Source organism: Phyllobates terribilis, unplaced genomic scaffold (assembly GCF_046119375.1).
Source record: "Phyllobates terribilis strain yellow unplaced genomic scaffold, ASM4611937v1 Scaffold_1__5_contigs__length_1240528914, whole genome shotgun sequence".
Taxonomy (NCBI): Eukaryota; Metazoa; Chordata; class Amphibia; order Anura; family Dendrobatidae; genus Phyllobates; species Phyllobates terribilis.
In genome coordinates, this window is record NW_027362761.1 from 1146675827 (window position 1) to 1146747915 (window position 72089).

A 72089-nucleotide genomic window follows, 5' to 3' on the forward strand; every position below is an offset into this window, starting at 1 on the left:
CTAGCTCTGAAAAAATATTTGGGCTTCTAGCAATGTGTGAGACTTGTTCTATTAGTCCATCTATACTGACCTCCATCAGGTTGCAAATTGAATATAATTTTTTTCTGCATCTAGCTCTGAAAAAATATTTGGGCTTCTAGCAGTGTGTGGGACTTGGTCTATAAGTCCATCTATACTGACCTCCATCAGGTTGCAAATTAAAAATAATTTTTATCTGCATCTAGCTCTGAAAAAATATTTGGGCTTCTAGCAGTGTGTGGGACTTGGTCTATTAGTCCATCTATACTGACCTCCATCAGGTTGCAAATTAAAAATAATTTTTATCTGCATCTAGCTCTGAAAAAATATTTGGGCTTCTAGCAGTGTGTGGGACTTGGTCTATTAGTCCATCTATACTGACCTCCATCAGGTTGCAAATTAAAAATAATTTTTATCTGCATCTAGCTCTGAAAAAATATTTGGGCTTCTAGCAGTGTGTGGGACTTGGTCTATTAGTCCATCTATACTGACCTCCATCAGGTTGCAAATTGAATATAATTTTTTTCTGCATCTAGCTCAGAAAAAATATTTGGGCTTCTAGCAGTGTGTGGGATTTGGTCTATTAGTCCATCTATACTGACCTCCATCAGGTTGCAAATTAAAAATAATTTTTATCTGCATCTAGCTCTGAAAAAATATTTGGGCTTCTAGCAGTGTGTGGGACTTGTTCTATTAGTCCATCTATACTGACCTCCATCAGGTTGCAAATTGAATATAATTTTTTTCTGCATCTAGCTCTGAAAAAATATTTGGGCTTCTAGCAGTGTGTGGGACTTGTTCTATTAGTCCATCTATACTGACCTCCACCAGGTTGCAAATTAAAAATAATTTTTATCTGCATCTAGCTCTGAAAAAATATTTGGGCTTCTAGCAGTGTGTGGGACTTGTTCTATTAGTCCATCTATACTGACCTCCACCAGGTTGCAAATTGAATATAATTTTTTTCTGCATCTAGCTCTGAAAAAATATTTGGGCTTCTAGCAGTGTGTGGGACTTGTTCTATTAGTCCATCTATACTGACCTCGATCAGGTTGCAAATTAAAAATAATTTTTATCCGCATCTAGCTCCGAAAAAATATTTGGGCTTCTAGCAGTGTGTGGGACTTGTTCTATTAGTGCATCTATACTGACCTCCATCAGGTTGCAAATTGAATATAATTTTTTTCTGCATCTAGCTCTGAAAAAATATTTGGGCTTCTAGCAGTGTGTGGGACTTGGTCTATAAGTCCATCTATACTGACCTCCATCAGGTTGCAAATTAAAAATAATTTTTATCTGCATCTAGCTCTGAAAAAATATTTGGGCTTCTAGCAGTGTGTGGGACTTGGTCTATTAGTCCATCTATACTGACCTCCATCAGGTTGCAAATTGAATATAATTTTTTTCTGCTTCTAGCTCAGAAAAAATATTTGGGCTTCTAGCAGTGTGTGGAACTTGGTCTATTAGTCCATCTATACTGACCTCCATCAGGTTGCATATTAAAAATATATTTTATCTGCATCTAGCTCTGAAAAAATATTTGGGCTTCTAGCAGTGTGTGGGACTTGGTCTATTAGTCCATCTATACTGACCTCCACCAGGTTGCAAATTGAATATAATTTTTTTCTGCATCTAGCTCTGAAAAAATATTTGGGCTTCTAGCAGTGTGTGGGACTTGTTCTATTAGTCCATCTATACTGACCTCCACCAGGTTGCAAATTGAATATAATTTTTTTCTGCATCTAGCTCTGAAAAAATATTTGGGCTTCTAGCAGTGTGTGGGACTTGTTCTATTAGTCCATCTATACTGACCTCCATGAGGTTGCAAATTGAATATAATTTTTTTCTGCATCTAGCTCTGAAAAAATATTTGGGCTTCTAGCAGTGTGTGGGACTTGTTCTATTAGTCCATCTATACTGACCTCGATCAGGTTGCAAATTAAAAATAATTTTTATCCGCATCTAGCTCTGAAAAAATATTTGGGCTTCTAGCAGTGTGTGGGACTTGTTCTATTAGTCCATCTATACTGACCTCCATCAGGTTACAAATTGAATATAATTTTTTTCTGCATCTAGCTCTGAAAAAATATTTGGGCTTCTAGCAGTGTGTGGGACTTGGTCTATAAGTCCATCTATACTGACCTCCATCAGGTTGCAAATTAAAAATAATTTTTATCTGCATCTAGCTCTGAAAAAATATTTGGGCTTCTAGCAGTGTGTGGGACTTGGTCTATTAGTCCATCTATACTGACCTCCATCAGGTTGCAAATTAAAAATAATTTTTATCTGCATCTAGCTCTGAAAAAATATTTGGGCTTCTAGCAGTGTGTGGGACTTGGTCTATTAGTCCATCTATACTGACCTCCATCAGGTTGCAAATTAAAAATAATTTTTATCTGCATCTAGCTCTGAAAAAATATTTGGGCTTCTAGCAGTGTGTGGGACTTGGTCTATTAGTCCATCTATACTGACCTCCATCAGGTTGCAAATTGAATAAAATTTTTTTCTGCATCTAGCTCTGAAAAAATATTTGGGCTTCTAGCAGTGTGTGGGACTTGGTCTATTAGTCCATCTATACTGACCTCCATCAGGTTGCAAATTAAAAATAATTTTTATCTGCATCTAGCTCTGAAAAAATATTTGGGCTTCTAGCAGTGTGTGGGACTTGTTCTATTAGTCCATCTATACTGACCTCCATCAGGTTGCAAATTGAATATAATTTTTTTCTGCATCTAGCTCTGAAAAAATATTTGGGCTTCTAGCAGTGTGTGGGACTTGTTCTATTAGTCCATCTATACTGACCTCCACCAGGTTGCAAATTGAATATAATTTTGTTCTGCATCTAGCTCTGAAAAAATATTTGGGCTTCTAGCAGTTTGTGTTTGGGACTTGTTCTATTAGTCCATCTATACTGACCTCCATCAGGTTGGAAATTAAAAATAATTTTTATCTGCATCTAGCTCTGAAAAAATATTTGGGCTTCTAGCAGTGTGTGGGACTTGGTCTATTAGTCCATCTATACTGACCTCCATCAGGTTGCAAATTGAATATAATTTTTTTCTGCATCTAACCCAGCCAATAGTTTTGGCCTAATACCACAGTTTGGCCACTCAGCTCTGCTCGGTTCCCATCCATTGTTTTTTTGTGCAAACAACTCCAGAGTCGTGAATTAGTTAACCACCAAAATGAGTGGGAAAAGGCCTGCTGCTGGTGGAAAGGGGAATAGGCGTGTTGGGAAGGGGAAAAAAGGTTGTGTCCGTGGGGTAGGTGTTAAAGCAACAGTAACTTCTGCAGAAGAAAGACCATCTTCCAGCCAAACTAAAATGTCTACTTCTTTTAGCGGACAATGTGATAAGATCCCTTTCTTACGGCCACGCCAATCGCTACAAATTCCAGATGAGGCACAAAAACAGCAGGTGCTTCAACGGATATCAAGTGCTCCTTTAAGTGGGCTCTCCTCCACATCAACTTCAACATCACAAATACTCCAGTCCTCAGAGGTGTCACCCAATCGCACTTGCTTCCTCACAGCTCCCAAATCTCCAGCTGCCCGTCTGAGTATGAGGTAGAACAGATGGTTGAGTCTGCAGAACTGTTTACTCATACTATAGCCTGGGAATCAGAGGTCGGCTCCAGCGCTTCTGTGAATCCAGACGAGGAAATGATCTGCACTGATGCCCAGAATCTTTATGAGTTGGATACAGGACCAGACGCAGAAGGTTCTGACCATAATGTAGACCCTCATTCCCAAACTGTAACTCCTGTTGGTGGAGACAATGAGGAAGACGATGATGAGAATCAAATACCTGATTGGAGCGACAACTTTAGTTTTTTGTCAGGGCAGGAACAGGTTGGCTCTGAGGACGACGGGTGATGATGATGAGGTTGGAGATCCCACTTACTGTCAACCCACAGTCAGCCAAGAGATGAGGTCAGCAGAGGAGGTGGAGGAGTATGCTAGTGACGACGAGGTCAGGTTGCGCCTTCCTGGACAGAGACGTAGTACTGGAAGCACGTCAACAACTGCATCCTCAAACACAACTCTGCCTCTCACCACAAGTCGTGGTGGCTCTTTAGGTCGCATGGGTGCTAAGCCTTCCATAGCCTGGGCATTTTTTCAGATCGATAAAGATGACCCAACTCGTGTTATCTGTAACATTTGTCAGCAAAAGCTAAGTAGAGGCCAAAAAATACATAGTTTGAGTACTTCATGCATGAACCGGCACATGGACATGAAGCATAAGTTGCAGTGGGAAGCTCACTGTGCTACAATGCGGCATAGCCGGCCGGGCCAACCACCGTCTGCCACATCTTGTGCATCCGCGGCCTCTTCATCCTCTGTGACTGGGGGGACAGTAGTCACACCTGTTTTGGGACGCAGACCTGCCACCTCTTTACCCGCAACAGCCAGCGTGATTGGCAGGTCATCATTTTCTTTGGAGGTGGTAACACCAGCTGGTGTTGAGCGCTATCTGACATCGATAGCACCACCTTTGGATCAAGGCAACCTAACATGTCCGCCTGCATCTTCCTCATAGACCGGCAGTTTGCCGGGGACACCCTTATCAACCCCGTCTAAGCACAACAGCCAGCCCTCGGTCCCTCAGATGTGGACAAGTAAAAGACCATTTCCTCCTAGCCATGAGAAAGCTAGGAGGTTGAATTTCACCATGTGCAAGCTCTTGGCTACAGAAATGCTGCCTTTCCGCCTGGTGGACACAGAGGATTTTCGAGACCTTGTGTCCGTCGCAGTGCCCTAGTACCAGATGCCCAGTCGGCACTACTTCTCAAAGAAAGGTGTGCCTGCGCTCCACCAGCATGTCGCACACAACATCACCGCTTCTTTGAGAAACTCTGTGTGTGACAGGGTGCATTTCACCACAGACACTTGGACGAGTAGGCATGGACAGGGGCGTTACATGTCGCTGACTGGGCACTGGGTAACTATGGTGTCAGCAGGACAAGGGGCTGCTGTCCAAGTCTTGTCGTCCCCACGAGTTGTGCGTCAATCCTCTTTATCTCAAAGTTCCTCCACTGCTTCTGCCTCCTCAACCTCCTCTCGGTCCTCCACCTGCACCCAAAGCCTGTCTGGTCATGCCACAAGCTTTCTAACTGCGCAGAAGGGATCCTGCACACCTCCTTACTATGCTGGCAGTAAGGCTCAACGTCATCAGGCGGTTTTTACTTTGAAATGTCTGGGAAATGTGAGTCACACAGCTGAGGAGTTGTGGTCAGCTCTGGAGAACCAATTTCATGAATGGTTGTCTCCACTGGACCTGAAACCAGGGAAGGCCGTGTGCGACAATGCTGCAAACCTGGGTGCGGCCCTTCGCCGGGGCAATGTCACACACGTGCCTTGTATGGCTCACGTGTTGAACCTGGAATTTTTAGCCCACTATCCCGGACTAGATGGCCTTCTGCAGAGGGCACGGTCGCTGTGTGCTCACTTCCGCCGTTCGCATCCCGCAGCTCAGCGACTTACATCTCTACAGAAGTCGTTGGGCCTGCCACTTCACCGGCTAAAATGCGATGTGCCTACCTGGTGGAATTCAACTCTGCACATGTTGCAGCGACTGTGGCAGCACTGACAAGCCCTGGTGCAATACGTTCTGACGTATAGCCTGGGCCAACGAGATCCAGAGGTGGGGCAAATCACGCTGGAGGAGTGGTCTCAGATCAGGGACCTATGCACCCTTCTGCACAGTTTTGAAATGGCAACGAAGATGTTTAGTGCTGACGATGCCATTATCAGCATGACTATTCCGGTGATTTACATGCTGGAGCACATGTTAAACAGAATTCGGAGTCAGGTGGTGGCACAAGAGGAGGTGGAGGAAGTAGAGGAGGAGGAGTTGTATGCGGAAGGGCTAACATCTGTAAGGTCCAGACGGTCGGCAGCACCAAGGCGGCAGGCATGTGAGGATGGGGCAGATGGTTTTACCAGGGCGCATGGTAGCAGCCAAACTAGTGAGGAAGGTGCAGGAGCCCAGGAAGGAGTGGAGGACGAACTGATGGAAGACTCATCAGATGAGGGAGACCTTGATCACATTTCTGTTGTGCGAGGTTGGGGGGAGAGGACAGAGGAAGGAAGCATGATTGTTACCTCGCCACCAACACAACAGGGACTTGGTGCTCCTGGATGCGCAAGACACATGAGTGCCTTCTTGCTGCACTACCTGCAACATGACCCTCGAATTGTGAGAATTAGAAATAATCCTGACTACTGGGTTGCCACACTGTTAGATCCCCGGTGCAAAAGTAAATTTGCAGAAATTTTTCCTGCCATAGAAAGGGATGCACGCATGCAGGAGTATCAGCAGAGACTGTTGCAGAATCTTACATGTGCTTTTCCACAAAACACCAGTGGTGCACGTAGTGAATCTCACAGTTCCAACTTGCCAACCGTGGGACCGTCGAGTGTTCAGCACTCAAACCGTAACAGAACCACAGTATCTGCTGGTAACATCAATTTTGCGGAATCATTTCACCACTTTTTTAGCCCATCCTTTGCAAGGCCACAGGAGACAAGAAGTCTGACACATAGTCAACGCCTAGGGACGATGGTACAGGAGTATCTCCAAGTAAACATTGAAGCCATGACTGTGTCACTGGACCCTTGCTCTTTTTGGGCTTCCAATCTGGATAAATGGCCGGAGCTAGCCACTTACGCCTTGGAGATCTTGTCATGCCCCGCAGCCAGCGTTCTGTCTGAACGTGTGTTCAGCGCTGCTGGTGGTGTGCTGACAGATAAGCGCACGCGGCTCTCCACTGATAATGTAGACAGACTCACGTTCATAAAGATGAACAAATCATGGATCCGAAATGACTTTTCTACCCCTGTGTCATCCTGGGGAGAGTAAAAGCTTGATGATTGGTTAAAATCACCTCACCAACCGTTTTAAGCTTTCAAATTACTAATCATGTTTATCTGTATCTTGGCTGGAAAATAATTTGGGCTTTGTAGCAGTGTGCAGTACCGATTCTATTAGGCCATCTATACTAAGCTCCACCAGATTTAAAATTACTAATCATGTTTATCTGTATCTTGGCTGGAAAACAATTTGGGCTTTGTAGCAGTGTGCAGTACTGATTCTATTAGGCCATCTATACTAAGCTCCACCAGATTTAAAATTACTAATCATGTTTATCTGTATCTTGGCTGGAAAATAATTTGGGCTTTGTAGCAGTGTGCAGCACTGATTCTATTAGGCCATCTATACTAAGCTCCACCAGATTTAAAATTACTAATCATGTTTATCTGTATCTTTGCTGGAAAATAATTTGGGCTTTGTAGCAGTGTGTAGTACTGATTCTATTAGGCCATCTATACTAAGCTCCACCAGATTTAATATTAATAATAATTTTTAGCTGCATCTAGCCCGGAAAATAATTTTGGGGCTCCGAGATGCGCAAGACACATAAGTGCCTTCTTGCTGCACTACCTGCAACATGACCCTCAGATTGTCAGAATTCGAAGTAATCCTGACTACTGGGTTGCCACACTCTTAGATCCCCCACACTCTTCGATCAACCTTTTCATTTTAATAAAGACCAAAAAAATGGTCATTTTTGAAATTATAAGCATTATCAGGTTATTAGCAACTGAAATCAAACAGTTTTCAACTCAAAACTTTATTCTAGGTGATGTTACATTTGCACATAGGACCCCTTGTTCGAAACGAGCTTCTGAACTCTCTCGTCCATTGAATTTGTCAGGTTTTGGATGGTTTCTGCTTCAATTGTTTTGCATGAGGACAGAATACCCTCCCAGAGCTGTTGCTTAGATGTGAACTGCCTCCCGCCATCATAGACACTCCTTTTGATGATGCTCCAGAGGTTCTGAATGGGGTAGAGGTCAGGGGAGCATGGGGGTCACACCATAAGTTTGTCCCCTTTTATGCCCATATCAGCCAGAGATGCAGATGTGTTATGTGCAGCATGAGACGGTGCATTATCATGCATGAAAATGATCTTGCTGTGGAATACACGGTTCTTCTTCTTGAACCATGGCAGGAAGTGCTGTTTGAGAAACTCCACATACATTATGGAGTTCATCTTTACCCCTTCAGGGATCCTAAAGGGGCCGACAATCTCTCTCCCCATGATTCCAGCCCAAAACATTACTCCACCTCCTCCTTGTTGGCGCTGTAGCCGTGTTTGTGTGGGGTGTCCATCAACCAGCCATCCTCCACTCCATCCATCTGGACCATCGAGCGTTGCACGGCACTCATCCGTGAACAAAACAATTTTGAAATCCATCTTCATGTATTGTTTGGCCCACTGGAGCCATTTCTGCTTGTGTGCAGTGGATAGAGGAGGTCAACAGGATGGCGTACGCACAGCTGCAAACCTCTGAAGGACCCTGCATCTTGTTGTTCGGGGGACGTTGGAGGCACCAGCAGCTTCAAAAACTTGTCTGCTGCTATGACAAGGCTTTTTTGCCGCTGCTCTTTTAACCTGATGTAATTGCCTGTGAGAAAGAGTCCTCAATTTGCCCTTATCAGCACGCACACGTGTGTACTGTGAATCAGCTACATACTTCTTGATTGCCAAGACACTTCATCCTGATCATCGCACAATGTTGATTGTAGTCATGCCTTGACCTAAACACTCCACAATTTGTTGCTTCTCAGCAGCCGACACATCCTTTTTCTTTCCCATTTTGGCAGAAAATGTAGGCTGCTTAATAATGTGGGACAGCCTTCTTAAGTAGTCTTGCCTTTCATTGGACACACCTGCCAAACTAATTAGCAGAGGTGTCTGCAATTGCTTACAGTGATATAAAGAGCCCTGACACACATCACCATCAATGAGTTTAACTGACAAACAAACAAATTCTTCCCTTATCACTCCTAAACACTTTTTGCATAATAATTTGGAACACAGTGTACATGTGCTTTTCCACAAAACACCAGTGGTTCACATAGTGAATCTTACAGTTCTGAATGGCCAACCGTGGTCTGTATGGAGTTGTTCAATAAAGGGCCCAAAATTAAGATAACATAGACGGGAGAGGTCTCTATGAATAGGAATTCCTAAGTATTTGATCCCCTGTGAGGGCCAGGCAAAGGGAAAGTTGGACTGGATGGAATCCTGTATGGATTTGGGGAGGGAGACATCGAGGGCCTCAGACTTCGCTGCATTGATTTTAAAATTTGACCATGTAACAAAGTGATCTATTTCAGCCATAACAGCAGGGATGGATATATGTGATTGAGTGATATATACTAGGACATCATCAGCAAATAGAGAGCACTTGTACTCGGTGCCTCCCACCTCAATCCACCTAATATTGGGGTTATGGCGAATTGATGAGAGCAGGTGCTCCGTCACTAGGATGTATAAGAGAGGGGACAGAGGACATCCCTGCCTTGTCCCATTGGTGATTATGAAAGGTGATTAAAATGTTCTGACGCGCCCCCTGGGCCTTGGGACACCCAGAGCCGGACCCTTTTTGGTGGATGTTGGTGGTTGTAGTCTCCGTGGCGGCAACCCGGTTCCGTGGCTCAGGGCGGTCAAACCAGTGGCGGAACTATTTATGTGGTTTTGATGTTTAAACGTCCGACTACGCCACCCGTGGATTGCGGTCAGAGTGAACCGCCGCTGCAGGGCAGACCGCTGAGGCTGGTGTTGTGGGTGCAGAAGAGCGTAGCACAACTCCCCACGGGAGGAGTATAGCCTCAGGGCAGCGTATGCGGAGGATGGGGGTGATGGTGCAGGGCAGCAGCAGTAACGACACGGAGTCAGTGATGCAGTCCAGGGCCTTTACTCACAGTTCTTATTATCCAGACCACTTCTGCAGGTAACGGCTGCCCACGTTGTACTGTGCTCACCAGGTGAGGGGCTCAGACAACTCCCAGATAACTTTGGAGCGCTTCACAGGACCCCCTTTGTGTGTCCTTTGTCTGGCCTTTCTTACCAACCCTTCTGTCCGGCTGCCTCGGGCCTCCTCTTGGTAAACTTGGCGCTAGTTTCCCTGACCCTATGTGGTGCCTTCCTAGCGGGTGTAGCGAGGGGCTGCGCCACATAAAATGTCACAGCCTCCGGTTTCTAGCTGAGGGTCGTTTCCCGCCTCCACTAGTTTCGGGGACCGGTCTCCCCCTTTGGCCTGACCCCTCCACGCAGGTGGATTCGGGCGTGCGGTGGCGACTCGCCCGTCCGCACCCCTGGGATCCCTTCGTTCCTTGTTCCTGGAGCCTTCTCCGCTCCTCTTCCTTCCTTCTCCCTCTTCCAGGCCTGGGCCTCTGTTACTAGGCCCGCCTCCGGAGCAGAGCTCATGCAGAACCCCTGCTCCCTGTCACTTCTGCTCAGACTTCTCTGCACTGAACTAAGATGGTGCCCACCTTTTATACTCTCTTCTCAATGCACCCAGGAACTGCTTCCTCCCTGCTCCTGCACTACAGGGTTCCCCTTCCTCAGTGTTCCCTCCCTCCACTCCAGCCAGGGACAGGGACTGTCGTGCCCATCTCAGGGGCATATTGGTCGCCCTGCCCCACGGCAATGTGGTGTAATGCATGCAGGTGTCGGGTTGTGATCCACACTCCATCCTTAGCTGAGAGTGAGATATCACACCTCTGGGTGAGGTGCAATACCTCTGTAGCAACCGAGCCCTCAGGGTGCTACAGTTCCATTTATCTTCAGCCTAGGTGACGTATTGCGATACAGGGCCGTGATTTTGGCTATAAAAGGGTCCCCTAGACCCCTACCCCAAGCTTTTTAAGAGAATAATATGTGGCGTGCCAGGAGACTCTATGAAATGCTTTCTCAGTATCCAACGAGAGTATCTAATTACAAATTTTTAACTGCATCTAGGCCAGGAAATACTTTGTGCATAGTAGCAGTGTCTGCTAGTCAGCGGATTATCCCCGCTGTTAAGCAAGCTACACCACCTGTAGTTTGGACACTTAATTTTTTCAAAGGAAATGCTTCGGGACCACGGGATACTCAGTGAAGAGCATCAGGAGGCACCCCAAGGCATAGGGGCTGGGACTGGCGGTAGGATGCCTTGCGGTGGACAGCCGAGCTCGATCCTTATAAAAGCTTTTTAACTGCAGCAGCTTTAGTGGAAGCTACTGGAGCTGGAATTACGCGACTGCTGGCATGAGACTTGCCCTCCAATATATCCTTGTAAAAGGATTTAAAGTGTATTCATTCAAATTATAGAGACAATTTAAATTAAAAAGCTTAGAGCTGCCTCCACCCTAGGGGGGCTCGCTCGACCCACCAGCGGACAGGCACCAGTATTGGGAGAGGGGGGCTGGCCATCAGGGTCCACCGCGGCTCTGGCACAAACCCGGCAACACGGAGATGGCACGGGCAGGAACGGACTGGCCGTGTTGGCTTCTCACTTTTTGGATTTTAGAAGGGCATGACATGCCTATATCTGTGTCTCCCCCTCCTTTTACTCCTCCACCTCTTTTCTTTTCGCATGACTATATGTACTTGTCACTTTTCCATGTGTTAGTTATGTCTTCTGAGAAGTTTGTCAGCTTTTGGACACCTTTGAAGGTGTTTTCTATGTGTTTCTATGTGTTTTTGTTTGCCTGCCATTGGTTTTAACGGTGTTCGAAGGTGTTCGACAAACAGTTCGACGAACAGTTCGGCGAACACACGGGTGTTCGACGAACCGAACCAAACTCGAACACTACGGGGGTGGCTCAACACTAATCAGGACTCTCCCCAGTGAGCGGGTGTAGGGCCTCCTGTACTTTGCCTTTCCTTGGTAAGTTTCTGACATGCCTGGAGCTAGGCCTAACTTGGTTTCTGTCTTGCACCGGCTGACCTTGTTGTAGGGCCTTCTCTTGGAGATCACTCTCCCTGGTGGCGGGGCCTCCGTGACTCCTGGCTCTGGTACGTATCAGCTTCTGGTGAACCTGGGACTTGAAGTCTTCCAGGGATTCCAGTAGTTTCTGCAGGGGATATAGGACCCTGTAGACGCAGTCCAGTATATGCTTTTTGGGGTGAGCAGGTAAAGCTCCTCTGCCCCCTAAGTTACTCACCTTCCACTCGCCTTCGCCCACGCTCGGGACCCTCACTAGGCTACACACAGCAGCAGGCTAACTGCTTCTTCACCGTCGGCACGCCCTATGCTCTCTACCTGGAGCTTACTGAGTCTGAACTAAAACTCACTAACTGAGAACTGTTCCTCTCTGACTGTGAGCAGGAACTCTGTTCTGGCTGCCTAACTTTACCCTCCGTATATATATATGTCCCTATCCGGGCTCCCTCTGGTGGTCTGAGGTGGTAGGGTGGAGGTGTGTGAATGCTGTGAGGACCTCTTGTGGAGAAATCCGTTCATGCATCCCTCAGGGATCTGTGGCATCAATGCGCAGCAGGGCACCACATTCCCCCCTAGCAAAGCTCAGCACTCCCGGGCTGAAGCACTTTTTATAAAACAACAATAACATAACAATCTTCCCTTTATGGGAGGCACAGTTTCTGAAGTTTCCAGTGAGGTCACTTAAAGGGGGCACTCCAGGGAGTGCAACTATTTACAAAGAAAAGTCTTTGGGCTGCACATAGTCCTCAGCCACAGAGTTCTTATATACCCTTACGGGTAATGGGAAGCAAATAAAAGGGGAAGTGTCCATCACTTAAATTGTCCATTTTCAAGGGAAAAATACAAGTTAATAACCACATGAATCAATATACACATACACAATAAAATACAATACCCCAGGGGCAACTATCTACACTGTCAGAGTTTCTCCTTTACTCTCTGTACCTGACAGGGGGTTGACCTCTCGTGCTACGTGTTGATCTGCGTAGTGCGGGGGTCTGTGTGGTATCTGTATCTGCATTGTCAGTTACCCTATCAGTTCTACATGTGATTAAATTGTAAAACTGCCTTAACCTCTCTCTGGGACTGGCAAGTATACTGTTGGCTGGGCATTCTTGCTCCACTGCAACCGGGGATCCTTCTTCCGGGGATTCTTCTTGAGCAGGCTCTTATGCAGCACTTACAGGTTCTACTTGCTGTGGAGGGTCTTCTGGCTGTTGGAAGAAGTGGATTACAGGGATTATCACTGCTCCTCCTAGTTGAGGCCAATCTGCCGGGAAATCTCCTAAGTCAGTGTGTATTACTGCTTCTTTAGGCTCCTCCGGTATGATGATAGGCACTTCTTCTTGGGGCTTTAGCAGGTCTGGACACAACTTCAGGTGGTCTCTAGATACCGTTGCAGTCGTTCTTCCTCCATCTTTGCTAATCAGACACGTCTTTTTGTTATCAAATCTTGAATTCAACACAGTTTAGGGTTCTCTCTCCCACTGGTCATCAAGTTTGTGGTTTCTTCTCTTTCTTTTTAACACCACTTCTCCTGGTGTGAAGGGTTCTGCGGGCGCACTCTTATTATAGTGGGCTTCCTGCTTGTCCCTCACCCGAGTGAGACTGTCCTCGACACAGGCTTGTACTCTTCTGTACTGCTCCTGTCTGGTCATGTCCCAGTCCTCAGTGGACATATCTGCTTCAGGTTCTACAACACCAAGCTCCAGGTCCATGGGCAACTTTCCGGGTCTTGCTCGCATGAGATATGCTGGAGTGCAATTGGTGGAACTCACAGGTATGTGGTTGTACAGATCTACCAGGTCAGGTAGTAGGTCTGGCCACTGGTTTCTCTCTTCGAGTGGTAAGGTCTTCAGCAGGTCGATGACGATGTTGTTCATCTTTTCACAGAGACCGTTAGTTTGGGGGTGGTACGGTGTAGTCCTGATCTTTTTACATCCGTACAGGTGGCAGAACTCCTTGAACAGCTCGGCTTTGAAGGCTGGGCCTTGATCCGTCAGTACCTGCTCAGGGTATCCATGGGGTCTGCAGAAGTACGCTTGGAACGTCTTTGCTGCTGTCTCTGCCATCAGATCCTTGACGGGGGCGACCACCAGGAACCGGGAGTAGTGATCCACCATGGTCAGGGCATAGGAATATCCTGACTTGCTGGCTGACAGCTTGACATGGTCCAGGGCCACGATCTCCAAGGGTCGAGTCGTCTTGATGGGTTGCAGGGGTGCCTTCTGGCTGCTGTAGTCTTTTCTTCTGAGGCTAGAGAGTCCACAGTTTCGGCACCACCTCTCGATGGAGCTGCGCATTCCCACCCAGTAAAATCGACATTTCAGCAGGGTCTCTAGCTTTTTCCAGCCAAAGTGTCCCGCCTGATCGTGGTAGGTCTCCAACACCATCTGGATGTCTGTCTTGGGCACTACGATCTGCCACACCATCTCATGGGTCCTGGGATTGACGTACCTCCGGCACAGCTTCTCTCGATAGATAAACAGCCGGCTTCTCTCCTTCCACAGCTGCTTTGCTTGAAGAGACGCATCCTTCTCCAGGGAGGAACCTTCTTGGGTTATCAGCTCTTTGATACGGCTGACTACCGGGTCACTGTCCTGGGTCTCTTTCCAGCTGTGGTGAGGCAGGGGGGGTTTAACGTCTTTCCACGCTGCCTCCTGGAGGCTCGTTGCTCGTGGATCATCCCATTCCGGTGAAAGGCAGGTAGCTCAATCTCTTCCAGGTCATCCACTTCTTCTTCTGTGTCTGACTGGTGAGGCATCCTGGACAGGGCATCGGCGTTGGCGTTCCTGCGGCCCGCCGGGTATTTAATTGTAAATTGGTAGTTTGACAGCCGAGCCATCCATTGTTGTTCCAGTGCTCCTAGCTTGGCTGTTTCAAGATGGGTCAAGGGGTTATTGTCAGTGTAGGCAGTGAACTTGCTGGAGGCCAAGTAGTGATTGAACCGTTCAGTGATGGCCCAGACCAGGGCCAGGAACTCCAACTTGAAGCTGCTATAGTTATCTGGGTTCCTCTCGGTCGGAGGGAGCTTCCTGCTTGCATATGCGATCACCTTCTCTAGGCCATTCTGCTTCTGACTTAAGACAGCTCCTAATCCTTCGTTGCTGGCATCAGTATACAGCAGTAACGGTTGGCTGTAGTCAGGGTACCCTAGGATCTCTTCGCCAGTCAGGATCTCCTTCATCTCCTTAAATGACCCAGCTTGCTCCTTACCCCAATGGAACGGGGGATTTCTGCCTTTGGGGGACTGTCCTACCAGGAGGTCTTGCAGAGGCGCTGCTTTCTTGGTGTAATCTTTCACAAACCTCTGGTAGTATCCCATTAGTCCCAGGAGCTGACGTACCTCCTTGAGGTTCTTCGGCTCCGGCCATTTCTGGATGGCAGTGACCTTCTCCGGGTCTGGTGCTACTCCCTCCGGACTGACATTTTTCTTGAGTAGGTGGCACTTGGAGGGCTTCAGCTTCATCCCATACCGGGACAGTGACTCAAATACCTCCGCCAGGTGCTTCAAGTGGTCCTCATACGTCTTGGAGTACACTATCACGTCATCCAGGTATAGTAACACAGTCTCAAAGTTGCGGTGTCCCAGGCAGCACTCCATCAATCTCTGGAACGTTCCGGTGGCGTTTCAGAGTCCGAACGGCATACTGTTGAACTCGCAGAGTCCCATCGGGGTGGTGAAGGCCATCTTCTCCCGATCCTCCTCAGCAACAGCTACTTGCCAGTACCCACTAGTGAGGTCAAGGGTGGAGAAATAGTTTGCAGACTTTAAGGCAGCCAGGGATTCCTCTATATGTGGTATGCATCTTTATGCCTAATGTGATTTACTTGTCTGTAATCTACACACATTCTCATGCTTCCGTTCTTTTTCCTGACTAGTACTAGGGGAGCTGCCCAGGGACTACAACTGTCCCTTACTACCCCTGCCTTAGTTCACATCTAAGTAACAGCTCTGGGAGGGTATTCTGTCCTCATGCAAAACAATTGAAGCAGAAACCATCCAAAACCTGACAAATTCAATGGACGAGAGAGTTCAGAAGCTTCTTTCGAACAAGCGGTCCTATGTGCAAATGTAACATCACCTAGAATAAAGTTTTGAGTTGAAAACTGTTTGATTTCAGTTTGTAATAACCTGCTAATGCTTATAATTTCAAAAATGACAATTTTTTGTTCTTTTTTAAAATGAAAAGGTTGAAAACTCTGCTGTGCATAATAATTTGGAACATGCATTTTGAGTGCAGTTTGAGTTTTTTATTTTTTTTAAAATATACTGTTATCATAGGCAGTTTGTACAAAAACCTTTCAATTGTACTCTAATAGTTATTTGACTGGAAAATTACAATGACTGCAATTCATATAGGTAATTTGGGAAAATCTGAGAAAATATTATTTGCATAATAATTTGGAACACAGTGTACAGTCCAGTTTCATCAGAGATTGTCTCTACTACAATGAGTCCCTGGTCCTTCAGCTCCACTCTCCCCACTTTTACCGCCACATCCTTAACCCCTATCAGGTTAAGGGGGAGGCCGTTAGAAGCATATACGTAAAGATCTGGATTTGGGGGGTGGAGATCATCCATGGACCAGAATCTTTTGTAGAGGACATCAGGTATGATGGTTACCTGAGATCCAGTGTCCAGCAGGGCAGGTATCGCAATGCCGTCCAGTATAATGGACAGGAAAGGTCTTCCTCTCACGAACCTGCGGTGCCAGTCTGAGGGGCCTGCTGAGTCTACTCCTGGGTGTTGGCCCTCGGCCCAAGGGTTTGCTCGTTTAAAGGACAATTACGCACTGTGTGGCCTGCCTTCTGGCAGCGGTGGCAGATGAACTCTCTTTAGGGTGCCGTTGGTCGTTGGTCCTTCCACGGGGTAGCGTTGTCCTCCTCCGGGGCAGCGTTGTCCTCCTCCGGAGCGGCGTTGTCCTACTCCTCCGACTCATCCATGGGACATCCTCAGGGCTGTCGGCTAGCAGGATCCTTTCTTCCATCTCTGCTCCATCTGTAGCTGCAGGGAACTCATCACAGTGGCCAGGTTTTTAGTCAGCTGGCGCACTTCTGAGCGCAGACTGTCCAGCTTACTAGGGGGCGCAGTTTGCACTTTACCTTCCGCAGCCAGTGGGGGAAAGGTGGGCGCTGCGGGCGTTGGAGTGGCCCCACCCTGGTAATGTTGGATAGCAGTATCTGTTTCCAGGGGCTGCAGTCCCTTGATAGCCATGTCCTTAAGGGTGTCAAAGGTGGCATCTGGATGATCCAAGGCCCCCCAATGCACAGTCCTGCTCTTGTGGCGCCCAGCTGCGCTTGGTACCACAGATCCTAGATGGGTGTATTATTGGAATCCTCCACAAGAAGCCCCCATAAACATTCACACATCTCCACCTTCCACCTCAGACCAGCAGAGGGAGCCCGTTAGGGATATAAATAGAGAAGGTGGAGCTAGGCAGTTCAGTTCCTGCAGAGTGATTCAGCAGTTCCTCTGGAGAGTTCAGCAAGTACAGACCTGAATGCAGAGTCAAGCTCAGTTAGTCAGTTGAGAGAGTTCCTGCGGTAGAGAAGCCTGAGCGAGGTCAGCCTGCAGTGGAGCATAGTTCAGACTCAGTTGTAGCTCAGTTAGAGCTTAAGGTGTGCCGGCGCCATAAGATCGGTGAAACGCGGCAAGCTGCCGTTAGTGTGAGTAGCCTAGTGAGGGCCCGAGCGTGGCTGAAGGCGAGTGGAAAGTGAGTAGCAGTTGGGGCAGAGGAGCTTACCCAGCTCACACCCGAAAAATATACCGGACACCGGGTCCGAGCTTACCGGGATCTCTACGACCCAGTAAGGCATAACCGGAATCCCTGGAGAACTACAGGTCCCAGGTTCACCAGAGAGCTGATACGTAACAGAGCCAGGAGACACATAGGCCCCGTAAACTGGGAGCGTACACTCCAAGAGAAGGCCCTACCACAACGTCAGCCGGTGCAGGACAGAGATAAAGTTAGGCCTAGCTTCAGGCAGGTCAGAAACTTACTACGCAGAGGCAAGAAACAGGAGGCCCTACACCCGCTCATTGGGGAGGATCCTGATATGCACCCTTCACCCTACAGTGCTCCGGGACGTGCCTGAATTTCCATCAGTAAAAGGTACTGAAGTGACTATCGTGTCTGTCCCTGTTCTTGCTCTGACCCGGCTGGGTCTCGCCTGTCCTGCATCCCCCTCTCCATATGCTGCCCTGAGGCCTAGCTCCACCTGTGGGGAGCTATACCATCGAGCTGCCTTATTACCGGCCTCAGTGGACTGCCGCAGCGCTGGTGATTCTCACCAGAAACCACAGGTGGCGTCACGAACTTTCATAAAATTAACCAACAACCCCCTTTTAAAAGCTGACCCCAGGGTACGGCCCGGGAGCCAACCACCGCGACATCCCCAAGGTCAGGCAAAGGCCCGGGCACCGAGTCTTCCCCATTCCCCCCTGGGCGAGTCACTCCCCTCTTGGGACCTCAGCCCCCGGACAAACTGTTCTTTTAGCATCTTATTTTCATCAGTTATGCTGGTTGGACTAACCTGTTTCAAATCTCGCAGGGCCCCCTGTAAGCGCCAGGCATAGTCCCGAACACTGTCCTCCGGTTTCTGAGAGCAGTTGTAGAACCTCATCCGGAGGTCTGTCTCAGTGCGATCCTCAAATACAGTCTGTAACTTTTTAAAGATTGTGGGAACTGACTCCTGGTCTGCGGCCGACCAAGTTTCTACTTTTCTCTCCGCAGCACCAGTCAATTGTCCCAATACTACAGCGGCTCTCTATTTGCCCGTCATAGAGTACATGTCCAGTATACCGCATATTTTCCGCTTAAATCCAGACAGGGTGTCTGGTTTGCCGATGTACTGGGGGAGCCACTTCGCTCCAGGGATATACGGTAGGGCCATGGGCACGACAGGGGTTACAGGCCCTGCTGAAGGAGCGGCTGCTATGGCCTGTGCAGCGGCGGCCGCGGGTGGATTATCGGGGCTGTCAGCCTGGGCCCCGGCGTCGGGCCGCTCTTGCGACATCCTGGTGCCCCCCTAGCGAAGCGTGGCCTACCTTCTTTTCTGTAGGCCGCAGCTCCGCAGGTGACAGTCTTTTACTAGGACCTTGCGTCGCTTTACGTCCTCTGTCAGAGCGCTTCCTGGGGCTTCCTGCCAGTATCTGATGCTGCGTCAGTGCGTGGGGCGTGTCCTGGGCTTCGCACGCTTCCTTCAGGTACGCATCTTAGTTTTCCCGCGGTTACGCCCTTTTTCTTGCGCAGTGACGTAACAATGGCGGCAATCTTCGCCACAGTTCGATGTACAGTTCGTTATTAAAGGCGCACAGTACCCGGTGGCAACGGGCACAACACTCTGTCGTTGCCGCGGGCACAATATCCTGTTCGTGACGCCAGTTAAAGAGAATGTCGTGTCCAGGGGATGGGGGTTACTCGGCGCCCGGGCCTTGATGCCTGGTCGTGGGGGATGTCGCGGTAGTCGGCTCCCGGGCCCGTACCCTGGGGTCTCTTTTAAAAGAAAGGGAATAATGAAAGTTTGTGATGCCACCTGTGGTGTCTGGTGAGGATCACCAGCGCTGCAGCAGTCCTCTGAAGCTAGTGTTGAGGCAGCTTAGTTGGTGTTACTCCTCACAGGTGGAGTAGGCCTCAGGGCAGTATAAGTGTAGGGATGCAGAACAGAGGGGACCCAGCCGGGTCTGAAGAAGGATAGGCAAACACACAGTTCACTTCAGTACCTTTACTGATGATATTTCAGGCATGTTCCGGAGCACTGTAGGGTGAAGGGTGCATATCAGGACTCTCCCCAGTGAGCGGGTGTAGGGCCTCCTGTACTTTGCCTTTCCTTGGTAAGTCTCTGACCTGCCTGGAGCTAGGCCTAACTTGGTTTCTGTCTTGCACCGGCTGACCTTGTTGTAGGGCCTTCTCTTGGAGATCACTCTCCCTGGTGGCGGGGCCTCCGTGACTCCTGGCTCTGGTACGTATCAGCTTCTGGTGAACCTGGGACTTGAAGTCTTCCAGGGATTCTGGTAGTTTCTGCAGGGGATATAGGACCCTGTAGATGCGGACCAGGTGTCCGGTATATGCTTTTTGGGGTGAGCAGGTAAAGCTCCTCTGCCCCCTAAGTTACTCTCCTTCCACTCGCCTTCGGCCACACTCGGGGCCCTCACTAGACTACACACAGCAGCAGGCTAACTGCTTCTTCACCCATCTTATGGCGTCAGAACGCTCTATGCTCTCTACCTGGAGCTTACTGAGTCTGAACTAAAACTCTCTAACTAAGAACTGTTCCTCTCTGGCTGTGAGCAGGGAATCTGTTCTGGCTGCCTAACTCCACCCTTCGTATATATACGTCCCTATCCGGGCTCCCTCTGGTGGTCTGAGGTGGTAGGGTGGAGGTGTGTGTATGCTGTGAGGGCCGATTGTGGAGAAATCGGTCCATGCACCCCTCGGGGATCTGTAGCACCAATGGGCAGCAGGGCGCCACAATAGTTGCAATGAGAGCAGAGATGCTTGAATTTGCGGTTGGCTCCAAATTTACACTGGCTTTCATTGAATTGCCAGCATAAACCTGGCTTTTGCGGTCCTGACTGTCCTGATTGACTTCTGATTCCTTCAGTCCCTGACTGACTAGCTGGCTGACTGGCAAAACCGGCCCCACCTTGAAATGAATGTCTATATCTGGTAGAAGCCAAAGGCCGATGTCCTATTGATCCCATCGTATGGTGGGACGAATAGCTTTTCACTCGTCATACTGCAGCCAAGCTTTTCCTCCCATAAATCCTATAGGCCTCACCAATAGAGTCCATATAGCAAAACAATGGGGAGCAATTCTCAGGTGCTTTTTCGCATATCACACTAGCCAGAATCGCAAAAGCCTGAAGCCAGTTAGTAAAACTCTGAGGAATCAAGCACCATCTCCGCTTCTCCTCTTCTTCCTTTTTGCTATCCTCCTTCTTACTTTTATCTAGGTTGAATTTTTCCAACAGTAAAGGAGAAAAAATTTTGACATACTCATCAGTCCAAATTTTTTTCTTACTTCTTTTTTTAAGATGTGCTCCCAGGGGACCTTCAAAGCAAACATAAACTTCCCCATGCACCCTATTGTCAAGATGAATCCGATTCTTCTTCTCCTTTTTGGTGTGTACTGAAACAAACTGGGTCAGAAACTCGACCCGAGCCCCTTATCCCTCTCAGAGTCACACTCTGTGCAGGAGTTGCCCTACCCCCTCCAACCGAATTAATAAGTCCTTAACATTCGCCAACACTTCCCTAACACCATTACCGATCCTGTCTGATTGACCCTTATCTGCCTGTCTTAAGCTTGTCGAGCCTACCTCTTGGCTACCCACTACTCCAGAAGGCATAAAGATAGGGGGAAACGAACATGACAAAGAATAAGAAGCTGTGATCCCACCATCTGTAAATCCCGAATCCAGGCACCTGTCCGACACTCCAGTTCTTCCTGCTGAACAATCAGCTGACTGGGATACAAAGGATGGAGGTATGGGGGACCCCGTTATCTGAGCCCTATGAGGCCTCACTATGCTGGAGGGAACCGACAGGAAGGATGAGAAGGATGGATCAGTAAAATGCAGCTGGGCCGGCGACCCCTCAAAGAGCAGTCCACTGTCCATTTATCGTACCCTCTGGGAATTCTGTCTCGGGCAGAGGCCTTCTAACTGCCACATGACTCAGCCACACTCATGGATTCCTCCCAGGCAGGCGCCTACTCACATGTTTGCTGCTCTGCACTCGGCCTGGAGGGTCCCCGGAGGGGCGACTGCACCGATGTTGAGTCTGGGGAGCTGTTTCAGGTGACAGCCTGAATTGGAAAGCCTCGACCGGGGACACCGCTGGGGCAGTGATGGTGTCACCGCAGTCCCTGGTCCCCCACCACCGATTCCAGACACTTGGGCCTCCAGCGTTCCAGCAGTTGATCTGTAGAGGTCATCCTGAGGTAAGATCCAGGAGGTCACAGAGGATATTGGCCCCCTGAGTGGGATACTGGTAAACCCCTCCCCTTTCTGTTATCCCCTGATTCCTGACCCACTCCTCACCTGATAGTACCCCCACCTCCCTCCAACCCATTGTCATGCTGGCTTCCACCCTTGCAGGGGATGGGTGGGTAGCTGGGTTTTGGCCTCTCCTATATATGTAAATAATATAATATGAACTTGATATTTTGGGTATCACATATTTGCACCGTACCTTTCCATATTTTAACATTCGCTTTGAAGATCTTTGCTATAAAGAAATAAGTGTTAAGTAATCATTCTCCTTCATTTCTGTTCTTTCTACCCGTTTCCTTCATTTCTCTTCTTTCCCCTTGTGAATTCTTACTTCTCCAGCTTTTTTTTTACCTCCTGTTCGTTTGTACTTCTTAACAATTTGCTTAACAATCGCATAGTTGGTCACTTTCTTCCCTTGATGCTTGTGTTAATATTGTTATATTGTATGATGTTGTATACATTGTGGTGTGTTGTTTTTGATTATATTTATCTGTTTTACTCCTCTGCTTCAATTGTCCTTAAATGTTCTCATTTGAAGACTATTTGATTAAACGTATCATGTTTACTCTCTTATATTTGATGCGTTATAATCTTATAAACTCTTAAGCATACATTCCCAGAAGCAATGCACATATTTGTTGGATGGATTTGCAGTTGAATACGATTTGATGATTGCAATATCGCTCTTCTGTGACAACTTAATCTTCTACAAATAGTTCATCCTACAGTCACCATTCAGTGGCACTGGCCAGCTTTAACTTATTTTCTCATACTTTCGCTCTGTCTCACTCCTTTCTTATATGCTGTATACATAGTAGGGTTACATTGTGCTTTTTTTTCTTCACTATATTAATACAGAATGACAGCAATAAAAAAAAAAGTAAATGTATCAGCTTTATATTGTTTGCTAAACAACGTAAGTTACATAACATTATTAAGCTGTTCAGATAAACTACTTTCCACAAGCATCAACTAGCAACCACTACATGGGGGGGAGGGGGGCACAGTGTTTGTGCTGATGTTAATACCAGAGGAGGTCTGGACTCTGCAGTTATGGAGTCAGTAGAGCGTTGGTGACTTTTCTGCCCTCTGCTCCTCAGCACTCGGCTCCCGCACCCCGCTCTATAATGTTACGGGGTTTCCACTTCATGACTGAGTTGCTGCAGTTACTTACATTTCTCAATAATATCACTTACAGGTGATGGTGGAAGATTTAGGATGGAAGAATTGTCATGAACGGAGTTGTTACACCGGTGGCTCCTATTACAGGACCGCTCTGGTATCATGGAGCACTTTACCACCAGCCGTTATGTCACATGTTAATAAAGACAAGCGTCATGGAGGGGGCCGAGGGTTATACACAAGGGGGCCATGGGCCGGATGTTGTACACCGGGGGCGAGGGGCCGAATGTTATGCACCAAGGACAAGGGGCCAGATGTTTTACACAGCAAGGACAAGGGGCCAGATGTTATACACCAAGGACGAGGGGCCGGATGTTATACACCAAGGGCAAGGGGGCCGGATGTTATACCATGGGGTCGTAGGGCCAGATGTTATACACCGAGGTCGAGGGGCCAGATGTTATGCAACAAGGGTGAGAGACCGGATGTTGTACACCAAGGACAAGGGGCCGGATGTTATACACCAAGGATGAGGGGCCGGATGTTATACATCAAGGACAAGGGCAAGATGTTATACACCAAGGGTGAGGGGCCGGATGTTATACCCTGGGGTCAAGGGGCCAGATGTTATACACCAAAGGCGAGGGGCCGGATGTTATACCATGGGGTCGAGGGGCCAGATGTTATACACCAAGAGCGAGGGGCCAAATGTTATACACCAAGTATGAGGGGCCAGATATTATACACCAAGGGCAAGAGGCCAGATCTTATACACCAAGGGAGAGGGGCCAGATGTTATACCATGGGATTGAGGGACCAGATGTTATACACCAAGGGCAAGGGGCCAGATGTTATATCCCAAGGGCGAGGGGCCAGATGTTATATCCCAAGGGCGAGGGGCCAGATGTTATACACCAAAGGCAAGGGGCTGGATGTTATACCCTGGGGCGAGGAGCCAAATGTTATACACCAAGAGGAAGAGGCCGGATGTTACACACCAAGGGCGAGGGGGCTGGATTCTATACACATATCACTGAATGAAATGATTAAGATGTGTCCCAATACTTTCCTCCAAATAATGTAAATTCAATAGATTACCTACCATCCCGAGAAATGAGATCCCTAGTTTCTTGGGATGGTAGGTAATGGCACCATAACCCGTCATGATAGCGTCCACCTCGCTTCTCTCTGGGAAACTCTAGCTTTGGATAGTTCCATGCTTTCTGCAGTCAGACACTTTTGTAAACTCAAGACAATTTGGGTCAGAACCCACCCAACTAACATTTGTTATGTCTACCCGCAATAAAGATTGTGCACCAGATTAGATAGAAGAATACTTGTATTAAGAAAATAACTTGTTACAAATTTTCAACCACAAATTTCCAGTTTTCTTACCACATGGCAGCATTAGGGTAACAAGGCGTATGAGTATAGCCCATTCTGCGCAAGTTAAAAGAGTGGGAAGGGTATTTCACCCTCTTCTCAATAATAAAATTGGTTCGGTCATGGGCCGGACTCATCCCCCCTGTAATCTTAATCTGTTATGTTTGTTAAAGGAGTTGTCCAGTGAAAACAAGCTATTACCTACCCGCAGGATACCTTATTGATTGGTGGGAGTCCGACCACTGGAACCCACACCCATCGGCAGAACTGCCAACTTTTATTCGAATTAGAATGGACCAGCAATGGGCATGTTTGACCACTGCTTCATTTATCCGATAGAAGCATGTCGAGCGTTCACCTCCTTTTTTACCGGCAGCCCTGAAGGGAATGAATGGAGGAGTGGACCTGACTCTCCCTTTTGTAACAGGCATAAAAGTGTTTCCACTGAATAACCCCTTTAGCAAACATCATAAATTAAGATTACAGGGGGTATGAATCCAGTCCATTACAGAACCAAATTACTTATTACTGGGAACTCTGAAAATAGAACAAATAAATAATAGTTATTATTGATTACTACAATAAATATATTAATGAAAAGTATAAATGCTATTATGTTAAATGTTTTTCTATTGTTATGTAGCCATATCCTGCCAGGATGTGGCCTAATAACACCTTTTTCACAGAGTGCGTGCTTGTGCTACGCACTGCTTATCTTACTAGGTAAGTGTGGTATACAGCTCAATGCTGGGCTACTGGTTGTTTCCGGAGATAAGACTCCTGTCCTAGTCATCTAGCCACAGTTTTAGTTCCCTTTTACATTGTTTAGTATGTTATTTGGTAGTAAAGAGCTTCTTATTGTGATGCAAGAAGTAATAGACTTGTACCAATCGTACAATAGGCAGGCTATAATGAGGGCAATCTGGGCTATCGCCCGGGGCCCGGGGCTCCGGGGGGTCCATGGCCAGATTGCCCTCATTATAATGTTGTGTGCCAATGTGGCGCACATATCTTGGCACGCAGGGGTGGGCTTGGCTGGGGGGCCTTGAGCCGCTCCTTCAGAAGCTGTGCAGGGCCGCCTACTTCTTCTTCGGCTGGGCCAGCACTGCACCCGTAAACTTGCTTGTGGGCTGGCCTGGCCGCGTTGCAGCTACCAGACATGGCCCTGTGCGTGGCTGTGTCTGCTAAAGTGACATCACGCAGTGCGTCCTGCACTGCTGCACCGGAGAATAGCTGGACCGGAACCGAGCCGTGGGATGGTGAGTGACTGTAAAAAGATCCCTAGTTTGTCTGTGTGTGCATGTATGATTGTTTATCTATGTACAGTGGTGGCCAAAAGTATTGGCACCCCTGCAATTCTGTCAGATAATACTCAGTTTCTTCCTGAAAATGATTGCAATCACAAATTCTTTGGTATTATTATCTTCATTTAATTTGTCTTCAATGAAAAAACACAAAAAGAATTGTCCTAAAGCCAAATTGGATATAATTCCACACCAAACCTAAAAAAGGGGGTGGACAAAAGTATTGGCACTGTTTGAAAAATCATGTGATGCTTCTCTAATTCGTGTAATTAACAGCACCTGTAACTTACCTGTGGCACCTAACAGGTGTTGGCAATATCTAAATCACAGTTGCAGCCAGTTAACATGGATTAAAGTTGACTCAACCTCTGTCCTGTGTCCTTGTGTGTACCACATTGAGCATGGAGAAAAGAAAGAAGACCAAAGAACTGTCTGAGGACTTGAGAAACCAAATTGTGATGAAGCATGAGCAATCTCAAAGCTACAAGTCCATCTCCAAAGACCTGAATGTTCCTGTGTCTTCCGTGCGCAGTGTAATCAAGAAGTTTAAAGCCCATGGCACTGTGGCTAACCTCCCTAGATGTGGACGGAAAATAAAAATTGACGAGAGATTTCAACGCAAGATTGTGTGGATGGTGGATAAAGAACCTCGACTAACATCCAAACAAGTTCAAGCTGCCCTGCAGTCCGAGGGTACAACAGTGTTAACCCGTACTATCCGTCGGCGTCTGAATGAAAAGGGACTGTATGGTAGGATACCCAGGAATACCCCACTTCTTACCCCGAGACATAAAAAAGCCAGGCTGGAGTTTGCCAAAACTTACCTGAGAAAGCCTAAAACGTTTTGGAAGAATGTTCTCTGGTCAGATGAGACAAAAGTAGAGCTTTTTGGGAAAAAGCATCAACATATAGTGTACAGGAAAAAAAAGAGGCATTCAAAGAAAAGAACACGGCCCCTACAGTCAAACATGGCGGAGGTTTCCTGATGTTTTGGGGTTGCTTTGCTGCCTCTGGCACTGGACTGTTTGACCGTGTGCATGGCATTATGAAGTCTGAAGACTACCAACAAATTTTGCAGCATAATGTAGGGCCCAGTGTGAGAAAGCTGGGTCTCCCTCAGAGGTCATGGGTCTTCCAGCAGGACAATGACCCAAACACACTTCCAAAAGCAGTATAAAATGGTTTGAGAGAAAGCACTGGAGACTTCTAAGGTGGCCAGCAATGAGTCCAGACCTGAATCCCATAGAACACCTGTGGAGAGATCTCAAAATCGTAGTTTGGAGAAGCCACCCTTCAAATATCAGGGACCTGGAGCAGTTTGCCAAAGAAGAATGGTCTACAATTCCAGCAGAGCATTGTAAGAAACTCATTGATGGTTACCGGAAGCGGTTGTTCGCAGTTATTTTGGCTAAAGGTTGTGCAACCAAGTATTAGGCTAAGGGTGCCAATACTTTTGTCTGGCCCATTTTTGGATTTTTTTGTGAAATGATCAATGATTTGATTTTTGCTTCATTCTCTTTTGTGTTTTTTCCTTGCAAGCAAATTAAATGAAGAGAATAATACCAAATAATATGCTGTATCTAGGGTGTAGCGTCGGCGTCCCTGCCTCCTGCTAGGCAGGGACGCTGTTCCCCTCACCTCTCCGCTCCGTGTCCGGCGTCTTCCTCCCGCTCTGCTGGCAGCGCGCGCTGCTTCCCGGCCACGGTGCTTAGGGCGCGCACGCGCGCTCCCGCTCTCTTAAAGGGGCCGCGCTCGCCATCCTAAGGAGTCCCCGGCCAATGGCCGGAGGACTTCACCATATATAAGGCACCTCCTCCAAAATGGAGGTGCCCGAGCAATGTTGTTGCAAAGCCTTCACTCTGCTTCAGCCCTCAGGTCCCGTTACCAGTTACCTGCCAGTCACCTGCCAGATTCCTGCTTGTTATCTGCCAGTCACCTGCCAGATTCCTGCCTGTTACCTGCCAGTCACCAGCCAGATTCCTGCTTGATGCCTGCCTGATATCCGCTTACCTGCTTGCAAGCCTGCGGTCCGACGGTCTGCCTTCCGACACCTGTCAGTCTGTCTATGGACCAGCCTGCCCGCTCACCTGGGAGCGCTCACCTGCTACCTGCCTGCTAGCCTACCTGAAGGCTCTGCTGTCACTTGCCGTGACCACCTGCCTGTCCAGAGACTCTTGCCCGCTCACCTGGGAGCGTCCACCTGCTACCTGTCTGCTAGTCTACCTGGAGGCTCTGCCGTCACTTGCCGTGACCACCTGCCTGTCCAGAGACTCTTACCCGCTCACCTGGGAGCATCCACCTGCTACCTGTCTGCTAGTCTACCTGGAGGTTCTGCCGTCACTTGCCGTGACCACCTGCCTGTCCAGAGACTCTCGCCCGCTCACCTGGGAGCGCTCACCAGCCACCTGCCTGCTGTCCTTCTACCCAGAGACTGTCCCTGTCACTTGCCGTGACTACCTGCCCTTCTACCCAGAGACTGTCCCTGTCACTTGCCATGACTACCTGCCCTTCTACCCAGAGACTGTCCCTGTCACTTGCCGTGACTACCTGCCCGTCTTCCCTGGGAGCCACCCGCTTCCTTACAAGGACCGCCCCCTTGTATAGTTGCTCAGAGGTTCCACCTCCCAGATCCGTTACATAGGGAGCTATGCGGGTGCCCACATTGTATATAGGGAGCTATGCACAGGCTCATACTGTATATAGAGTGCTATGTGCCAGCTCACACTGTATCTAGGAGGCTATGCGGGGGCTCATACTGTGTCTAGGAGGCTATGGGGGGCTCATACTGTATATAAGGAGCTATGCACATGCTCATACTGTATATAGGCAGCTATGTGGGGGCTTATACTGTACCTAGGGAGCAATGTGCGGGCTCATACTGTATATAGGGGGCTCATACTGTATATAGGGAACTATGTGCGTGCTCATACTGTATCTAGGGAACTATGTGTGGGCTCATACTGTATATAGGAGGAGACTATATGGGGGCTCATGTGGCGCCCCTGAGGGTTCGGTCGCCACAAGGGGGGATACTGCAGCCTGTCATCAGGTGTAGTGTCTCCTCACCCAGGTAAGGAAGGTGCACTGGTCAGGACCCTGAATTTACATCCAACACTACACACTCCTGACCTATGGGAGGCAAGTATGCACCATAGTGCTGCCTCAGCAGGATCACAAGTGAGGGGAACCAAAAGTTAGGGGAACCATGTAGTGGGTGAAGGGTATAACACACTTTTAGTTACACACATAGTTTCATATATAATAGCCAGCCATCTTAAGCACAAGGGTCTTGGCTCCATTGTTTGATTGTGGTCTTTGCAGCTGACAGTGGCCTTGTGTAGGAGCCTGCAGTGTGCTGAAGATGCACGGTCCTCGTGCTCTGACCTTGGCACAAGGAGCGGGAAGGAGTTAACAGAGTCTCTACCCCGGTCAAGTTCCCTTGCTTGAGAAGCTTGGGAGCTATAGTGACAGCTCCACAAGCAAAAGGATCCCAGGGAGCACGGACGGAGCGGCGTACGCCACCTGTACTCTCCATTCTGGCCCTGCCAGAGGGACTCCTGCTGCAAGAGGGGTACCGGCCCCCGACATCTGACTTTGCCACTTCACGTCTCTGTCAGAGAAGCCTGATAGGCTACAGTGGATCCCATCGGGTGACGGGCAGAAAGGAATTGCCGACCTTACCCTATATCTGTGCATAGTCCAGAGGGAGACCCAGCCTTTGCACGCACACACACAGGAGAGGTTCAAAGGGGACTGTTAGGAACACTCTGAGGGTCCTGATCCAGGCACCTGAAGCACCTGGGTGCTCTCAGCCCTCATCCCTGGTGGCCGCAGTGATCCGTGAGGAGCAGGGAGAAGCCTTTGCCGCTGCTTAAAAGAACTGTGAGTAAAAACCAAGGAAGACTAACCCTGCGGCCTCCGGACTCTTTATTACACACTGTACCACACTGCACCTGAGTGACCCAGGACTACTCTCCCCATCCTCCTGTCCCATCTGCCCTGAGGCACAGCTCCGCCTGTGGGGAGTTATACCATCGCAAGCTGCCACAACACCCGGCCTCAGAGGACTGCTAGCAGCGCTGGTCGCTCATCACCAGACACCACAGGTGGCGTAGTCGTTAAAACCACTTGGTGTGACGCTCGCAGCCCTGCCCTGGGAAGTTGGTGGGGGTACTCGGAACCGGGTCAGATGGTTGGGGGATGCAGTCGTGGACCTGACCCGTCCCGTGCCCAGGGCCGTCACATTAAAAAGGATGTTAGAGCATTCAGGCTTGAGTGGTTTTAACGACTACGCCACCTGTGGTGTCTGGTGATGAGCCACCAGCGCTGCTAGCAGTCCTCTGAGGCCGGGTGTTGTGGCAGCTTTCGATGGTATAACTCCCCACAGGCGGAGCTGTGCCTGAGGGCAGATGGGACAGGAGGATGGGGAGAGTAGTCCTGGGTCACTCAGGTGCAGTGTGGTACAGTGTGTAACAAAGAGTCCGGAGGCCGCAGGGTTAGTCTTCCAGGGTTTTTACTCACAGTTCTTTTAAGCAGCGGCAAGGATCACTGCGGCCACCAGGGATGAGGGCTCAGCGCATCCAGGTGCTTCAGGTGCCTGGATCAGGACCCTCAGAGTGTCACTATAGCTCCCAACCTTCTCAAGCAAGGGAACTTGACCGGGGTAGAGACTCTGTTAACTCCTTCCCGCTCCTTGTGCCAAGGTCAGAGCACGAGGACCGTGTATCTTCAGCACACTGCAGGCTCCTACACAAGGCCACTGTCAGCTGCAAAGACCACAATCAAACAATGGAGCCAAGACCCTTGTGCTTAAGATGGCTGGCTATTATATATGAAACTATGTGTGTAACTAAAAGTGTGTTCTACCCTTCACCCACTACATGGTTCCTCTAACTTTTGGTTCCCCTCACTTGTGATCCTGCTGAGGCAGCACTATGGTGCATACTTGCCTCCCATAGGTCAGGAGTGTGTAGTGTTGGATGTAGATTCAGGGTCCTGACCAGTGCACCTTCCTTACCTGGGTGAGGAGACACTACACCTGATGACAGGCTGCAGTATCCCCCCTTGTGGCGACCGAACCCTCAGGGGCGCCACACTCATACTGTATATGATGAGCTATGTGGAGGCTCATACTGTATGTAGAGGGCTATGTGGGGCTCATACTGTATGTAGCTTGCTATGTGCGGGCTTATACTGTATATAATGAGCTATGTGGGGGCTCATACTGTATATAGGGGGATGTCAGCATACTTAATTCTGATTCTGACAGCTGACACCCGGCACTCAGGTCCAAGAGCGGTGCCTGCACCGCTCCCTGCACTTTGACCCTCTAAATGCTGCAGTTTGACCCTAAATGACATCTGGGTCACCAGGCACCAGCTAGTTCATTTGATCATGCACAGTGCATGATCATAGTAACTTGTGTCTGCAGGACTAACAGTTTACAAGGTATAGCAGTGATCTTGCACTACTATACCTTAGAACTGTGATCAGACTGCAGACAGTGAAAGTCCCATAGTGAGACTAAGTAAAAAAAAAAAAGTTGTAAAAATATTTTTTTAACAAAATAATAAAATATATATGTACAGTATATATATATTTTTTTTTTTTCATGTACCCAGAAATAAATATTATTATGAATAAAAAACATTAAAAGTACACATATTTGGTATCGCAGCGTCCGTAACTACCTGACCTATAAAACTGTCCCACTAGTTAAGCCCTTTAGTGAACATCGTAAAAAAAATAAATTAAAAATGAAACAAAAAACGGCGCTTTATCATCATACTGCCGAGAAAAAAATGGAGTAAAACGTGATCAAAAAGACGAATGTAAGTAAAAATGGTACCGATGAAACGTCATCTTGCCCCGCAAAAAAAAAAAACGATATAAATGTAGTATTGCTGCAAAACTTACTCACCAGAACAATAAAGCTGCCTTATCAATTTTACCAAACGTGGAACGGCGTTAAAAAAAATAAAAAAATCCTGAATTGTTGGTTTTTGTTTATTCCGCCTCCCAAAAATCGGAATAGAAAGCGACCAAAAATGTCACGTGCCTGAAAATGGTACCAATGAAAATATCAACTTACATGACTCTGTCGGCCGAAATATGGAAAAATTATGTGACACCCCAGGGGTCTGGTTGCCACAGTGATAGAGATATTACGTCTGAGAGCAGGTGGGAGGTCCTTTGGTCAGGGATCCTGTGCATGCCACACCTCCTGCCCAGTCTTGGGAGGGGAAGGACTTCCCCTATATAAACCCGGGGCTGAGGCAGAGTGAGTGAGAAAGAAGACAGAACAAGAGTAGAGAAGAGAAGCAGCATAGCAAGAAACATCAGGAGCTCTGTGGGGAGCAGTGTTACAACGAGTCAGGGGCTGGCAGCTACAGAGCTCGCCCTGACTGAGAAGATTTCTTACCGGACCCGGAGTCCGAGGCTGTGGGGACTAACTCCTACCCAGCAGCAGAAACCGTCCGGCAGAGGATTTCAGGTCCTCTGGCCCAGAAGCCCGAAGGCACGGTCACACGCGTGGGACCAGCACCGCCATCGTGGAGCGGAAGCCATTAGAAGGCCCCGAGTCACCGGCCATACGGGTGAGCACCACACGGTACACTCAGGGACGTGGGCTACTTATTCCCGCCTCTAGCAAGGTAGCCAGAAGAGTACAGTTAGTTGGGAAGGCCTACAACTCCGCCTGGCCAGGGGAGATCCCATCTGCTCAAGGACTGACCAGGCCCCTATCACTAGCAAGTACTCCGGGAGGGTCTATCTTTGTCACCAGTAAAGACCCTGAACTACACCGCACCGTCTCTGAGTGGTTCCTGCTACCCCCATCATCCACGTCGGCTGCCCTGAGGCCATACCCCTCCCGTTGGGGGTTATACCATCCACGCTGCACCATCCTTCCACCGGCCTCAGCGGTCTGCCCTGCAGCGGCAGCTCCATAGCTGCATTCAACGGGTGGCGTAGTCACCAACCATCTACTGCTAGTACATCGCCGCTCAGTTTGACTCCCTGGGCACGGACCGGGTCGCCGCCACGAGACTACAACCCTCAAGAGATCCGGCTCCGGGTAAGCTCCCGCGTGCGCAACGCAGCGCGACACAGGCCCAGGGGCGCGTCAACTTTGGCGTAGTCGGCAGGATTTCGTGCCCGCAACCACCGGGTACTGCGTGCCTGAAAAGCAAAGACTGTTCAAACTTACCAGTGGTGAAGATTCCCGCTATCCGTGGAGGTTTCCCGCCATCCGGCGCCATCTTCTACCTTCTTCCCGCCATCCGCGAAGTTTTCCCGCCATCCGGCGCCATCTTCGACCTTCTTCCCGCCATCCGTGGAGTTTTCCCGCCATTGGACGCCATCTTGAGGACGCCGCGCGGGAAGAAGAGGGGCGTGGACTCCGAAAGCGCGCGAGAACTGAAGCCCCGCCTCACGTCCGGACGTTGCGTAAGGTCCTGGAAGGAGCCCAGCAGACGCCGACGTCACCGGAGCGCGACGGAAGGTCCTCAACCCTGACGATCCACTGCGGAGCCGCGGCCTACGGAACAGGATCATCGCAAGGTAGGCCACGGTCCACTAGGGGGGAGGAAGATGTCGGATACGGAGGAGAGCTTCACTGCCTCAACCCCCGCCAGCGCCACCGCTGCTGCAGTTATGCCCTTCACCATGCCCTATATCCCGGGAGCAGCTTGGCTACCCCAGTACTCAGGGGAGTCACATACCCTGCATGACTTTAGAGAAAAGCTGGATAGCCTCTTCCAGGTGTACCCCCTCACAGAAGAGCAAAAAGTGAGCATCCTGGTGGCCCAACTAACTGGGGCAGCCAAAAGGGAAGTAAAATCCTGGCCACCTGGGAGGAAGACTGTCGCAGGGATACTAACCCGGCTGAAGGACACCTTTGATACCCGCACCTCAGCCGAGATTAAGCTTAGATTCTACGGGTGCAAGCAGCGAGCGCATGAGAGTATAAGGGACTATGCACTAAACCTACAAGAGGCCCTGAGGGCCATAAAGCAGACCGACCCTGATGGGGTGGGAAACGAGGACAGGCTGTTGACTGAACAATTTATAGAGGGTTTATATTGCAATGCCCACCGAACCCAGTTGCGGGCAATGGCCTTACAGGATCCCCATCTGGACTTTGCACAGTTCAAGGACAGAGCCATCCGGGTGCTCCGAGAACCGGCACCGGGTGGCGTTGTGACCCACAGGCGCCCAGCTATCACTTACCACCAGGAGGCGGCGCCCTTGTCCGCAGGGCCTGTGGGAGCTGATGCGCAGGCTTTGGACAATGACCCGGCTCCAGACTTACGCCATCAGGTCCAAGAGCTAGCTAAGAGCGTTGCTGCGCTAACCCGAACTGTGCAGTCTTTACAGGTTTCCACCCCAGGGAAGATCCAGCTGGCATCCGGACCGGAGGACATCCCGTGGCGTCGACCAAGGAGGACCCCACCGGCCAGAGGAAGACCCAGTGACCGATACAGCGAGGACGGACGACCCATCTGCCGCCGCTGCAATCAACCCGGACATATGGAAAGGTACTGTTCTTTAAACGGGCACAACCTGGGGTAGAGGGCCAACCCCCAGGAAAAAGATCACCAGGCCCATCGAACTGGCGCGACAGATATGTGGGAGGACGTCCAGTCTTGCCTGTGGTACTGGATGGCATTCCCATGAGTGCCCTACTGGACACCGGGTCACAGGTCACCACCATCCCGTACGTGCTCTTTAAGCAGTACTGGAATGACTCGGATATTACCCGCTACCCTGACGACGACTTGAGTATCATCGCCAGCAATGGCCAGCCCGTGCCACAGATCGGATTTAAAGAGGTGACCATCAAAATCGGTAGAGTCGAACTGGCAGCACAGGGACTGATCATTGTAGACATTGACAAACATGAGAGCCACCCAAAAATAACTCTAGGAACTAATGTAATTGAGAATTGTCTTGCAGAGGTGATTTTCCTTCTACAGCAGGTTGCCAAGAACGCCAGCTCCGGCGAGCAGCGAGTGCTCCAGAAAGAGATCCGGGCACTGATGCGACGGCAACAGGTGGAACTCTCCGGCGGTGAGATTGGTAGCGTAAGAATGTGTGACCCTTTCCCTATTGCCATGCCCCCAAAAAGCGAAATGATGATTTGGTGCCGGGCAGCTATTGGTCTGAGAGGTAGAGATTACCAGGCAATGGTAGAACCAGTTTACTCAGACAGTAGGCCCACCATTTTGACAGCACGGGGGGTGGTCAATGTACGCCATGGGAGGGTGCCCGTTCGCATAATCAATATCGGGGAGAGGGAAGTGTACCTGCCCTGGTATGCCACGCTAGCAAAATTATATACCATCAACCAAAACTCTATACAGTCTGTGGAACCCTTGCCTCCATCTCACCCGGAGGAAGGTAACGGCTCTAAGAAAGTAATGGAGGATTGGTGTCAGCAACTACACTTGGGAACTGACTCCACTCCCTCCCACCAGAAACAGGGAGTCTACCGGGTGGTTCAAGAGTATGAGAGAGTGTTTAGTAAACACCCGTTAGACTTCGGGCGAGTCAAGGGGGTAGAACACCGCATCCCCACGGGAGATCATCCTCCCATAAAAGAGAGGTATCGACCCGTACCCCCTGCACATTACCAACACGCCAAGGGGATGCTTAGAGACATGAAGGAGGCTGGGGTAATCCGGGATAGCTGTAGCCCCTGGGCAGCCCCGCTAGTTTTAGTCAAAAAGAAAGACAACACCATGAGGATGTGTGTAGATTACCGGAAAATCAACCGTATCACACACAAGGATGCGTACCCCTTACCAAGGATAGAGGAGTCATTGGCTGCTTTAAGATCTGCTAACTTCTTCTCTACCTTGGATCTCACTAGCGGGTACTGGCAGGTTCCTGTAGCAGAGGCGGACCGGGAGAAGACCGCATTCACCACCCCGATGGGACTTAGTGAGTTCACCTGCATGCCGTTCGGACTCTGCAACGCCCCAGGAACCTTCCAACGATTAATGGAGTGCTGTCTGGGCCACAGAAACTTCGAGACGGTCCTGTTGTACCTGGACGATGTCATCGTATACTCCAAAACTTATGAGGACCACCTGAAACACCTGGCGGAGGTGTTCGAAGCTCTGGCGAGTTACGGCCTAAAGGTGAAACCCTCCAAGTGTCACCTCCTGAAACCAAAGGTGCAGTACCTGGGACACGTGGTGAGCGCTGACGGAGTGGCTCCCGACCCCGATAAGATCACCGCAATTAAGGGATGGCCAAGCCCCTCCAGCGTAAAAGAAGTGCGGCAGTTCCTCGGGTTGGTAGGCTACTACCGAAGGTTTATTCCCGGTTTCACCAAAAAGGCAGCGCCTATGCAGGACCTCCTGATAGGCCAGTCCCGGAAGGCCAAGAACCAGAAGCCGCCCTTCAAATGGGAAGAGCTAGAAGAAGAGTCCTTCCGCCAGCTGAAGATGGCACTCACGGGGGATGAAATCTTGGCGTACCCGGATTATAGCCAGCCCTTCATCCTCTACACCGACGCCAGTAACATCGGGCTAGGAGCCGTACTGTCCCAGATCCAGCAGGGGAAAGAACGAGTAATCGCCTACGCCAGCCGAAAACTGCGACCCACCGAAAGGAACCCCGAGAATTATAGCTCATTTAAGCTAGAGTTCCTGGCCGTGGTATGGGCAGTCACTGAGCGCTTTAAGCATTACCTTGCCTCTTCCCGGTTCACCGTGTACACGGATAACAACCCGTTGACACACCTGGACACGGCAAGACTCGGTGCCCTGGAGCAGAGGTGGATGGCCCGTCTGTCCAACTACGAGTTCATAATCAAATACCGGGCAGGGCGCTCCAATACTAACGCGGACGCCCTGTCCAGGATGCCCAACCTGCCGGACGAAGGAGAAGATCCGGAGGGACTGGAAGAAATTGAACTCCCTGCGTTCCACCGTCATGGGACTATCCAGTATTCCCACCGGGTAAGGAGTAAGCAGGCTGCTACGTTGAACCCCTTACCTCACTACAACTGGGCGGAAACGCAAGACAGCGACCCTGCCGTCCGACTGGTGAAGGAGATGCTGACTCGGCCGGAGGCTCGCCTTGAACCAGACGCTCCGGAGGAAGCCAAACAACTATGGGCAGAGAAGAGTCGACTGTTCCTTTACAAAGGGAAGTTGTGCCGCAGAATGGTTAACTCCCGGACGCATGAATTACTCTGGCAAGTAGTGGTGCCACGAAGAGACGCAGCCATGGTGATGGAGGCATACCACGACGGAGCTGGACACTTCGGGTGGAAGAAGCTGGAGTTCCTGCTGCGCGAGCGATTCCACTGGGTAGGCATGAGGGGAACCATTGAGAAGTGGTGCAGAGACTGTGGCCCGTGCAACCTGAGAAGGAAGGACCGCGCCAGCCAGAAGACTCCCCTGCAGTCCATCGTCACCCGGCAACCGTTGGAACTGGTAGCCTTGGATCATGTAAAACTGACCCCAAGCAGAAGTGGCTACGTCTACGCGTTAACCATCGTGGATCATTACTCCCGGTTTCTGGTTGTCGTCCCCGTCAAGGACTTAACGGCTCAAACAGCAGCTAGAGCCTTCCAGCAGCACTTTTGCCGTCCACACGGGTACCCGGACCAAGTGCTGACGGACCAGGGACCTGCCTTTGAAGCGGAGGTCTTCCAGGAATTCTGCAATCTGTATGGCTGCCGGAAGATAAGGACGACACCCTACCATCCGCAGACTAATGGACTTTGTGAAAAAATGAACCAGGTGGTAATGGATCTTCTAAAAACATTGCCCCTGGAAGAACGCAGTCTGTGGCCTGAAAAGTTGCCCGATCTGGTGGACCTATACAACCACATCCCGGTAGGTTCCATCAACTGTACCCCGGCTTACCTAATGAGGGCAAGACCTGGTAAGTTACCTGTTGACCTGGAAATGGGAGTCCTGACACCCGAGGACACTTCACCAGAAACAGACTGGGACACAGAGAGGCAGCAGCAGTACCGGAGAGTACAGGAGAGCGTGGAGCGAAGTCTCTGTCAGGCTAGGGAAAGACAAGAGAAAACTTACAACCAGTATGCTCCCGCTGTTCCCCTGGTACCCGGAGAGCAGGTCTTGAAGAGGAAGAGACGGCTCCACAAGTTGGACGACCAGTGGGAGAAGGACCCGTACACCGTACTGCCCTCAAGCCACGAAAACCCGAAGGTCTGTACCATCAGTAAAGACGGAGGGGAAACCACAGCCATTGTATCCCGGGACCACCTGAAGAAGTGTCCCGAACAACTGAGGAACCCTGAAGAGGAACAAGAAGACCATCGACCCGTAGAAGAAAGGGAAGATATGGTTAGTACCGTGCTCGGGGACTTCCCTCGGTCTTGGACTCAAGTCAATGGTGCAGTTGTGGTACCCGTACTCACCTTCCTCCAACCATCATCCCAAGAACCTACGGAGCAATCGGTAGAGCTGGAAGAACAGCCGGTCCAGGAGGCAGAAGACTCTACACAAGCAGACCCGGAAAATCAACCCTCTGCTTATAGTGAGCCTGCCATACCCCTAGTGAGCCAGAGGGCCCATGGACAGCTGCCCAGTTTACCCTTGGCAGCTCCTACACCCTGTAGTTCAGGGCCAGACAGTCAGCTCCGTAGGTCCACTAGGGCCACTAGAGGCCAGCTACCCGCACGTTGGAGGATCTAAATGTTTAAGCTATCTTATAATGTTTACTTGTTTATAGTTGCTTGTGTATAATTTTGTGTTTCTAGTTCTTTTTAGGAGTCCTTGGTGGATTTACCGGGAATCCTTGTACATAGTTGGAGCGTAACCCAGGATGGACTAAAGACTGTTAAGGACTCAGGGCAGGACAGGCCCCTACCTGGTTACGTCTCCCTGTTTTGGTGAAATGGACACCTTGCTTTTCAAAACTGCACCCGGTTGCGGACACGCCGTAACCATCTTATGTGTTTTTCTTGTTGTATTGTTATTGCTATACCTTGTTATGTTTTTCTAAAAAATATGTTTAGTCCCGGAGTACTAAATTTCACTAGGGGGGAATGTGACACCCCAGGGGTCTGGTTGCCACAGTGATAGAGATATTACGTCTGAGAGCAGGTGGGAGGTCCTTTGGTCAGGGATCCTGTGCATGCCACACCTCCTGCCCAGTCTTGGGAGGGGAAGGACTTCCCCTATATAAACCCGGGGCTGAGGCAGAGTGAGTGAGAAAGAAGACAGAACAAGAGTAGAGAAGAGAAGCAGCATAGCAAGAAACATCAGGAGCTCTGTGGGGAGCAGTGTTACAACGAGTCAGGGGCTGGCAGCTACAGAGCTCGCCCTGACTGAGAAGATTTCTTACCGGACCCGGAGTCCGAGGCTGTGGGGACTAACTCCTACCCAGCAGCAGAAACCGTCCGGCAGAGGATTTCAGGTCCTCTGGCCCAGAAGCCCGAAGGCACGGTCACACGCGTGGGACCAGCACCGCCATCGTGGAGCGGAAGCCATTAGAAGGCCCCGAGTCACCGGCCATACGGGTGAGCACCACACGGTACACTCAGGGACGTGGGCTACTTATTCCCGCCTCTAGCAAGGTAGCCAGAAGAGTACAGTTAGTTGGGAAGGCCTACAACTCCGCCTGGCCAGGGGAGATCCCATCTGCTCAAGGACTGACCAGGCCCCTATCACTAGCAAGTACTCCGGGAGGGTCTATCTTTGTCACCAGTAAAGACCCTGAACTACACCGCACCGTCTCTGAGTGGTTCCTGCTACCCCCATCATCCACGTCGGCTGCCCTGAGGCCATACCCCTCCCGTTGGGGGTTATACCATCCACGCTGCACCATCCTTCCACCGGCCTCAGCGGTCTGCCCTGCAGCGGCAGCTCCATAGCTGCATTCAACGGGTGGCGTAGTCACCAACCATCTACTGCTAGTACATCGCCGCTCAGTTTGACTCCCTGGGCACGGACCGGGTCGCCGCCACGAGACTACAACCCTCAAGAGATCCGGCTCCGGGTAAGCTCCCGCGTGCGCAACGCAGCGCGACACAGGCCCAGGGGCGCGTCAATTATAGCTCTCAAAATATGGTGATCCAAAAACTAGTTTTTGCAAAAAAAAACGTTCTTTAGTGTGTGACAGCTGCCAATCATAAAAACCCGGTATGAATCTGGTATTGCTGTAATTGCACCGACTCAAAGAATAAATTTGTCTAATGACTTATACCGCATGAGGAACAGCGTAAAAAATAAATAAAAACAATTCGTCACCTGCTGCTGATTTGTTCATTCTGCCTCCTAAAGTTCGCAGTAAGGCTCGACTCACATTTATCCTGCGTTCTGCGCTGAGCGCTTACACCGGAGTTTCCTTGTAAATCTCTGAAATACGTGATTCAGACGGAACCCCCAGCTAAAGATTCCCTGTAATGAGGCGGATGGAGGCACCGTGGACGTCGTCTGGCCTGTGATCCCACAGTGGCCGTCTTTTTATTAGGGGTGCATAAAAGTGCCATCGGATACAGTTTTGTGAACCTCTGAAAAAAAGGACACCGCTAGACAGAGGCCAGAGAAAGGCCAGTTTCACACTTCCTGATATCCGTGTCCGTGTGCACCTGTGTGGCATCCGTGTGCCGCATCAGGAGCACACGTACCGGCGCCTGGGAATCAACGGTACAATTAGCGCTGTTCACAAGCGCCGGGTGCTGAACGTTTCCCTCATCATTGTCCCCTGCCGGGGCTGCGATCATCTCAAGCATGGAATAATGTTGAGAGTAGTATTCTGCTCCCTCTGTGTCCTGGTGTAAATATAAGAATAAAATAAAAAAAATCCTAATACTCACCTGTTCGAAGATTTCCCCTGCTGTAACCTATCTAACTGCTCACGCCGAGGAGACGGCGAGAATGACTCGCTCCAGCGAATGGGCTCCGGAGCTGCACTCAGCGAATGGTGTCCTGTCACTCACTGAGCTCGTTTTGCGGTCCGTGCAACGCAAAAAAATGAACATGTCAACGTGTTTTGCCCACGGACACACGGTCCTTGGAAACACACTGAAATGTGCACAGACCCATTCATTTGAATGGGTCTGTGTGTGTCAGTGTCTCCAGTACGTGTGGAAACTGTCACCACACATACCGGACACACTGAAGAGTGAAAGAGGCCTGACTCTGCTGCCTCATTATAGTGAATGGATCCCTCGGGGTTTCATCTGAATTACATAGGAGCTGTGTATATGGAGTCTGCATACTATTCTAGGAAAATCTGCGCTCCAGGAGGCAGATAGCACTCCGTCCCTCCCAAGTCTCACCGTATGGCTAAGTACAGACACATATGGGGTATTTCCACATTCAGCAAAAATTGTGTGACAATTTTTGGTGCCATTTTTACCCATTTCCCAGTGTGAAAATATAAAATCTGGGGCTAAAACAAAACTTTGGTGGTAAAAATGTAATTATACTTTCTTCACCTCCCAATGGTGTAAAATTCTGTGAGGCATATGTGGTGTCAACATGCTGACAGCATTCCTAGATGAATTCAATGGGAGGTGTAGTTTGTAAAATTAGGTCTCTTATGGGGGCTTCTGCTGTTCTGGCACCTTAGGGCCTCTGCCAATGTGACATGGCACCGTCAAACCAAACCGGCAAAATATGAACTCAAATATGGCGCTTGTTCAGTTCTGAGCTTTGCACTGTGCCTCAAAAGTAGTTTTTGACCACATATGGGGTATCTGCGTGCTCAGATGAAATTGCACAACAACTTTTAGTATCCAATTTATCATGTTTCCCTTGTGAAAATAGAAAAATTGGGGCTAAAAGAACATTTTTGTGGAAAAAAAAGTGATTTTTTTTATTTTCACGGCTCTACGTTATAAACTTCTATAAAACACTTGGGAGTTCAAAGTTCTCACCACACACTAGATAAGTTCCTTAAGGGGTCTAGTTTCCAAAATGGGGTCACTTGTGGGAGGGGGTTTCACTGTTTAGGCACATCAGGGGCTCCGAAAAACGCGACATGGTGTCCGCTAATTATTCAAGCAAGTTTTACATTCAAAAAGTCAAATGCCGCTCCTTCCCTTCCAAGCACTGTCATGCGCCTATGTGCGGGAAAACAGTGGTTTTCCCCCACATATGGGGTATCGGTTTACTCAGGAGAAATTGCACAACAAATGGCATGGTGCAATTTCTCCTGTTACCCTTATGAAAATGCAAAATTGGAGGCTGAAAAACATTTTTGTGGGAAAAATGTGAAAATTTTATTTTTATGGCTCAATGTTATAAACTTCTGTGAAGCACCTGGAGGTTCATGGTGCTCACCACACATCTAGATAAGTTCTCTGAGTGGTCTAGTTTCCAAAATGGTGTCACTTGTCATTAGGTTTCCACTGTTTTGCACATCAGGGGCTCCCCAAATGCAACATCTCGTCCGCTAATTATTCAAGCAAATTTTACATTCAAAAAGTCAAATGGCACTCCTTCCCTTCTGAGCCCACCGTGCACCCAAACAGTAATTTTCCCCCACATATGGGGTATCAGCGTGCTCAGGAGAAATTGTACAACAAATTTTGGGGTCTGTTTTTCCCTGTTACCCTTGCAAAAATAAACAATTTGGGTCTAAAGTAACATTTTTGTGAAAAAAAGGTAAATGTTCATTGTTTTCTTCCACATTCCGAAAATTCTTGTTAAGCACCTGAAGGGTTAATAATCTTCTTGAATTTGGTTTTGAGCACCTTGAGGGTTGCAGTTTTTAGAATGGTGTCTCTTTTGGGTATTTTCTGTCATAAAGACCCCTCAAAGTCACTTCAAATGTGATCTGGTCCCTAAAAAAATGGTTTTGTAAATTTTGTTGGAAAAATTAGAAATTGCTGGTCAACTTTTAACCCTTAGAACTTCCTAACAAAAAAAAATTTGTGCTGTGCTGCACTGAGCATAAGAAAGAGATTGTGACAGAGTAGAAAAGGAGATTCTGAAGAAATTATCAACAGTTTGTGGAAAGTTTTGAAAGTGCAAGCCCACTGTTGTTGTAAATGCAGTGAAGTGGTTGGTAGCTGGTGGAGTGAGCTGGCAGAGAGAAGGGTCATCAAGCCTTGTCATATCCAAAAGGTCAAGGTCAGGGACAAAATCAAGAAAGAGTCAGGTAGTCAAATGAAAGTCGAGGTTTGGCGCAGGGTTCAAACTGGCGGATTCAGAGTTGAGTTGCAGGACTATGAACCAGGATAAGTATGATCTAACTGCCAGCTAGAAGTAGCTGCTGGAAGTTTAAATAGGGAGTGACCCAGCCCAAATCTCCCAGCAAGGAGTTGATTACAACTTATAACCAGGACCCTTCAACAAGACATAGATGTGCTTCTTCCAAAATTAGAATATCATCACAAATGTAATTTATTTCAGTTCTTAAATATAAAAAGTGAAACTCATATATTATATAGAGTCATTACAGACAGAGTGATCTATTTCAAGTGTTTAATTCTGTTAATGTTGATGATTATGGCTTACAGCCAATGAAAACACAGAAGTCATTATCTCAGTAAATTAGAATAATTATCAAAAAACACCTGCAAAGACTTCCTACGCATTTTAAAAGGTCCCTTAGTCTGTTTCAGTAGGCTCCACAATAATGGGGAAGACTGTTGACTTGACAGATGTCCAGAAGGCGGTCATTGACACACTCCACGAGGAGGGTAAGCCACAAAAGGTCATTGCTAAAGAAGCTGGCTGTTCACAGAGTGATGTATCCAAGCATGTTAATGAAAAGTTGAGTGGAAGGAAAAAGTATGGTAGAAAAAGGTGCACAAGCAACCGGGATAACCGCAGCCTTGAAAGGATTGTTAAGAAAAGCCTATTCAAAAATTTGAGGGAGATTCACAAGGAATGCTGCTGGAGTCATTGCTTCAAGAGCCACCACACACAGACGTATCCAGGACATGGGCTACAAATGTCGCATGTCTTGTGTCAAGCCACTCCTGACCAATAGACAATGCCAGAAGTGTCTTACCTGGGCCAAGGAGAAAAAGACCTGGACTGCTGCTCAGTGGTCCAAGGTGTTGTTTTCAGATGAAAGTAAATTTTGCATTTCTTTTGGAAGGTCCCAGAGTCTGGAGGAAGAGTGGAGAGGCCACAATCCAAGCTGCTTGAGGTCTAGTGTGAAGTTTCCACAATCAGTGATGGTTTGGGGAGCCATGTCATCTGCTGGTGTAGGTCCACTGTACTTTATCAAGACCAAAGTCAGCGCTGCCGTCTACCAGGAAATTTTAGAGCACTTCATGCTTCACTCTGTAGACAAGCTTTTTGGAGATGAAAATTTCATTCTCCAGCAGGACTTGGCCCCTGTCCTCACTGCCAAAAGTACCAATACCTGGTTTACAAACAACAGTATCACTGTGCTTGATTGGCCAGCAAACTCACCTGACCTTAACCCCATAGAGAATCTATGGGGTATTGTCAAGAAGAAAATGAGAGACACCAGACCCAACAATGCAGACAAGCTGAAGGCTGCTATCAAAGCAACCTGGGCTTCTGTGGCACCCCAGGGGTCTGGTTGCCACAGTGGTAGAAATACCATGTCTGAGAGCGAGCATGGGTTTTCCTGGTCAGGAGCAATATTGCAAGCCACACCTCCTGCCCCAGTCCAGGGAGGGGAGGAACATGCCCTTTATACACTGATCTGGGGCGGGGTTAGAGAGTTGAGTCTAGTTCCAGAGAAGGGACAGAGCAGCAGCTAGGAGATCTGTAGGAGCCAGGAGCTGAAGACCAGGGACTGGAGCAGAGCTCGTCCTGGCAGAAGACGCAGAGAACCGGACACTGGAGTCTGAGGCTGTGGGGATATCTACAGCCAGCAGCAGAAACCACCTGGCAGGGGATTTCAGGTCCTCTGGCCATAGAAAGCCCGGAGGCTCAGTCACACGCAAGGGACCAGCACCGCCATCGAGGAGCGGAAGGAACCAAAGGCCCCATGTCACCAGCCATACGGGTGAGCACCACACGGTACACTCAGGGACACTCAGGGACGTGGGCTACTACACGACTACAGCAGGGTAGCCAGGAAGAGTGCAGTCAGACGGGAAGGCCTATATCTTCACCTGGCCAGGGGGACTCTTGTTCGCTCACAGACTGACCAGGCCTCTAATGTTAGCCAGTACTTCCGGCAGGGCCTTCTTCATTACCAACAGTAAAGACCCTGAACTACACTGCACGGACTCTGAGTCATTTCTGCTGCGCCCACTCACCACAACCCTCACCATCTATAGACACTGCCCTGAGGCCATACTCCTCCCGTGGGGAGTTATACTACCCTCTGCTGCGCACGCAATATCAGCCTCAGCGGTCTGCCCAACAGCGGCGGTTCTCAGTGACCGCAATCCACGGGTGGCGTAGTCGGACATTTAAACATTACAAAACCAAAGAAACAGATCCGCCACTGGTTTGACCACCCTGAGCCACGGAGACTACAACCCCCAGCATTACACAGAGACCCGGCTCTGGGCATTCCCTTACACACACGGCCCAGGGGGTGCGTCACTTCCATAACACCTCAGAAGGGCCACAGGCTGATCGCCTCCATGCCACGCCGCATTGATGCAGCAATTTATTTTAAAGGAGCCCCGACCAAGTATTGAGGGCATTTACTGAACATACATTTCAGTAGGCCAACATTTTGGATTTTAAAATAATTTTTCAAGCTGTTGTTATAAAGTATTCTAATTTACTGAGATAATGACTTATGTGTTTTCATTGGCTGTAAGCCATAATCCTCAACATTAACAGAAATAAACACTTGAAATAGATCACTCTGTGTGTAATGACTCTATATAATATATGAGTTTCACTTTTTGTATTGAAGAACTGAAATAAATTAACTTTTTGATGATATTCTAATTTAGTGAGAAGCACCTGTAGACACCCTGTCTGAGTAGGACCATATGTCCCAACTAGAATGATGTGAAACAGGACTGGGTTTGCATCCCCTAACACCATTGGCAGTGAAAGTGGGGTGCTGCTGTGGAGCCCCTGAGGGTTCGACCGCCACAGGGATGCTGCACTTCTTTAATGGAGTGTAGTGTTCCTCCTCTGAGGTAAGGCCAGTGTGATGGTTGTGACCTACCCTTTTGTATCCAACACCACACTTCTCCACCAGAGGGAGCTAGTATGCACTAGGTGCTGCTCCCCTGGTTACAGGGAGACTGGGGAACACAAAGTGGTAGGAACCAGTGGGTGAGGGTGGAGAACTTACAAGTTAGTTGCACTTTAGAATTCATATTTAATAGCGTGCCATCTTTGATCTGTGTGGTTCTTCTCTGGTCCTTTGTCTAGCCCTGGCTAGTCTTTTGGCAGTCTGTCTGTCAAGTGGTCCTTCTGCTAATTAGTCAATTAGTTGGTCGTACTGTGCGGTCAAAATACTGTGTGTAATGTGACCTCTCTCCGGGAGCGCAGATCCTGTGTGCTCCTGCGCCGGTAAGGGGCAGAGCCCTCGTACCCTGGCCTTGGGACAAGAGGTAGGTTGCAGACAAGGAATGTCTCAACCCGGCCGAGGACCAGGATCAAGAAGGCCCGGGAGCTTTAGAGTGTAGCTCTCCAGCAAATGGGTCCTCGGGAGGATGCAGACGGAGCGAAGTACGCCACCTGTCCTCGCCTACCTGATCTATTCAGAGGGATTCCGGCTGCAAGAGGGGTACCGGCCCCCGACACCCGACCTTGCACTCCATGCCCTGGACGGGAAAGCCCGGTTAGGCCCTGAGGATCCCACCGGGCATCGGATGGAGAGGAATTGCCACCCGTACCCTAGTCCTGAGAGGAGCTCAGAGGGTGACCTGGCCTATCTACACACGCACAGACTGGAAAGGGTGAAGTCTGTAGTGCAGGAACACTCTGGTGTAGGGTCGCTACCGAACTCTGGACTTTCTCGGAGGTAGTCGGACACCCGTCACTGGTGGCCGCAGGACTCCGCGGGGAGCAGGGAGTCGCCTTCCCGCTGTCATCTCTGAGTGAGTAAAGCCTTGGAAGTTCACCCCTATGGCCTCCGGACTGTTCATTACGCGCCATACCATGCGACGCGGTGCCCATACTCCCCGCACTACTACCCCCTCTCTTTCCTGTTTGCCTGCCCTGAGGCCTTGCTCCGCCTGTGGGGAGCAGCGAGAACTTTGGCCGCCACGACACCAGGCCTCGGCGGACTGTAGCGGTGCTGGTGACCCATCACAAGGCACCACAGGTGGCGTAGTCGTTAAAATAAGCCACTCAACCCGGACGAGCCCACAACATCTTCCTTTTCATGTGACGGCCCTGAGCACGGGTCGGGTCCGGGCCACGGCTACATCCCATCTCTTCGTCACAGGGCCCGACACCGAGTCCCCCAACATCCAGGGTAAACTAAACTCAAGACTAAAAGGGCTCTTTCGAGAATTGAGGCGTCACACTGCCTAGCGGCATAGGTCATGGGTAATGGCTCAGAATCGGCCGTACACACTACCTCTGTTTAAACCATTGCCCTCTAAGAGACTCTGTAAATAAAAAGCTTATTGCTTCTTCATGAGTAAAGCTATTATTGAACTACAGTGCCTTGGAAAAGTATTCATTCCCAGTGAACCTTTCCACATTTTTTCACGTTACACCCACAAACGTAAGTGTTTTTTTGGAGGGATTTTATGTGATATACCAACACAAAGTAGCAAGTGTTTGTGAAGTGTAAAGGAAATGATACATGATTTTCTAATTATTTACAAATATAAATCTGAAAATTGTGAAGTGCATTTGTATTCAGCCCCCTGTAGTCTGATACCTCTAAATAAAATCCTGGGTGACCAATTGCCTCCAGAAGTCACATGATTAGTAAATTGAATCCACCTGTGTGTAATTTATTCTCAGTATAACTACAGCTGTTCTGTGAAGGCCTCAGAGGTTTGTTTGAGAACACTAAGGATCAAATAGCATCATGAAAACAGAGGAACACACCATTTGTGGATAAAGTTGTGGAGGAAAGTAAAGCAGGGTTGGGTTATAAAAAAAACATAGCCCAAGCTTTCAACATCTCACAGAGCACTGTTCAGTTCATCTGGAGGAGTTGCAGAAACCCACAGCCCAAGTGGGAGAATCTGTCCACAGGACAAGTATTTGGGCTCCCTCACACGAGCATATAACTCGGACTAGTGCTATCCAATGTTTTATCAGATAGCACTCAGACCAATATTATACTATAGGGCAGTGCAGATTTCCAAAGAAAATGGAAAGATTTAGAAATTAAGTACTCCTACTTCTCCCCACCTGTGCTATGATTCTCTTATGTGAGAGAATCAAATCACAGTAAACTGAAACTTGGCTTAAACTCCAATCTCACTTTGAGCCATGTAATTACAATAATCGATCCAATTCTCTTGGAAGAGAGAATCATCGCTGATGTGAGCGAACCCTTAGTCGTATACCCCACAAATCTGGCCTTTATGCAAGAGTGGTAAGAAGAAAGTCATTTTTGAAAGAAAGCCATAAGAAGTCCCATTTGCAGTTTGAAAAAAAGCCATATAGGGAACACATCTAGTATGTGTAAGAAGGTGTTCTGATTAGATGAGTCCAAAATAGAACTTTTTGGGCTAAATGGACAATGCTGTGTAGGGTCAGAAAACTAACACTGCACATCACCCTGAAAACACCATCCCCACCATCAAACATGGTGGTGGCAGCATCATGCTGTGGGGATGCTTTTCTACAGTAGGGACAGGGAAGCTGGTCAGAGTTGATAGGAAGATGGATGGAGCTAAATACAGGGCAATCTTGGAGGAAAGCCTGTTAGAGGCTGCAAAAGACTTGAGACCGGGGTGTAGCTTCACCTTCTAGCAGGAGAACGACCCTAAACATCTTGCCAGAGCTACAATGGGTGGTTTAGATCAAAGCATATTCATGTTTGTGAACGGCCCAGTCACGGTCCAGACCTAAATCCCATTGAGAATCTATGACTTGAAATTGCTGTTCACAGATGTCTCCTTCCAATCTCACTGAGCTAGAGGGAAAGTGCAAATAAGAAGTGGCAAAAATAACACCTCTAGATGTGCAAAGCTGATAGAGACAGACCCCAAAAGACTTGCAGCAGTGAGTGCAGTGAAAGGTGGTCTGACAAAGCACTGACTGAATACAAGTCACAATTTCTAGATTTATGTTTTTAAAATAATTTTAGAAAACCATAATAACTTAAATACATTTAAGTTTGTGGGTGTAATATGAAAAAATGTGGAAAAGTTTATGGGGCATGAATACTTTTTCAAGGCATGGTATGTGGTGGAAATAAAATGTGCTCGGTGAACTTATATATAGTAGCAGTCTACCGATGTAGCTAAGTAGGAGAATGTCTATTGTGCAATTGTTGAACAATCACATCGAAGACATCGAGTTTGACCTACATTTTTCTGATGCTTATGGCCATATTGCTGGTGACTTGGTGGAAAACTATTACTAGCTGTTGAATTAATACTGATATTACAAATACTTTTTAGTTTACTTCTGGAATAATTGTACAGGAATAGGGCTTTTTGGAGTGGGTGTCTGTCTATAGTTAGTATGTAATATAAAGTTTGCTCTAGAAGTGAATCAATGCAAGGCGTGAGGTACAACACTACAAGTAAAAGGTCATAATGGTGTAAAATCTGCTTTACTATGAACAGAAAAACCTCAGTTCTGAATTGAGATGGAAAATTAGAGCAATTAGATGGTATGGCTAACACTCTGGTCCTATATAACATTGACATGTAATGCAATAAACAGGGGACTGTTGGTGTAGTCTGAACCACAGGAACAAACCACATAGTTTCCAATTGTCTAAAACTGAGTTTTTCAAGTTTCCATTTCCTTTTAATAAGAGCTCTGACGATGTGATTGAGGCATAGTTGTGTCACTCTCTTATGTACAAATGTCATATCTTTAAATCATACACTCAATTATAGTGAAGGTCTATGTACAGTCATGAGAAAATCTAAGTACACCCTGTTTGGTTTTCCATATCAGGATATAAGAAATGAACATCAGGTCCTTTAGAAGGTCTGAAACTCAAGGTAAATACAATCTCAGTTGTAGAACAGCACATGATAAATTACGCTGTGTTATCATCTATGTAATGAAAACTAGGTCAAAATGCAGAAGCAGGGTGTGAAATATTAAGTACACCCCATGAATCAATAGCAAAATTGCTTAAAAAAGTTGTCCAATACTTAGACAACCCCTTCTCAATCCCCATATTCTCCCACGTAAAATAATAATAACCTATACTCATCTCCAGGGCCGGCGCCATTCCAGCATCATTGGTGCTGGGTGTGCTGGGGCTCACATGATGTTATTATGTCACTTGAGTCCTACAGCCAATCAGCAGCTGCTAATGGGTTGCTTCACTTCCACTTCACTTCCTTAAGTAATGAGAACTGCTGCTGCTCTCTGACTTTCTTTGGATATCAGTTCTGTCCAAAGAAAGTGAGAATGAAGCTGCCCATTAACGGCCGCTGATTGGCTGCTGGTCTCAAATGACATAGCATCATCACGTAAACCCTGGCGCCGACGACATTGGAATGGTGCCGGCACCATAGGTGAGTACAGGATATCATTACTTTACGTGGGAGAATATGGTAATTGAGAAGGGGTTGTCCGATTAGGGGTGCAGACAACTCCTTTATGTCTGAATAGGGGTTCGGACAACCCCTTTATGTCCGAATAGGGGTTCGGACACCCTCTTTAAGTGCATTGAGGTTTGTAGACATTAGTTTATGCACAGTTTTCTTATGGTCCCATGCATTTTAAGTGAGTTGAAAACTGGACTTTGACTGGGCCATTGGAAGCACCTTGAGTATTTTCTTTTTTTTCAGCCATTTAGATGAAGATTTGCTTTTGTGTTTGTTCAGTCTTTTCTAATGGTACTGTCATGAACATGAATATTTCACGTTAACTGAGGCCTTCAGAGTTTGATCTTGGGACTTTTGCAGTTTCTCAGAGCATTGCACGATCTGACCTTGGTGTGAATTTGCTGGGACGTGCACTCTTGAGAAGACCATTGACTGTCTTGAATGTTTCCCTTCATTTGGGAATGTGCACCCAACATCTTTTTCAGGCGGATTCCACATTGGAAACTGCATGAAAGTCTATCAGAAAACACTAAAAAGAATGAACATATGCATTTCTATGGAGAATCGACTTGCTGTGCATATGTTCAGGCTTTTGAACATCTTTTAAAGGAAATCTGTCACGTGAAAAACGCTACTAATTTGCAGATATGGGGTTAATCTGCAGGTTAATAGTGTTCTGAATCTGCCCGGCTCTTTTTGCAGAGTTTTCTGAGCAGAAACTAAAAGTTTTTGAAGAGTTTTGAGATTTGGAGGAGGATGTGGAGAGTCTAAACTCAGTTTTTGTTCTAAAAAGTCTGTAAAAAGACTGTGTGCACATAGCCTTATCCAATGGAGTGAGAAAAAAACTACTGGAAAATGAGAGTAAAAGGACTTCACAAAACCCATGGCAAAACAATAAAAAAACACAGGCAGAAAAAAAGTGTGATAAAACACTCAAGAAACATATGAAAAAGCGACACCAAAGACTAGTGTTGAGCCACCCCCGTAGTGTTCGTGTTCGGTTCGTCGAACACCCGTGTGTTCGCCGAACTGTTCGTCGAACTGTTCGTCGAACACCTTCGAACACTGTTAAAACCAATGGCAGGCAAACAAAAACACATAGAAACACATAGAAAACACCTTCAAAGGTGTCCAAAGGCTGACAAACTGCTCAGAAGACACAACTAACACATGGAAAAGTGACAAGTACATATAGTCATGCGAAAAGAAAAGAGGTGGAGGAGTAAAAGGAGGGGGAGACACAGATATAGCCATGTCATGCCCTTCTAAAATCCAAAAAGTGAGAAGCCGACACGTTCAGTCCGCTCCTGCCCGTGCCACCTCCATGTCGCCGGGTTTGTGCCAGAGCCGCGGTGAACCCTGACGGCCAGCCCCCCTCTCCCAATAATGGTGCCTGTCCGCTGGTGGGTCGAGCGAGCCCCCCTGTGGTGGAGGCAGCTCTAAGCTTTTTAATTTAAATTGTCTCTCTAATTTGAATGAATACACTTTAAATCCATTTACAAAGATCTATTGAAGGGCAAGTCTCATGCCAGCAGCCGCGTAATTCCAGCTCTAGTAGCGTCCACTAAAGCTGCTGCAGTTAAAAAGCTTTTATAAGGATCGAGCTCGGCTGTCCACCGCAAGGCATCCTACTGCCAGTCCCAGCCCCTATGCCTTGGGGTGCCTCCTGATGCTCTTCACTGAGTATCCCGTGGTTCCGAAGCATTTCCTTTGAAAAAATTAAGTGTCCAAACTACAGGTGGTGTAGCTTGCTTAACAGCCGGGATAATCCGCTGACTAGCAGACACTACTACTAGGCACAAAGTATTTCCTGGGCTAGATGCAGTTAAAAATTTGTAATTAGATACTCTCGTTGGATGCTGAGAAAGCATTCCATAGAGTCTCCTGGCACGCCATACATGATTCTCTTAAAAAGCTTGGGGTAGGGGTCTAGGGGACCCTTTTATAGCCAAAATCACGGCCCTGTATCGCAATACGTCACCTAGGCTGAAGATAAATGGAACTGTAGCACCCTGAGGGCTCGGTTGCTACAGAGGTATTGCACCTCACCCAGAGGTGTGATATCTCACTCTCAGGTAAGGATGGAGTGTGGATCAGGACCCGACACCTGCATGCATTACACCACATTGCCGTGGGGCAGGGCGACCAATATGCCCCTGAGATGGGCACGACATTCCCTGTCCCTGGCTGAAGTGGGGGGAGGGAACACTGAGGAAGGGGATCCCTGTAGTGCAGGAGCAGGGAGGAAGCAGTTCCTGGGTGCATTGAGAAGGGAGTATAAAAGGTGGGCACCATCTTAGTTCAGTGCAGAGAAGTCTGAGCAGAAGTGACAGGGAGCAGGGGCTCTGCATGAGCTCTGCTCCGGAGGCGGGCCTAGTAACAGAGGCCCAGGCCTGGAAGAGGGAGAAGGAAGGAAGAGGAGCGGAGAAGGCTCCAGGAACGAGGAACGAAGGGATCCCAGGGGTGCGGACGGGCGAGTCGCCACCGCACGCCCGAATCCACCTGCGCGGAGGGGTCAGTCCAAAGGGGGAGACCGGTCCCCGAAACTAGTGGAGGCAGGAAACGACCCTCAGCTAGAAACCAGAGGCTGTGACATTTTATGTGGCGCAGCCCCTCGCTACACCCGCTAGGAAGGCACCACATAGGGTCAGGGAAACTGGCGCCAAGTTTACCAAGAGGAGGCCCGAGGCAGTCGGACAGAAGGGTTTTTAAGAAAGGCCAGACAAGGGACACACAAAGGGGGTCCTGTGAAGCGCTCCAAAGTTATCTGGGAGTTGTCTAAGCCCCTCACCTGGTGAGCACAGTATGACGTGGGCAGCCGTTACCTGCAGACGTGGTCTGGATAATAAGAAATGTGAGTAAAGGCCCTGGACTGCATCACTGACTCCATGTCATTACTGCTGCTGCCCTGCACCATCACCCCCATCCTCCGCATACACTGCCCTGAGGCTATACTCCTCCCGTGGGGAGTTATGCTACGCTCTGCTGCACCCACAACACCAGCCTCAGCGGTCTGCCCTGCAGCGGCGGTTCACTCTGACCGCAATCCACGGGTGGCGTAGTCGGACATTTAAACATCAAAACCACATAAATAGTTCCGCCACTGGTTTGACCACCCTGAGCAACGGAGACTACAACCACCAGCATCCACCAAAAAGGGTCCGGCTCCGGGTGTCCCAAGGCCCAGGGGGTGCATCAGAACATTTTCATCACCTTTCACAATCACCACTGGGACAAGGCAGGGATGTCCTCTGTCCCCTCTCTTATACATCCTAGTGACGGAGCACCTGCTCTCATCAATTCGCCATAACCCCAATATTAGGTGGATTGAGGTGGGAGGCACCGAGTACAAGTGCTCTCTATTTGCTGATGATGTCCTAGTATATATCACTCAATCACATATATCCATCCATGCTGTTATGGCTGAAATAGATCACTTTGTTACATGGTCAAATTTTAAAATCAATGCAGCGAAGTCTGAGGCCCTCGATGTCTCCCTCCCCAAATCCATACAGGATTCCATCCAGTCCAACTTTTCCTTTGCCTGGCCCTCACAGGGTATCAAATACTTAGGAATTCCTATTCATAGAGACCTCTCCCATCTATGTTATCTTAATTTTTGGCCTCTATTGAACAACTCCATACAGACCACGGTTGGCAAGTTAGAACTGTAAGATTCACTACGTGAACCACTGGTGTTTTGTGGAAAAGCACATGTACACTGTGTTCCAAATTATTATGCAAAAAGTGTTTAGGAGTGATAAGGGAAGAATTTGTTTGTTTGTCAGTTAAACTCATTGATGGTGATGTGTGTCAGGGCTCTTTATATCACTGTAAGCAATTGCAGACACCTGTGCTAATTAGTTTGGCAGGTGTGTCCAATGAAAGGCAAGACTACTTAAGAAGGCTGTCCCACATTATTAAGCAGCCTACATTTTCTGCCAAAATGGGAAAGAAAAAGGATGTGTCGGCTGCTGAGAAGCAACAAATTGTGGAGTGTTTAGGTCAAGGCATGACTACAATCAACATTGTGCGATGATCAGGATGAAGTGTCTTGGCAATCAAGAAGTATGTAGCTGATTCACAGTACACACGTGTGCGTGCTGATAAGGGCAAATTGAGGACTCTTTCCTACAGGCAATTACGTCAGGTTAAAAGAGCAGCGGCAAAAAAGCCTTGTCATAGCAGCAGACAAGTTTTTGAAGCTGCTGGTGCCTCCAACGTCCCCCGAACAACAAGATGCAGGGTCCTTCAGAGGTTTGCAGCTGTGCATACACCATCCTGTCGACCTCCTCTATCCACTTCACACAAGCAGAAACGGCTCCAGTGGGCCAAACATTACATGAAGACTGATTTCAAAACTGTTTTGTTCACGGATGAGTGCCGTGCAACTCTCGATGGTCCAGATGGATGGAGTGGAGGATGGCTGGTTGATGGACACCCCACGCAAACACGGCTACAGCGCCAACAAGGAGGAGGTGGAGTAATGTTTTGGGCTGGAATCATGGGGAGAGAGATTTTTGGCCCCTTTAGGATCTCTGAAGGGGTAAAGATGAACTCCATAATGTATGTGGAGTTTCTCAAACAGCACTTCCTGCCATGGTTCAAGAAGAAGAACCGTGTATTCCACAGCAAGATCATTTTTATGCATGATAATGCACCATCTCATGCTGCACATAAAACATCTGCATCTCTGGCTGATATGGGCATAAAAGGGGACAAACTTATGGTGTGACAACCATGCTCCCCTGACCTCTACCCCATTCAGAACCTCTGGAGCATCATCAAAAGGAGTGTCTATGATGGCGGGAGGGAGTTCACATCTAAGCAACAGCTCTGGGAGGGTATTCTGTCCTCATGTAAAACAATTGAAGCAGGAACCATCCAAAACCTGACAAATTCAATGGACGAGAGAGTTCAGAAGCTCCTTTCGAACAAGGGGTCCTATGTGAAAATGTAACATCACCTAGAATAAAGTTTGGAGTTGAAAACTGTTTGATTTCAGTTTCTAATAACCTGCTAATGCTTATAATTTCAAAAATGACCATTTTTTTGGTCTTTATTAAAATGATAAGTTGATCGAAAAGTTTGGGGGATCTAAGAGTGTGGCAACCCAGTAGTCAGGATTACTTCGAATTCTGACAATATAAGGGTCATGTTGCAGGTAGTGCAGCAAGAAGGCACTTATGTGTCTTGCGCATCTCGGAGCCCCAAAATTATTTTCCGGGCTAGATGCAGCTAAAAATTATTATTAATTTTAAATCTGGTGGAGCTTAGTATAGCTGGCCTAATAGAATCAGTGCTGCACACTGCTACAAAGCCCAATTATTTTCCAGCCAAGATACAGATAAACATGATTAGTAATTTTAAATCTGGTGGAGCTTATTATAGATGGCCTAATAGAATCAGTGCTGCACACTGCTACAAAGCCCAAATTATTTTCCAGCCAAGATACAGATAAACATGATTAGTAATTTAAAAGCTTAAAACGGTTGGTAGGGTGATTTTAACCAATCATCAAGCTTTTACTCTCCCCAGGATGACACAGGGGTAGAAAAGTCGTTTCGGATCCATGATTTGTTCATCTTTATGAACGTGAGTCTGTCTACATTATCAGTGGAGAGCCGCGTGCGCTTATCTGTCAGCACACCACCAGCAGCGCTGAACACACGTTCAGACAGAATGCTGGCTGCGGGGCATGACAAGATCTCCAAGGCGTAAGTGGCTAGCTCCGGCCATTTATCCAGATTGGAAGCCCAAAAAGAGCAAGGGTCCAGTGACACAGTCATGGCTTCAATGTTTACTTGGAGATACTCCTGTACCATCGTCTCTAGGCGTTGACTATGTGTCAGACTTCTTGTCTCCTGTGGACTTGCAAAGGATGGGCTAAAAAAGTGGTGAAATGATTCCGCAAAATTGATGTTACCAGCAGATACTGTGGTTCTGTTACGGTTTGAGTGCTGAACACTTGACGGTCCCACGGTTGGCAAGTTGGAACTGTGAGATTCACTACGTGCACCACTGGTGTTTTGTGGAAAAGCACATGTAAGATTCTGCAACAGTCTCTGCTGATACTCCTGCATGCGTGCATCCCTTTCTATGGCAGGAATAATTTCTGCAAATTTACTTTTGTACCGGGGATCTAACAGAGTGGCAACCCAGTAGTCAGGATTATTTCTAATTCTCACAATTCGAGGGTCATGTTGCAGGTAGTGCAGCAAGAAGGCACTCATGTGTGTTGCGCATCCAGGAGCACCAAGTCCCTGTTGTGTTGGTGGCGAGGTAACAATCATGCTTCCTTCCTCTGTCCTCTCACCCCAACCTCGCACAACAGAAATGTGATCAAGGTCTCCCTCATCTGATGAGTCTTCCATCAGTTCGTCCTCCACTTCTTCCTGGGCTCCTGCACCTTCCTCACTAGTTTGGCAGCTACCATGCGCCCTGGTAAAACCATCTCCCCCACCCTCACATACCTGCCGCCTTGGTGCTGCCGACCGTCTGGACCTTGCAGATGTTAGCCCTTCCGCATACAACTCCTCCTCCTCTACTTCCTCCACCTCCTCTTGTGTCACCACCTGACTCCGAATTCTGTTTAACATGTGCTCCAGTATGTAAATCACCAGAATAGTCATGCTGATAATGGCATCGTCAGCACTAAACATCTTCGTCGCCATTTCAAAACTGTGCAGAAGGGTGCATAGGTCCTTGATCTGAGACCACTCCTCCAGCATGATTTGCCCCACCTCTGGATCTCGTTGGCCCAGGCTATACGTCAGAACGTATTGCACCAGGGCTTGTCGGTGCTGCCACAGTCACTGCAACATGTGCAGAGTTGAATTCCACCGGGTAGGCACATCGCATTTTAGCCGGTGAAGTGGCAGGCCCAACGACTTCTGTAGAGATGTAAGTCGCTGAGCTGCGGGATGCGAATGGCGGAAGTGAGCACACAGCGACCGTGCCCTCTGCAGAAGACCATCTAGTCCGGGATAGTGGGCTAAAAATTGCAGGACAACCAGGTTCAACACGTGAGCCATACAAGGCACGTGTGTGACATTGCCCCGGCGAAGGGCCGCACCCAGGTTTGCAGCATTGTCGTACACGGCCTTCCCTGGTTTCAGGTACAGTGGAGACAACCATTCATGAAATTGGTTCTCCAGAGCTGACCACAACTCCTCAGCTGTGTGACTCACATTTCCCAGACATTTCAAAGTAAAAACCGCCTGATGACGCTGAGCCCTACTGCCAGCATAGTAAGGAGGTGTGCAGGATCCCTTCTGCGCAGTTAGAAAGCTTGTGGCATGACCAGACAGGCTTTGGGTGCAGGTGGAGGACCGAGAAGAGGTTGAGGAGGCAGAAGCAGTGGAGGAACTTTGAGATAAAGAGGATTGACGCACAACTCGTGGGGACGGCAAGACTTGGACAGCAGCCCCTTGTCCTGCTGTCACCATAGTTACCCAGTGCCCAGTCAGCGACATGTAATGCCCCTGTCCATGCCTACTCGTCCAAGTGTCTGTGGTGAAATGCACCCTGTCACACACAGAGTTTCTCAAAGAAGCCGTGATGTTGTGTGCGACATGCTGGTGGAGCGCAGGCACACCTTTCTTTGAGAAGTAGTGCCGACTGGGCATCTGGTACTGGGGCACTGCGACGGACATAAGGTCTCGAAAATCCTCTGTGTCCACCAGGCGGAAAGGCAGCATTTCTGTAGCCAAGAGCTTGCAGATGGTGAAATTCAACCTCTTAGCTTTCTCATGGATAGGAGGAAATGGTCTTTTACTTGTCCACATCTGAGGGACCGAGGGCTGGCTATTGTGCTTAGACGGGGTTGATAAGGGTGTCCCCGGCAAACTGCCGGTCTGTGAGGAAGATGCAGGCGGACATGTTAGGTTGCCTTGATCCAAAGGTGGTGCTATCGATGTCGGACAGCGCTCAACACCAGCTGGTGTTACCAGCTCCAAAGAAAATGATGACCTGCCAATCACGCTGGCTGTTGCGGGTAAAGAGGTGGCAGGTCTGCGCCCCAAAACAGGTGTGACTGCTGTCCCCCCAGTCACAGAGGATGAAGAGGCCGCGGATGCACAAGATATGGCAAACGGTGGTTGGCCCAGCCGGCTAGGCCGCATTGTAGCACAGTGAGCTTCCCACTGCAACATATGCTTCATGTCCATGTGCCAGTTCATGCATGAAGTACTCAAACTATGTATTTTTTGGCCTCTACTTAGCTTTTGCTGACAAATGTTACAGATAACACGAGTTGGGTCATCTTTATCGATCTGAAAAAATGCCCAGGCTATGCAAGGCTTAGCACCCATGCGACCTGAAGAGCCACCACGACTTGTGGTGAGAGGCAGAGTTGTGTTTGAGGATGCAGTTGTTGACGTGCTTCCAGTACTACGTCTCTGTCCAGGAAGGCGCAACCTGACCTCGTCGTCACTAGCAACCTCATCCACCTCTTCTGCTGACCTCATCGACTGGCTGACTGTGGGTTGACAGTAAGTGGGATCTCCAACCTCATCATCATCACCCTGTGTGTTATCACACCCGTCGTTCTCAGAGCCAACCTGTTCCTGCCCTGACAAAAAACTAAAGTTGTCGCTCCAATCAGGTATTTGAGTCTCATCATCGTCTTCCTCATTGTTTCCACCAACAGGAGTTACAGTTTGGGAATGAGGGTCTACATTATGGTCAAAACCTTCTGCGTCTGGTCCTGGATCCGACTCATAAAGATTCTGGGCATCAGTGCAGATCATTTCCTCGTCTGGATTCACAGAAGCGCTGGAGTCGACCTCTGATACCCAGGTTATAGTATGAGTAAACAGCTCTGCAGACTCAACCATCTGTTCTACCTCATACTCAGACGGGCAGCTGGAGATTTAGGAGCTGTGAGGAAGCAAGTGCAATTGGGATGACACATCTGAGGACTGGAGTATTTGTGATGTTGAAGTTGAGGTGGAGGAGAGCCCACTTAAAGGAACACTTGATATCCGTTGAAGCACCTGCTGTTTTTGTGCCTCATCTGGAATTTGTAGCGATTGGCGTGCCCGTAAGAAAGGGATCTTATCACATTGTCCGCTAAAAGAAGTAGACATTTTAGTTTGGCTGGAAGATGGTCTTTCTTCTGCAGATGTTACTGTTGCTTTAACACCTACCCCACGGACACAACCTTTTTTCCCCTTCCCAACACGCTTATTCCCCTTTCCACCAGCAGCAGGCCTTTTTCCACTCATTTTGGTGGTTAACTAATTCACAACTCTGGAGTTGTTTGCACAAAAAAACAATGGATGGGAACCGAGCAGAGCTGAGTGGCCAAACTGTGGTATTAGGCCAAAACTATTGGCTGGGTTAGATGCAGAAAAAAATTATATTCAATTTGCAACCTGATGGAGGTCAGTATAGATGGACTAATAGAACAAGTCCCACACACAGCTAGAAGCCCAAATATTTTTTCAGAGGTAGATGCAGAAAAAAAATATATTCAGTTTGCAACCTGATGGAGGTCAGTATAGATGGACTAATAGAGAAAGTCCCACACACTGCTAGAAGGCCAAATATTTTTTCAGAGCTAGATGCAGACAAAAAATTATTTTTAATTTGCAACCTGATGGAGGTCAGTATAGATGGACTAATACAGAAAGTCCCACACACTGCTAGAAGGCCAAATATTTTTTCAGAGCTAGATGCAGATAAAAATTATTTTTAATTTGCAACCTGATGGAGGTCAGTATAGATGGACTAATAGAGAAAGTCCCATACACTGCTAGAAGGCCAAATTTTTTTTCAGAGCTAGATGCAGACAAAAAATTATTTTGAATTTGCAACCTAATGGAGGTCAGTATAGATGGACTAATAGAACAAGTCCCACACACTGCTAGAAGGCCAAATATTTTTTCAGAGCTAGATGCAGAAAAAGATTATATTCAGTTTGCAACCTGATGGAGGTCAGTATAGATGGACTAATAGAGAAAGTCCCACACACTGCTAGAAGGCCAAATATTTTTTCAGAGCTAGATGCAGAAAAAAATTATATTCATTTTGCAACCTGATGGAGGTCAGTATAGATGGACTAATAGAACAAGTCCCACACACAGCTAGAAGCCCAAATATTTTTTCAGAGGTAGATGCAGAAAAAAAATATATTCAGTTTGCAACCTGATGGAGGTCAGTATAGATGGACTAATAGAGAAAGTCCCACACACTGCTAGAAGGCCAAATATTTTTTTCAGAGCTAGATGCAGAAAAAAATTATATTCAGTTTGCAGCCTGATGGGGGTCAGTATAGATGGACTAATTGACCAAGTCCCACACACAGCTAGAAGGCCAAATATTTTTTCAGAGCTAGATGCAGAAAAAAATTATATTCAGTTTGCAACCTGATGGAGGTCAGTATAGATGGACTAATAGAACAAGTCCCACACACTGCTAGAAGCCCAAATATTTTTTCAGAGCTAGATGCAGAAAAAAATATATTCAATTTGCAACCTGATGGAGGTCAGTATAGATTGACTAATAGAATGATGCTATGCCCAAAAGGTTTTACTTTACTAGGTGCAGTAAAAAAATTGGTAGTCTATACACAGGTGGTGTAGCTTGCAACACAGATAGGCTACTCCACTGACTAACACACTCTGCAATAGGCCAAAAAGGATTTGCTTTGCTAGATTTAGCCAAATGCTGTGAAAAAAACTTGCACAGCACTGGCACAGACCTGCCTGGCAAAAACTGATAGGAACTGATGTAACCTAGTCCTGAAAAGGACTGCAATTACAATTAGTCTTTACTAGAGATGAGCGTTGTTCGCCTCGAACTGTTCGCCAATCTCAAATTCGAGCTGTTTTGGGCGGTGTTCGAGCCGTTCGGCGAACACGAACGATTTGAGAAAAATTAGACTGTTCGAGGTTATGTTCGATAACCGTTCGTGCACCAAAATCATAACTGGATTTTTTCTCAGTAATGATGAAAATTAATATTAATACGCAGTTTGAGTGTACAGCGGGGTGGGGGGAGGGGCAGGGGATGGATCTCTGCAGGAATAATGAAGATCTCCATTTTTTTTTCTCTTTCCCGCATTTACAGTGGGGAGGTGCAATCTGTCAGCCTATCAGCAGCGCACACACGGAGCGAAGTGCCTTTTTTCACACATGCAAGGGCATGTGTCATTGGCAGTGTATGTCACATGTCCTTGCCCTATAAGACCAAGCCATTTTCCCCGTCGCCACCATTTTCTCACTGCTGCAGCTGCGTGTTAGACGGCACCGCTGTTGCTGTGTGCGCTATACCTTGTTAATTTCAAGCCAATTTTCGCACAAATCTACAGATAGCTTGGGAGTAGGGAATAGTTGTGATTGCAGTCCTTTTAAGGACTAGGTTACAGCATTTCCTACGACTTTTATCAGGCAGGTCTGTGCTCTTAAATAGATAGATTGTGGGAGTAAAGACTAATTGTAATTGCAGTCCTTTTCAGGACTAGGTTACATCAGTTCCTATCAGTTTTTGCCAGGCAGGTCTGTGCCAGTGCTGTGCAAGTTTTTTTCACAGCATTTGGCTGAATCTAGCAAAGATAATCCTTTTTGGCCTATTGCAGAGTGTGTTAGTCAGTGGAGTAGCCTATCTGTGTTGCAAGATATACCACCTGTGTATAGAATACCAATTTTTTTACTGCACCTAGTGAAGTAAAATCTTTTGGGCATAGCATCATTCTATTAGTCCATCTATACTGACCTCCATCAGGTTGCAAATTGAATATAATTTTTTTCTGCATCTAGCTCTGAAAAAATATTTGGGCTTCTAGCAGTGTGTGGGACTTGTTCTATTAGTCCATCTATACTGACCTCCATCAGGTTGCAAACTGAATATAATTAATTTTTTTCTGCATCTAGCTCTGAAAAAATATTTGGCCTTCTAGCAGTGTGTGGGACTTGTTCTATTAGTCCATCTATACTGACCTCCATCACGCTGCAAATTCAAAATAATTTTTTGTCTGCATCTAGCTCTGAAAAAATATTTGGCCTTCTAGCAGTGTGTGGGACTTTCTCTATTAGTCCATCTATACTGACCTCCATCAGGTTGCAAATTAAAAATAATTTTTATCTGCATCTACCTCTGAAAAAATATTTGGGCTTCTAGCTGTGTGTGGGACTTGTTCTATTAGTCCATCTATACTGACCTCCATCAGGTTGCAAACTGAATATAATTTTTTTCTGCATCTAGCTCTGAAAAAATATTTGGCCTTCTAGCAGTGTGTGTGACTTTCTCTATTAGTCCATCCATACTGACCTCCATCAGGTTGCAAATTAAAAATAATTTTTATCTGCATCTAGCTCTGAAAAAATATTTGGCCTTCAAGCAGTGTGTGGGACTTTCTCTATTAGTCCATCTATACTGACCTCCATCAGGTTGCAAATTAAAAATAATTTTTTGTCTGCATCTAGCTCTGAAAAAATATTTGGCCTTCTAGCAGTGTGTGGGACTTTCTCTATTAGTCCATCTATACTGACCTCCATCAGGTTGCAAACTGAATATATTTTTTTTCTGCATCTACCTCTGAAAAAATATTGGGCTTCTAGCTGTGTGTGGGGCTTGTTCTATTAATCCATCTATACAGACCTCCATCAGGTTGCAAACTGAATATAATTTTTTTCTGCATCTACCTCTGAAAAAATATTTGGGCTTCTAGCTGTGTGTGGGACTTGTTCTATTAGTCCACCTATACTGACCTCCATCAGGTTGCAAATTCAAAATAATTTTTTGTCTGCATCTAGCTCTGAAAAAATATTTGGCCTTCTAGCAGTGTGTGGGACTTTCTCTATTAGTCCATCTATACTGACCTCCATCAGGTTGCAAACTGAATATATTTTTTTTCTGCATCTACCTCTGAAAAAATATTTGGGCTTCTAGCTGTGTGTGGGACTTGTTCTATTAGTCCATCTATACTGACCTCCATCAGGTTGCAAACTGAATATAATTTTTTTCTGCATCTACCTCTGAAAAAATATTTGGGCTTCTAGCTGTGTGTAGGACTTGTTCTATTAGTCCATCTATACTGACCTCCATCAGGTTGCAAACTGAATATATTTTTTTTCTGCATCTACCTCTGAAAAAATATTTGGGCTTCTAGCAGTGTGTGGGACTTGTTCTATTAGTCCATCTATACTGACCTCCATCAGGTTGCAAATTGAATATAATTTTTTTCTGCATCTAACCCAGCCAATAGTTTTGGCCTAATACCACAGTTTGGCCACTCAGCTCTGCTCGGTTCCCATCCATTGTTTTTTTGTGCAAACAACTCCAGAGTTGTGAATTAGTTAACCACCAAAATGAGTGGAAAAAGGCCTGCTGCTGGTAGAAAGGGGAATAGGCATGTTGGGAAGGGGAAAAAAGGTTGTGTCCGTGGGGTAGGTGTTAAAGCAACAGTAACATCTGCAGAAGAAAGACCATCTTCCAGCCAAACTAAAATGTCTACTTCTTTTAGCGGACAATGTGATAAGATCCCTTTCTTACGGCCACGCCAATCGCTACAAATTCCAGATGAGGCACAAAAACAGCAGGTGCTTCAACGGATATCAAGTGCTCCTTTAAGTGGGCTCTCCTCCACATCAACTTCAACATCACAAATACTCCAGTCCTCAAAGGTGTCACCCCAATCGCACTTGCTTCCTCACAGCTCCCAAATCTCCAGCTGCCCGTCTGAGTATGAGGTAGAACAGATGGTTGAGTCTGCAGAGCTGTTTACTCATACTATAGCCTGGGAATCAGAGGTCGACTCCAGCGCTTCTGTGAATCCAGACGAGGAAATGATCTGCACTGATGCCCAGAATCTTTATGAGTCGGATCCAGGACCAGACGCAGAAGGTTCTGACCATAATGTAGACCCTCATTCCCAAACTGTAACTCCTGTTGGTGGAGACAATGAGGAAGACGATGATGAGACTCAAATACCTGATTGGAGCGACAACTTTAGTTTTTTGTCAGGGCAGGAACAGGTTGGCTCTGAGGACGACGGGTGTGATAACGCACAGGGTGATGATGATGAGGTTGGAGATCCCACTTACTGTCAACCCACAGTCAGCCAAGAGATGAGGTCAGCAGAGGAGGTGGAGGAAGATGCTAGTGATGACGAGGTCAGGTTGCGCCTTCCTGGACAGAGACGTAGTACTGGAAGCACGTCAACAACTGCATCCTCAAACACAACTCTGCCTCTCACCACAAGTCGTGGTGGCTCTTCAGGTCGCATGGGTGCTAAGCCTTGCATAGCCTGGGCATTTTTTCAGATTGATAAAGATGACCCAACTCGTGTTATCTGTAACATTTGTCAGCAAAAGCTAAGTAGAGGCCAAAAAATACATAGTTTGAGTACTTCATGCATGAACCGGCACATGGACATGAAGCATAAGTTGCAGTGGGAAGCTCAGTGTGCTACAATGCGGCCTAGCCGGCCGGGCCAACCACATTCTGCCATATCTTGTGCATCCGCGGCCTCTTCATCCTCTGTGACTGGGGGGACAGCAGTCACACCTGTTTTGGGGCGCAGACCTGCCACCTCTTTACCCGCAACAGCCAGCGTGATTGGCAGGTCATCATTTTCTTTGGAGCTGGTAACACCAGCTGGTGTTGAGCGCTGTCCGACATCGATAGCACCACCTTTGGATCAAGGCAACCTAACATGTCCGCCTGCATCTTCCTCACAGACCGGCAGTTTGCCGGGGACACCCTTATCAACCCCGTCTAAGCACAATAGCCAGCCCTCGGTCCCTCAGATGTGGACAAGTAAAAGACCATTTCCTCCTAGCCATGAGAAAGCTAAGAGGTTGAATTTCACCATCTGCAAGCTCTTGGCTACAGAAATGCTGCCTTTCCGCCTGGTGGACACGGAGGATTTTCGAGACCTTATGTCCGTCGCAGTGCCCCAGTACCAGATGCCCAGTCGGCACTACTTCTCAAAGAAAGGTGTGCCTGCGCTCCACCAGCATGTCGCACACAACATCACCGCTTCTTTGAGAAACTCTGTGTGTGACAGGGTGCATTTCACCACAGATACTTGGACGAGTAGGCATGGACAGGGGCGTTACATGTCGCTGACTGGGCACTGGGTAACTATGGTGACAGCAGGACAAGGGGCTGCTGTCCAAGTCTTGCCGTCCCCACGAGTTGTGCGTCAATCCTCTTTATCTCAAAGTTCCTCCACTGCTTCTGCCTCCTCAACCTCCTCTCGGTCTTCCACCTGCACCCAAAGCCTGTCTGGTCATGCCACAAGCTTTCTAACTGCGCAGAAGGGATGCTGCACACCTCCTTACTATGCTGGCAGTAGGGCTCAACGTCATCAGGCGGTTTTTACATTGAAATGTCTGGGAAATGTGAGTCACACAGCTGAGGAGTTGTGGTCAGCTCTGGAGAACCAATTTCATTAATGGTTGTCTCCACTGGACCTGAAACCAGGGAAGGCCGTGTGCGACAATGCTGCAAACCTGGGTGCGGCCCTTCGCCGGGGCAATGTCACACACGTGCCTTGTATGGCTCACGTGTTGAACCTGGTTGTCCAGCAATTTTTAGTCCACTATCCCAGACTAGATGGCCTTCTGCAGAAGGCACGGTCGCTGTGTGCTCACTTCCGCCGTTCGCATCCCGCAGCTCAGCGACTTACATCTCTACAGAAGTCGTTGGGCCTGCCACTTCACCGGCTAAAATGCGATGTGCCTACCCGGTGGAATTCAACTCTGCACATGTTGCAGCGACTGTGGCAGCACCGACAAGCCCTGGTGCAATGCGTTCTGACGTATAGCCTGAGCCAACGAGATCCAGAGGTGGGGCAAATCACACTGGAAGAGTGGTCTCAGATCAGGGACCTATGCACCCTTCTGCACAGTTTTGAAATGGCGACGAAGATGTTTAGTGTTTAGTGCTGACGATGCCATTATCAGCATGACTATTCCGGTGATTTACATGCTGGAGCACATGTTAAACAGAATTCGGAGTCAGGTGGTGGCACAAGAGGAGGTGGAGGAAGTAGAGGAGGAGGAGTTGTATGCGGAAGGGCTAACATCTGCAAGGTCCAGACGGTCGGCAGCACCAAGGCGGCAGGCATGTGAGGGTGGGGGAGATGGTTTTACCAGGGCGCATGGTCGTAGCCAAACTAGTGAGGAAGGTGCAGGAGCCCAGGAAGAAGTGGAGGACGAACTGATGGAAGACTCTTCAGATGAGGGAGACCTTGATCACATTTCTGTTGTGCGAGGTTGGGGGGAGAGGACAGAGGAAGGAAGCATGATTGTTACCTCGCCACCAACACAACAGGGACTTGGTGCTCCTGGATGCGCAACACACATGAGTGCCTTCTTGCTGCACTACCTGCAACATGACCCTCGAATTGTGAGAATTAGAAATAATCCTGATTACTGGGTTGCCACACTGTTAGATCCCCGGTACAAAAGTAAATTTGCAGAAATTATTCCTGCCATAGAAAGGGATGCATGCATGCAGGAGTATCAGCAGAGACTGTTGCAGAATCTTACATGTGCTTTTCCACAAAACACCAGTGGTGCACGTAGTGAATCTCACAGTTCCAACTTGCCAACCGTGGGACCGTCAAGTGTTCCGCACTCAAACCGTAACAGAACCACAGTATCTGCTGGTAACATCAATTTTGCGGAATCATTTCACCACTTTTTTAGCCCATCCTTTGCAAGGCCACAGGAGACAAGAAGTCTGACACATAATCAACGCCTAGAGACGATGGTACAGGAGTATCTCCAAGTAAACACTGAAGCCATGACTGTGTCACTGGACCCTTGCTCTTTTTGGGCTTCCAATCTGGATAAATGGCCGGAGCTAGCCACTTACGCCTTGGAGATCTTGTCATGCCCCGCAGCCAGCGTTCTGTCTGAACGTGTGTTCAGCGCTGCTGGTGGTGTGCTGACAGATAAGCGCACGCGGCTCTCCACTGATAATGTAGACAGACTCACGTTCATAAAGATGAACAAATCATGGATCCGAAACGACTTTTCTACCCCTGTGTCATCCTGGGGAGAGTAAAAGCTTGATGATTGGTTAAAATCACCCTACCAACCGTTTTAAGCTTTCAAATTACTAATCATGTTTATCTGTATCTTGGCTGGAAAATAATTTGGGCTTTGTACCAGTGTGCAGCACTGATTCTATTAGGCCATCTATAATAAGCTCCACCAGATTTAAAATTACTAATCATGTTTATCTGTATCTTGACTGGAAAATAATTTGGGCTTTGTAGCAGTGTGCAGCACTGATCCTATTAGGCCATCTATACTAAGCTCCACCAGATTTAAAATTAATAATAATTTTTAGCTGCATCTAGCCCGGAAAATAATTTTGGGGCTCCGAGATGCGCAAGACACATAAGTGCCTTCTTGCTGCACTACCTGCAACATGACCCTTATATTGTCAGAATTCGAAGTAATCATGACTACTGGGTTGCCACACTCTTAGATCCCCCAAACTTTTCGATCAACATTTTCATTTTAATAAAGACCAAAAAAATGGTCATTTTTGAAATTATAAGCATTAGCAGGTTATTAGAAACCGAAATCAAACAGTTTTCAACTCAAAACTTTATTCTAGGTGATGTTACATTTTCACATAGGACCCCTTGTTCGAAAGGAGCTTCTGAACTCTCTCGTCCATTGAATTTGTCAGGTTTTGGATGGTTTCTGCTTCAATTGTTTTGCATGAGGACATAATACCCTCCCAGAGCTGTTGCTTAGATGTGAACTGCCTCCCGCCATCATAGACACTCCTTTTGATGATGCTCCAGAGGTTCTGAATGGGGTAGAGGTCAGGGGAGCATGGGGGTCACACCATAAGTTTGTCCCCTTTTATGCCCATATCAGCCAGAGATGCAGATGTTTTATGTGCAGCATGAGATGGTGCATTATCATGCAAAAAAATGATCTTGCTGTGAAATACACGGTTCTTCTTCTTGAACCATGGCAGGAAGTGCTGTTTGAGAAAATCCACATACATTATGGAGTTCATCTTTAGCGCCTTCAGGGATCCTAAATGGGCCGACAATCTCTCTTCCCATGATTCCAGCCCAAAACATTACTCCACCTCCTCCTTGTTGGCGCTTTAGCCGTGTTTGCGTGGGGTGTCCATCAACCAGCCATCCTCCACTCCATCCATCTGGACCATCGAGCGCTGCACGGCACTCATCCGTGAACAAAACAGTTTTGAAATCAGTCTTCATGTAATGTTTGGCCCACTGGAGCCGTTTCTGCTTGTGTGAAGTGGATAGAGGAGGTCGACAGGATGGCGTATGCACAGCTGCAAACCTCTGAAGGACCCTGCATCTTGTTGTTCGGGGGACGTTGGAGGCACCAGCAGCTTCAAAAACTTGTCTGCTGCTATGACAAGGCTTTTTTGCCGCTGCTCTTTTAACCTGACGTAATTGCCTGTAGGAAAGAGTCCTCAATTTGCCCTTATCAGCACGCACACGTGTGTACTGTGAATCAGCTACATACTTCTTGATTGCCAAGACACTTCATCCTGATCATCGCACAATGTTGATTGTAGTCATGCCTTGACCTAAACACTCCACAATTTGTTGCTTCTCAGCAGCCGACACATCCTTTTTCTTTCCCATTTTGGCAGAAAATGTAGGCTGCTTAATAATGTGAGACAGCCTTCTTAAGTAGTCTTGCCTTTCATTGGACACACCTGCCAAACTAATTAGCACAGGTGTCTGCAATTGCTTACAGTGATATAAAGAGCCCTGACACACATCACCATCAATGAGTTTAACTGACAAACAAACAAATTCTTCCCTTATCACTCCTAAACACTTTTTGCATAATAATTTGGAACACAGTGTACATGTGCTTTTCCACAAAACACCAGTGGTTCACGTAGTGAATCTTACAGTTCTAACTTGCCAACCGTGGTCTGTATGGAGTTGTTCAATAAAGGGCCCAAAATTAAGATAACATAGATGGGAGAGGTCTCTATGAATAGGAATTCCTAAGTATTTGATACCCTGTGAGGGCCAGGCAAAGGGAAAGTTGGACTGGATGGAATCCTATATGGATTTGGGGAGGGAGACATCGAGGGTCTCAGACTTCGCTGCATTGATTTTAAAATTTGACCATGTAACAAAGTGATCTATTTCAGCCATAACAGCATGGATGGATATATGTGATTGAGTGATATATACTAGGACATCATCAGCAAATAGAGAGCACTTGTACTCGGTGCCTCCCACCTCAATCCACCTAATATTGGGGTTATGGCGAATTGATGAGAGCAGGTGCTCTGTCACTAGGATGTATAAGAGAGGGGACAGAGAACATCCCTGCCTTGTCCCATTGGTGATTGTGAAAGGTGATGAAAATGTTCTGACGCGCCCCCTGGGCCTTGGGACACCCGGAGCCGGACCCTTTTTGGTGGATGCTGGTGGTTGTAGTCTCCGTGGCGGCGACCCGGTTCCGTGGCTCAGGGCGGTCAAACCAGTGGCGGAACTATTTATGTGGTTTTGATGTTTAAATGTCCGACTACGCCACCCGTGGATTGCGGTCAGAGTGAACCGCCGCTGCAGGGCAGACCGCTGAGGCTGGTGTTGTGGGTGCAGCAGAGCGTAGCATAACTCCCCACGGGAGGAGTATAGCCTCAGGGCAGTGTATGCGGAGGATGGGGGTGATGGTGCAGGGCAGCAGCAGTAACGACACGGAGTCAGTGATGCAGTCCAGGGCCTTTACTCACAGTTCTTATTATCCAGACCACGTCTGCAGGTAACGGCTGCCCACGTCGTACTGTGCTCACCAGGTGAGGGGCTCAGACAACTCCCAGATAACTTTGGAGCGCTTCACAGGACCCCCTTTGTGTGTCCTTTGTCTGGCCTTTCTTACCAACCCTTCTGTCCGGCTGCCTCGGGCCTCCTCTTGGTAAACTTGGCGCCAGTTTCCCTGACCCTATGTGGTGCCTTCCTAGCGGGTGTAGCGAGGGGCTGCGCCACATAAAATGTCACAGCCTCCGGTTTCTAGCTGAGGGTCGTTTCCTGCCTCCACTAGTTTCGGGGACCGGTCTCCCCCTTTGTCCTGACCCCTCCACGCAGGTGGATTCGGGCGTGCGGTGGCGACTCGCCCGTCCGCACCCCTGGGATCCCTTCATTCCTCATTCCTGGAGCCTTCTCCGCTCCTCTTCCTTCCTTCTCCCTCTTCCAGGCCTGGGCCTCTGTTACTAGGCCCGCCTCCGGAGCAGAGCGAATGCAGAGCCCCTGCTCCCTGCCACTTCTGCTCAGACTTCTCTGCACTGAACTAAGATGGTGCCCACCTTTTATACTCCCTTCTCAATGCACCCAGGAACTGCTTCCTCCCTGCTCCTGCACTACAGGGTTCCCCTTCCTCAGTGTTCCCTCCCCCCACTCCAGCCAGGGACAGGAACTGTCGTGCCTATCTCAGAGGCATATTGGTCGCCCTGCCCCACGGCAATGTGGTGTAATGCATGCAGGTGTCGGGTCCTGATCCACACTCCATCCTTACCTGAGAGTGAGATATCACACCTCTGGGTGAGGTGCAATACCTCTGTAGCAACCGAGCCCTCAGGGTGATACAGTTCCAATTATCTTCAGCCTAGGTGACGTATTGTGATACAGGGCCGTGATTTTGGCTATAAAAGGGTCCCCTAGACCCCTACCCCAAGCTTTTTAAGAGAATCATATATGGCGTGCCAGGAGAATCTATGGAATGCTTTCTCAGCATCCAACGAGAGTATCTAATTACAAATTTTTAACTGCATCTAGCCCAGGAAATACTTTGTGCCTAGTAGCAGTGTCTGCTAGTCAGCGGATTATCCCGGCTGTTAAGCAAGCTACACCACCTGTAGTTTGGACACTTAATTTTTTCAAAGGAAATGCTTCGGGACCACGGGATACTCAGTGAAGAGCATCAGGAGGCACCCCAAGGCATAGGGGCTGGGACTGGCAGTAGGATGCCTTGAGGTGGACAGCCGAGCTCGATCCTTATAAAAGCTTTTTAACTGCAGCAGCTTTAGTGGACGCTACTGGAGCTGGAATTACGCGACTGCTGGCATGAGACTTGCCCTCCAATAGATCCTTGTAAATGGATTTAAAGTGTATTCATTCAAATTAGAGAGACAATTTAAATTAAAAAGCTTAGAGCTGCCTCCACCACAGGGGGGCTCGCTCGACCCACCAGCGGACAGGCACCAGTATTGGGAGAGGTTGGCTGGCCGTCAGGGTTCACCGCGGCTCTGGCACAAACCCGGCGACACGGAGGTGGCACGGGCAGGAGCGGACTGAACGTGTCGGCTTCTCACTTTTTGGACTTTAGAAGGGCATGACATGCCTATATCTGTGTCTCCCCCTCCTTTTACTCCTCCACCTCTTTTCTTTTCGCATGATTACATGTACTTGTCACTTTTCCATGTGTTAGTTGTGTCTTCTGAGCAGTTTGTCAGCTTTTGGACACCTTTGAAGGTGTTTTCTATGTGTTTCTATGTGTTTTTGTTTGCCTGCCATTGGTTTTAACGGTGTTCGAAGGTGTTCGACGAACAGTTCGACGAACAGTTCGACGAACCGAACCGAATTCGAACACTACGGGGGTGGCTCAACACTAGTCTTTACTCCCACAACCTATCTATTTAAGAGCACAGACCTGCCTGATAAAAGTCGTAGGAAATGCTGTAACCTAGTCCTTAAAAGGACTGCAATCACAACTATTCCCTACTCCCAAGCTATCTGTAGATTTGTGCGAAAATTGGCTTGAAATTAACAAGGTAGATCGCACACAGCAACAGCGGTGCCGTCTAACACGCAGCTGCAGCAGTGAGAAAATGGTGGCGACGGGGAAAATGGCTGGGTCTTATAGGGCAAGGACATGTGACATACACTGCCAATGACACATGCCCTTGCTTGTGTGAAAAAAAGCACTTCGCTCCGTGTGTGCGCTGCTGATA